Source organism: Nicotiana attenuata, unplaced genomic scaffold (assembly GCF_001879085.1).
Source record: "Nicotiana attenuata strain UT unplaced genomic scaffold, NIATTr2, whole genome shotgun sequence".
Classification (NCBI taxonomy): Eukaryota; Viridiplantae; Streptophyta; class Magnoliopsida; order Solanales; family Solanaceae; genus Nicotiana; species Nicotiana attenuata.
In genome coordinates, this window is record NW_017671961.1 from 39278 (window position 1) to 107597 (window position 68320).

Genomic DNA, 68320 nt, shown 5'->3' on the forward strand with positions numbered 1-68320 from the left:
TGTATCAGCCTGGCTCGCAAATGCCGACAAACAATCGCAAATGCGAAAGAAGGACTGGCAGCTGAGTGCATGCGCTTCACTCGAAATGCGACTCATTCACTTCGCAAATGCGATGGATGGCTGGAGGTGAGTAATCGCAAATGCGACACATGTTTCCAAATGCAGAAAGTCCCAAAAATCCTGAAAGGTCGCAAATACAACCCTTTTTGCATTCCCATCATCAGCGATGAGTCGCGGGTCGACAATTGCGGAACCCCTGTTCGCCAATTCCCACCATCTGAGACCTGCAAACTTTATATACTTAGACGATTTTTAAACCCAATTTTTTCACATTCTCTCAACAATAAACACACTTAGGCGATTTTTCAAGGATTCTCTGTCTCTCCAAATCAATTGTAAGTCGTATTTTAACTAACTTCCTTCAATTCTTAACATCTTTTAACATGATTTCAACTTCAAATCAATGATTTTCAGTGGGGGAAATTGGGTGTTTTGGAATAGAACTAGGTTTTTCAAAAATGGGGATTGGACCTCGATTTAGGTCGATTTCAAAAAAATTGATATATTTGAGTTCGTGGGGGGAATGATCATATCGGGTTTCCGGTTAACCTCGGGTTTTGATCACGTGGGCCCGGGACAATTTTGATGTTTGGGTAAAACTTGTGGAAACTCATTTTTTCATGCATTGGGTTGATTCATTTAGCGTTATGATGTAATTAAGTAGTAACTTGACTAGATCACGAAGGAATGGTGGTGGAATCAAGGGTTTAAAGCTATAATTGTTAAATCGTGAATTTGTCGTGGCCATCGAGGTAAGTGCTTTGTCTGAACCTTAGTTGAGGGATTAGGAGTTGTGTCTATTGCTACGTGTTAATTGTGGAGTACGACGTATAGGCATGGTGACGAGTATCTATACGTCGGAGTCAAGCATGCCCGTGAGTCTTGTGTTATAAATTGTTGCGACTCCGTTGTGGTTTATTGTGCCTAATATATTATTATCATCATTGTTCCCTTGCCGGGATGTTTGTTTGGTATTATTGTTCCCTTGTCGGGATATTGTTGAGATATCATTGTTCCCTTGCCGGGGTGTTGTTGAAATATTAATGTTCCCTTACCGGGAAGTTATTAGGTTATTCTTGTTCCCTTGTCGAGATTCCTTGTGATTATTGTTGGTTGTAAATGGGAGCGGGTGGTACGCCTAACAAAAGATATAATGAAATGGGAGCGGGTGGTACGCCTACCACAAGATATAATAAAATTGGAGCGGGTGGTACGCCTACCACAAGATATAATGAAATGGGAGCGGGTGGTACGCCTACCACAAGATATAATAAATTGGGAGCGGGTGGTACGCCTACCACAAGATATAATGAAATGGGAGCGGGTGGTACGCCTGCCACAAGAGACATGAAATGGGAGCGGGTAGCACACCTGCCACAAGATATGAGAAATGGGATCGGGTTGCACGCCTGCAACAAGATGTGAAGAGAAAGTGAAATCTGCCTTTGTTTTTCTTTATTCTCGTTAGTGGTTGGATTTTGATTCCTTTATATTCTATTGATATTCTGTTGTTACCTGCTTTTCCCCAAAGCATGTTTCCCCATCCCACCTTTACTTGTTTATTTCTGTATTTCTTTTTCTGCTATACATATATGAACTGCACAGGTTTATTTGGTAGTCTTGTTCTAGCCTCATCACTACCTCGCCGAGGTTTGGCTAGACACTTACCAGCACATGGGGTCGGTTGTGCTGATGATACACTCTATACTCTTTTGTGCAGATCCCAGTACTATTGACTTCGGACCGTCGGTTGGAGGCTATTTAAAGTGCACGCGGAGATCCAAGGTAGACCTGCAGGCTTCCGCAGGCCCTGGCGTCTCCTCTATCCTTATTTCCTGTTTCATTTTCCTTGTTTCAGAAACAGTGTACTGTTATTTCTTTAGACTTTGTGTGTAGTGAATCTTAGACTGTCTGTGACACTGTGACACCAGGTTTTGGGTGGTTAAGGCTTGAGTAATTGTAGTAGATATAGATTCGAGATATTTCATTATTTTCTTCCACTTAATTTAACTTTCTGCTATTTATACGTTATCGCTTTGTGTTTGATAAAAAGGAATAAATGGATAATGAAGTAATTAGTTTTAAAGAATTGGTTTGCCTAGCTCACATTAGTAGGCGCCATCACGACTCCCAAGGGTGGGAAATCCGGGTCGTGACAAGTTGGTATCAGAGCTCTAGGTTACATGGGTCTCACAGTTCACAAACAAGCTTAGTAGAGTCTGAGGGATCGGTACGGAAATGTCTGTATTTATCCCCAGAGGCTACAGAGTTAGGAAAATTCCATATCTTTTCTTTCCTATCGTGCGGTTTGGTTTCTCAATGCTGATTGAATTTCTATTCTATTCTCTCGTAGACGCCGAGAACACGCGCTTCCTCATCCGCTGACCAGCAGCCCGAGCCCCCAGCAGCAGCTCCCACGAGGGGCAGAGGGCGAGGGCGAGGCCGAGGTAGGGGCAGAGCTCAGCCCAGAGCAGCAGCACCAGCAGCGGAGCCTCAGGTTGACTTTGATGATGAGGTTCCGGCCCCAGCAGCTCCGGTGGGCCCAGCTCAAGTCCTAGAGGGGTTTATTGTTACCCCAGTTCTTCAGGATGCTCTGGTCCATCTAGTGGGCCTTATGGAGAGAGTCACCCGGGCAGGCTTTCTTCCTGTAGCACCAGCCGTCTCTCAGGCTGGAGGAGGAGCCCAGACTCCTGCCACTCGCATTCCGGAGCAAGTAGCTCCCCAGTTTCAGACTCCAGCTATTCCGCTAGTTGGAGCAGTTCAGCCGGGTGTGGTAGCTCAGACCGCGATGGAGTAGTTATGTCTGTCGATGCTTTGTGGAGATTGGACAGGTTCACCAAGCTCTTCACTACTACTTTCAGCGGTGCATCTTCTGAGGATCCCCAGGATTATCTAGACAGTTGTCATGAGGTTCTCAAGAACATGGGGATAGTTGAGACCAATGAGGTCAATTTTGCCACTTTTCGCTTGTCTGGATCCGCCAAGACTTGGTGGAGAGATTATTGCTTGGCTAGACCAGCCGGATCACCAGCCTTGACTTGGGAGCAGTTCACGCAGCTATTTCTGGAGAAGTTTCTCCCCATCACTCAGTGAGAGGCCTATCGGAGGCAGTTTGAGCGTCTCCAGCAGGGTTCTATGACTGTTACCCAGTATGAGACCAGATTCATCGACTTGGCTCGTCATGCTCTAATCATACTTCCCACCGAGAGAGAGAGAGGGTGAGGAGGTTCATTGAGAGACCTATCCAGCCTATTCGACTTCAGATGGCTAGGGAGACAGTGAGTGAGATCTCTTTTCAGGAGGCGGCCAATGTGGCCAGGAGAGTGGAGATGGTTTTGTCACAGGGAGGTGGTCATGGGTCGGACAAGAGGCCCCATCATTCAGGAAGATTCAGTGGTACCTCGTCTGGAGGTAGGGATTCGTTTGGTAGAGGCCATCCTCCTAGGACTTTTCAGTCGGCACTTCAGGTTTCTCACGGTGCTTCAGGTGGCTGTGGTCCTCAGATGCAGCATTCTGATCAGCAGTCCTACAGTGCACCACTAGCTCCCATTAGTGCACCGCCGCTTCAGAGTTTTCAGGGTGGTCATTCAGGTCTTCAGGGTCAGCAGTCTGAGCAGCCGAGGGCTTGTACACTTGTGGTGATGTGGATCACATTGCTAGGTTTTGCCCTCGAGCACTGAGTAGCTCTCAGCATCAGGGTTCCCGTGCCATGGTTCAGGCACCGAGTTTTCCACATCCCTCCCACAAACCCGGCCCCAGGACAACTAGGAGGTCGGGGGTAGAGGGTCCCTAGAGGTGGAGCTCAGGTTGCTAGAGGTGAGGCCAGTCAGCGGCAGACCGTCCCAGGGATGTAGTTCAGGGTGGTGGGGCCCAGCCCCGATGTTATGCTCTTCCAGCCAGGCCCGAGGCTGAGGCTTCTGATGTAGTTATTACAGGTATTGTTCTGGTTTGTGATAGAGATGCTTTAGTGTTATTTGATCCAGGGTCTACATACTCGTATGTGTCATCTTACTTTGCATCGTACCTGATCATGCATAGTGATTCTTTGAGTGCTCATGTTTATGTGTCTACACCGATGGGTGATTCTATTGTGGTAGATCGAGTCCATCGTGCATGTATAGTTGTGATTGGGGGTCTTGAGACTCGTGTAGATTTGCTTCTTCTGGACATGGTTGATTTTGATATCATATTGGGGATGGGCTGATTATCACCTTATCACGCTATCTTGGACTGTCATGCCAAGACTGTGACCTTAGCCTTACCAGGTTTACCTTGTTTGGAGTGGAGAGGGACTCCTGGTCATTCTACCCGTAGTGTTATCTCCTATGTGAAGGCTCGGCGTATGGTCGAGAAGGGGTGTTTGGCCTATTTGGCCTATGTTCGTGATTCTAGTGCTGAGGTTCCTTCTATTGAGTCTGTTCCTGTTGTTCGTAAGTTTCCTGAGGTATTCCCTTCAGACCTGTCGGGTATGCCACCTGACAGGGATATTGACTTCTACATTGATTTGGCTCCGGGCACTCAGCCCATTTCTATTCCGCCGTATCGTATGGCCCCGCCTGAGTTGAAAGAGTTAAAGGAGCAGTTGCAGACTTGCTCGAGAAGGGTTTCATTAGACCCAGTGTTTCGCCTTGGGGTGCGCCGGTGTTGTTTGTTAAGAAGAAGGATGGATCGATGCGAATGTGTATAGATTACCGGCAATTGAACAAGGTTACAATTAAGAATAAGTATTCGCTACCGAGGATTGATGATTTGTTCGATCAGCTTCAGGGTGCCAAGGTATTTTCAAAGATTGACTTGAGATCTAGCTACCATCAGTTGAGGATTAGGGCATCCGATGTCCCTAAGACAGCTTTCCGAACTCGGTACGGGCATTATGAGTTCTTGGTGATGTCATTCGGGTTGACAAATACCCCAGCAGCTTTTATGGACTTGATGAACCGAGTATTCAAGCCTTACTTGGATTCGTTCGTGATAGTCTTCATTGATGATATTTTGATATATTCCCGCAGCCGGGAAGAGCACGAGCAACATCTTAGAGTGGTTCTTCAGACTTTGAGGGATAGTCAGTTGTATGCTAAGTTTTCAAAGTGTGAGTTCTGGTTGAGTTCAGTTGCATTCCTGGGTCATGTTGTGTCAGTAGAGGGTATTCAGGTTGTACCGAAGAAGATTGAGGCAGTCAAGAACTGGCCTAGACCAGCATCAGCTACAGAGATCCGGAGTTTCTTGGATTTGGCAGGCTACTATGGTCAGTTCGTAGAGGGGTTTTCATCTATTGCAGCCCCGATGACCAGATTGACCCAGAAAGGTGCCCAGTTCAGATGGTCGGACGAGTGTGAGGCGAGCTTTCGGAGACTCAAGACACCTCTGACTATGGCACCGGTGTTGGTTTTTCCCACAGGTTCAGGGCCTTATACAGTTTATTGTGATGCATCTCGTATTGGACTTGGTGCAGTGTTGATGCATGATGGCAAGGTCATTGCCTATACTTCACGGCAATTGAAGATTCATGAGAAGAACTATCCGATTCATGATTTGGAGTTGGCAGCCATTGTTCACGCGTTGAAGATTTGGAGGCATTATCTGTATGGCATGGCATGTGAGGTGTTCACGGATCAGAAGAGTCTTCAGTATTTGTTCAAGCAAAAGGAGTTGAATTTGAGGCAGAGGAGGTGGTTGGAGTTGTTGAAGGATTATGATATCACCATCTTATATCATCCGGGAAAGGCCAATGTGGTGGCCGATGCTTTGAGTAGGAAGTCAGTCGGTATGGGCAATTTAGGTTATATTCCGGTTGGTGAGAGACCGCTTGCCTTGGATGTTCAGGCTTTGGCCAATCAGTTCGTGAGGTTGGATGTTTCTGAGCCCTGCCGTGTGTTAGCTTGCACAGTCGCTCGTTCTTCATTACCGGAGCGTATCCGAGATCGGCAGTATGATGATCCCCATTTGTGTGTCCTTAGAGACACGGTGCAGCACGGAGGTGCCAAGCAGGTTACCCTAGGTGATGATGGAGTTTTGAGATTGCAGGGTCGAGTTTATGTGCCTAATGTGGATGGTCTTCGGGAGTTGATTTTAGAGGAGGCCCACAGCTCCCGGTACTTTATTCATCCGGGCGCCGCAAATATGTATCAGGACTTGCGGCAGCATTATTGGTGGAGAAGAATGAAGAAGGATATCATTGCATATGTGGCTCGGTGTTTGAATTGTCAGCAGGTTAAGTATGAGCTCAGAGGCCCGGTGGTTCATTTTAGAGGATTGAGCTTCCCGAGTTGAAGTGGGAGCGTATCACTATGGACTTTGTTACTGGACTCCCACGGACTCAGAAGAAGTTCGATGCAGTGTGGGTTATTGTTGATAGGCTGACCAAGTCAGCACATTTCATTCCTGTGGCAGTCTCATATTTTTCCGAGAGGTTAGCTGAGATCTATATCCGGGAGATTGTTCGTCTTCATGGTGTGCTCGTGTCTATCATTTCGGATCGAGGTACGCAGTTTACCTCACATTTCTGGAGTGCAGTTCAGCGAGAGCTGGGCACACGGGTTGAGTTGAGCACAGCATTTCATCCTCAGACGGATGGGCAGTCCGAGCGGACTATTCAGATTTTGGAGGATATGCTCCGAGCTTGTGTCATTGACTTTGGAGGCTCGTGGGATCAGTTTTTGCCTTTAGCAGAGTTTTCCTACAACAACAGCTACCAGTCGAGTATCCAGATGGCTCCTTATGAGGCTTTGTATGGTAGGCGGTGTCGGTCACCGGTTGGATGGTTTGAGCCGGGGAGGCTCGGTTGTTGGGTACGGATTTGGTCCAGGATGCCTTGGACAAGGTCAGGATCATTCAGGATAGGCTTCGTACAGCTCAGTCCAGGCAAAAGAGTTATGCCGACCGCAAGGTTCGAGATTTGGCTTTCATGGTCAGTGAGCGGGTATTGCTTCGAGTGTTGCCTATGAAGGGCGTGATGAGATTTGGGAAGAAGGGCAAGCTTAGCCCAGGTTCATTGGCCCGTTTGAGATTCTTGATCGAGTGGGAGAGGTGGCTTATAGACTTGCATTGCCGCCGAGCTTATCAGTCGTGCATCCAGTGTTTCATGTGTCCATGCTTCGGAAGTATCACGGCGCTCCATCCCACGTGTTAGATTTCAGCATTGTCCAATTGGACAAGGACTTGTCTTATGAGGAGGAGCTGGTAGCTATTCTAGACCGGCAGGTTCGTCAGTTGAGATCGAAGAGTTTTCCTTCTGTTCGTGTTAAGTGGAGAGGTCAGCCTCCTGAGGCATCGACCTGGGAGTCCGAGTCCGATATGCGGAGCCGTTATCCCCATCTTTTCCCCGATTTAGGTACTTCCTTCTTCTGTCCGTTCGAGGACGAACGGTTATTTTAGAGGTGGAGAATGTGATGACCCAAAAGGTCATCACTTGTTTTTGAAACGAATTCAGCGTTTCGAGGCCTTAAAAACCTCTTTAAGCATCACCTCGATTTGTGTGCGCAGTCCGGGCGTGTAGCCGGAAAGCCTATATGTGAAAATCTGTGAAAAATGGTAAATATTGACTATAAAATGAATTAATTTGACTTCGGTCAACGTTTTGGGTAAACGGACCCGGACCTGTGATTTGACGGTCCCGGAGGGTCCGTAGAAAAATATGGGACTTGGGCGTATGCCCAGAATCGAATTCCGAGGTCCCAAGCCCGACAAATGAATTTTTGAAGAAAATTATTTTCTGAAATTGTTTAAAGGATTTGGAAATGAAATTTGATTAGAACATGTTGGTATCGGGCTCGTATTTTGGTTCCGACGCTCGGTACAGGTTTTATATATGATTTAAGATAATTCTGTGAAGTTTGGTGAGAAACGGAATCCGTTTGACGTGATTCGGACCTTAAATGCAAAATTTGATGTTTAAGAAGTTTTGAGAAATTTCATTGATCTTGAGGTTTAATTCGATGTTCATGATGTTATTTTGGTGATTTGATTACACAAATAAGTCCATAGGATATTTTAAGGTTGTGTGCATATTTGGTTTGGAGCCCCGAAGGCTCGGGTGAGTTTTGGATGGGCCATGGGGTGCATTTTGAACAATAAAAAAATAGCTGGTGTATCAGGTTCTGGCTCGCAAATGCGACAAACCAATCGCAAATGCGAAAGAGAGGACTGGCAGCCTGAGTCGCAAATGCGACTTCATCATCGCAAATGCGACTTCGCATTTGCGAACAGCCTCTCGCAAATGCGATGATGGCTGGGAGGTTGAAGTATCGCAAATGCGACACATGTTTCGCAAATGCAAAAGTCCCAAAATCCTGAAGGGTTCACAAATGCGAACCCTGTTTCGCAATTCCCATATCAGCAGAGGTCGGGGTTCGCAATTGCGAACCCCTGTTCGCAATTCCCACATCTGAGACCTGCAACTTTTATACTTAGACGATTTTAAACCCATTTTTCACATTCTCTCAAAACATAAACACACTTAGGCGATTTTTCAAGGATTTCTTCTTTTCCAAATCAATTGTAAGTCATTTTTAACTAACTTCCTTCAATTCTTAACATCTTTTAACATGATTTCAACTTCAAATCAATGATTTTCATGGGGGAAATTGGGTGTTTTGGATAGAACCTAGGTTTTTCAAAAATTGGGGATTTGGACCTCGATTTGAGGTCCGATTTCAAAATAAATTGTATATTTGAGTTCGTGGGGGAATGAGTGATCGGGTTTTGGTTAACCTCGGGTTTTGATCACGTGGGCCCGGGGACAATTTTTGACTTTTTGGGTAAAACTTTGGAAAGCTCATTTTCATGCATTGGGGTTGATTCATTTAGCGTTATTGATGTAATTAAGTAACTTCTGACTAGATACGAACGAATTGGTGGTGGAATCAAGGGGTAAAGCTATAATTGAATCGTGAATTGTGTTCGTGGCATCGAGGTAAGTGTTTGGTCTAACCTTAGCTTGAGGGATTAGGAGTTGTGTCTATTTGCTACGTGTTAATTGTGGAGTACGACGTATAGGCATGGTGACGAGTATCTATACGTCGGAGTCAAGCATGCCCGTGAGTCTTGTGTTATAAATTGTTGCGACTCCGTTGTGGTTTATTGTGCCTCACATGTTATTATCATCATTGTTCCCTTGCCGGGATGTTTGTTTGGTATTATTGTTCCCTTGTCGGGTTATTGTTGAGGTATCATTGTTCCCTTGCCGGGGTGTTGTTGAAATNATTAATGTTCCCTTACCGGAAAGTTATTAGGTTATTCTTGTTCCCTTGTCGGGATTCCTTGTGATTATTGTTAGTTGTAAATGGGAGCGGGTGGTACGCCTACCACAAGATATAATGAAATGGGAGCAGGTGGTACGCCTACCACAAGATATAATTAAATGGGAGCGGGTAGTACGCCTACCACAAGATATAATAAAATGGGAGCGGGTGGTACGCCTACCACAAGATATAATGAAATGGGAGCGGGTGGTACGCCTACCACAAGATACATGAAATGGGAGCGGGTGGCACGCCTGTCACAAGATATGAGAAATGGGATCGGGTTGCACGCCTGCAACAAGATGTGAAGAGAAAGTGAAATCTGCCTTTGTTTTTCTTTATTCTCGTTAGTGGTTGGATTTTGATTCCTTTATATTCTATTGATATTCTGTTTTTACCTGTTTTCCCCGAAGCATGTTTCCCCCTCCCACCTTTACTTGTTTATTTCCGTATTTCTTTTTCCGCTATACATATATGAGTTGCACAGGTTTATTTGGTAGTCCGGTCCTAGCCTCGTCACTACCTCGCCGAGGTTGGGCTAGACACTTACCAGCACATGGGGTCGGTTGTGCTGATGCTACACTCTGCACTCTTTTGTGCAGATCCCAGTGCTGTTGACTTCAGACCGTAGGTTGGAGGCTATTTTCAGTGCACGCGGAGATCCAAGGTAGACCTGCCGGTGTCCGCAGGCCCTGGCGTCTCCTCTATCCTTATTTCCTGTTTCATTTTCCTTGTTTCAGAAACAGTGTACTGTTATTTCTTCAGACTTTGTGTGTAGTGAATCTTAGACTGTCTGTGACACTGTGACACCAGGTTTTGGGTGGTTAAGGCTTGAGTAATTATAGTAGATATAGATTCCAGATATTTCATTATTTTCTTTCGCTTAATTTAACTTTCCGTTGTCTATACGCTATCACTTTGTGTTTGATAAAAAGGAATAAATGGATAATGAAGTAATTAGTTTTAAAGAATTGGCTTGCCTAGCTCACATTAGTAGGCGCCATCACGACTCCCGAGGGTGGAAAATCCGAGTCGTGACTATGACTCTATGCACTAGTTAGTATACATACCGAATAAATCGAAGTTACCGAACCGAATAAACCGAAACCGAAACCGAAAGGAGAAAAATTGAACCATACCGAATTTAATTAGGTACGGTATTGGTATAGGATTGTAAGAAATCGAATACCGAAAATATCGAACCGAAATGTCTAAATACCGTACTGTACCTGCCGACGAACCCCCCTAGTTGGGAGTGTTGTTGGTGGGTTGGAAAGAGGAGCTGGTAAGTGGCAGCTCATTGAATGCGATAAAAAATTATGTGCATTCGATTTTTACACAAAATTAATGAATGCAAAAGATGTATCTTTTTTGTATATATATATCAATTATTCATAACTAAATAATATATATTTTTACTATATTTTAATTATTAAAATTAAATTATTTAATTTAGTGTAAACACACGGGACGAGTGAGTATTTATCTTGTGAATTTGGTTATAAAGGCTACATATGGAACTTTAACTTTGACATCCTCGGCCAAATGCTGATATGGAGTTTAAAAAAAAGGTATGTAAAAGTAGTAATTAAAATAGTCTCTAATCTAATCGTTTTAAGTTTTAGAAGAGAAAATACGCATAATTTAACATAGTATTGTAACAGATAAAAGTTCTTAAATCTCATTAGTTCACATCACCTAAAATATTTTCCTTAAGAAGATAAGCATTTATATAAAGACAATTCATTACTCTAACAATATTCAATTATGACATAGTGGATTCCACAGCTTCCAAATAGATGCTTTTGTATCCAGCAATTATACTCGTGGTTTTGCCAGTTAAGAAGATTAATTAATACAGTTTCATGTGCACCAGCTTGTTCTTTGTTTTCCACATAATTTTTTTTTCAAGTCATTCTTTCCATCATTATCGAGCATTAAACTGCACAATTCTTGGAACGAGAAGCAAAAGTTAAAGATTTGAAATTTATGAGTTCGGAATTTTAATTTTTTTAAATTATTATATTTAAATTACTAATTTAAATTTATATATATATAACGAATTTCTTAAGACAAATACAGAATTTGAACTAAAAGTTAACGGATCCAGCCTACCCCGTACCTTAAAATCTAGCTCCACCCATGCTTGGTGCCGTCTCTAACAATCTCTCTCTCACTGATCACGCCCAACTCTAGTCCTAAAATGGATAAGCGGTCGCTGCAAATATAATCCGGTCTAAAAGTCCCGAGTCGAATCCCACAGAGAACTAATGTTTAGCTACAACTGTTCACTATCACCAAGAAGACAAGTACGAACAATTCCTAAGTTATAAATATTAAGATTCTTATGTCTAACTAATTAACTAACCAATTAAAATAGTAAATTAACAACTAAAGATACTAAGAGTAGGAGACAAGATTAAGGAGGTCTAGAGTTATGATTTTTCCAATTGTCAGAATCCTTCCCGCTACGTCTTTTATAATTTCTCCTAAGTATTCTCTACCGATCGTGAGTACTTCAGGTGTCGTATATCTCTTCCGAGCAACTACCACAATTTACTAGACATATTCTTCCGGACTACGCTAGCTAGCACTAGTGCACCGCTCACTAAGATCGTACCAAGGCTTCGTTATTCCTAATCCTACCTTTAAACCCTCCCTTTTGATCCCTCGCATACGTTAGGAGTGATGTTGTTCAACCTAAATATGTACCCTTTTTCAAGCAATACACACTAAATAGGCACAGTCAATTTATGACCATTCAATCAACAGCAGCAAACACGTAGTTGAACAAATAGAGAAATCCAACGGCTCAATTATATAAAACATAACAAGAGTTCATCCTTTAAAAGGTTTCATCAAAACCCTAGATAACAAATTAGCTATTTATAATAGTATGCAAAACTACAATACTAGAATTCATAATCAATAATGGAAATAGAGGAAGAAAGAGGGAAAAACGTGAAGTTGAATCCTTCTCCTTCTTGCTCCTAGCGTGTTCTTGCCTCCCTAAAGTCTTCCCTCCCTCCAATGTTGTTTTAGGATGTATTTATATGACCTAGATAGGGTGGAGGGCCGTACAAGGCAATCCAAAATCGGATAGGAGAGCTGGAGGGCGCGTCAACTTTCGTGCAGCGCGCGAACTTGGACGCGGACTCAGCTTTTGCAATTTTCCAGTTCGCGAAGCAATCCGTGCCTTCCCTTCGCTTCGCTGTTTTGTGCCTTCATTTTTCTCCTTTTTCGCGTTCGTTTTCGTGCCACACACGAAATTGAACGAGCTCCCAATTCTTTCCATCTCTTCTTTTTGTGTCGAATTGTCATCTTTTGATCATTTGTCATCCAAACTCGTTCCTACACATAAAAAATACATAATGAGTATATTTCACTTCAAAAACCATGTAAACTCTCGCGACTCACACAAGAATTAATATGCAAATATACTCAAAAATATTCATTTTTCGTCATTTATCACTCACACACACATAACTAATTAATTGCTCATCCAAAGAAGAGCTAAATTTAGTCAAATCCTTTACAATTTAATGTAATTAAGCTATGGATAGATTAGTCAAATACCCTTTACAATTAATGTAATTAAATGATCTTCATGAATATGCCAAAACTTTAAGCGGATAAAAAAGATCAAAGCTACTTCCTCTATCTCATATTATGTGTCACGTTTCTCTTTTACACGCCCCATAAGAAATATTAATTAGGAAAGGAATTTGACTATTCTACCTTTATTTATGTCTTAAGATATAATCTCTTCATTGAATATTTATTCTATTTATGTGTTATCTCCATCTTCAAGAACAATTATTATTAAGGGTAAAAAGGAAAAAATTATTTAATTTTGTCTTGAAATTCTAAAATGATAAATAATTTGAGACAATTTTTTTTTAGTAACCACGACTGTTAATATGAGACGGAAGAAGTAGTAAAATATAGAGGATCAAATTAAATAAAAATGTTAACCTCTTTATAGTAGTACTGGGATTTGATTGATAACCGTAAAAATCTTTTAAAAGCTCAACCTTAATACTTTTGTTAGAATAAATATAAAGTGAAATCGTATAATTCGTCGAAGTTGTTGATTTTTTTTTTTTTTTCTTTAAAGTTATGGCGTTAACTTGTTAAGTTTGATGCAAGCGTACTCAACTTGTGCAACATGAAATACCGCCGCTCTATAATGCTTACTTCAGAATCTTAATTCTGTGACACTATTATTGGTCGAGGAATAAAATAATTTCTTTTCAAAGATTTTTCAAATATTTTCTCCATATTTATATACATAAAAAAAAATGATTCATGGTACATCACTATATAATTTATAGTACATTAGTTTTATTTCAAAAAATTGAGAAATCACTACCCAAATCATAGGATGTCGAGTGGGTAAAAACTAAGAAAATACGAGAGTTCAAATCCCAGCAAAGATAAAAAATATAAATTACAACAACAACAACAATTTATCAAGAATTATTCCACATCGTGGGGTCTAGGAAGGGTAGTGTGTGCGCTGACCTTACCCTTATCTTGAGAGAATAGAGAAGTTGTTTCCAATAGACCCTCAGCTCAGGAAAGCATGAGCACCACATTAATGAAAAATATAGACAAGAAGGGACAATACCAAAAAGCCACATAAAAGCAAAGTGAAAACAACAAGATAGTAAGGTGGTCAACAATGAAAGAAAACAATGTTTAGTCATAAAAACCTATTACCAACAAAAAGTGAGATTGCGTGCCAATACTACTGGTATGAACACTCTAGACTACCTACTCTACTACCCTAATCCTCGACCTCCATACCTTCCTATCAAAGGTCATGTCCTCGGTCAGCTGAAGTTGCGCCATGTTTTGCCTAATCACCTCTCGCAAACTTTTCTTTGGCCTACCTCTACCTCTCAGTAGGCCTTCTAATGTCAACCTTTCACACCTCCTCACTGGGGCGTCTGTGCTCCTCCTCACATGACCAAACCACCTAAGTCGCGCTTCCCGTATCTTGTCCTCAATAGGGGCCACACCCACCTTGTCGTGAATAACCTCATTTCTGATCCTATCTAACATGGTGTACCCGCACATCCATCTCAACATCTCATCTTTACTACCTTCATCTTCTGGGCATGAGCGATCTTGACTGGCCAACACTCAGCCCCATACAACATCAGTGGCCTGACCACCACTCTGTAGAAGTTACCTTTAAGTATCGGTGGCACCTTCTTGTCATACAAAACACCAGAAACGAGTCTCCATTTTATCCATCCGGCCCCAATACGATGTGTGACATCTTCATCAATCTCCCCACCCCCCTGAATAATAGACCCAAGGTACTTAAAACTTCCTCTCCTAGGAATGATCTGTGTGTCCAACCTCACCTCCCCTTCCACTCCCTGAGTCTCGCCACTGAACTTACACTCCAAGTATTCTGTCTTGGTCCTGCTCAACTCGAAACCTTTAGACTCCAGGGTCTGCCTCCATACCTCTAGTTGCGCGTTCACACCGTCTCGCGTCTCATCAATCAATACTATATCATCTGCAAATAGCATGCACCACGACACCTCCCCTTGGATGTGGCGTGTCAGTACGTCCATCGCCAGAGCAAACAAAAAAAGGTTGAGTGTCGACCCCTGATGCAACCCCATCATAACTGGAAAATGGTCCGAGTCCCCACCCACCGTCCTCACTCGGGTCTTTGCTCCATCATACATGTCCTTAATCAAACTAACGTAGGCAACAGGTATACCTCTAGCCTCCAAACATCTCCACAAAACCTTCCTTGGAACTTTATCATACGCATTTTCTAAGTCAATGAACACCATATGCAAGTCCTTCTTTCTCTCCCTATACTGCTCCATCAATCTCCTAACAAGGCGGATGACTTCTATAGTCGAACGCCCCGGCATAAACCCGAATTGGTTCTCGGAAATAGACACACTCCTCCTCACCCTTAGCTCTACCACTCTCTCCCAAACTTTCATAGTATGGCTAAGCAGCTTGATACCCCGATAGGTATTGCAATTTTGGATATCACCCTTGTTCTTGTATGCAGGAACCATCGTGCTCCACCTCCGCTCTTCGAGCATCTTCTTCGTTCTAAAAATGACATTATAAAAAATATAAATTAATTCTTTCTACCTGCCTAAGCTTTTGGTGGGCAAAGTATCCGATATTTGTACTAGTAAGAAGTAGCAGGTATCAAATGCACTAATCGAGATAAACTACTGCTATTTCAAAATAAGGGTAATAAGGATTTCACTTTATCGTTAAAAACAATATCTAATTTTGGATGCTATATTATACAATAAATATTGACTATTCCTTCCCAAATTACAAATTACATCATTGGTAACGATAAATAAATAAATGAAAAGGAAAAATATAGTAATATCAAAGAAAAAAAATTGACGAAATATGTTACATTATCCAATGAGACCTATCAATACTTCAAAACTGGAGATCAAGAGAAGATCATCTTCAAGATCTCTTTTCTTCACAACAGTGGATGCAAAATTTGGAGAAAAAAGAAAAATATTCATCTTCAAGATCTCTTCACAACCGCGGTAGCAAAGAAAGGGTGGTGGCTGAACTCGAATTGAACCTTAAGCGATGGGTCAGGAGTTCCTAGCCGCGATATAAGACCTAGAGCAACACTGTTATGTTCTGCTACTTGTTCTATACGACGAAGCTCTGACATTTTATCTGGATCATTAGAAAAACTGCTCCTTAGATCCTTTGCACTTCTCTGAGCTTCTTTGAAGCAGTTGTACATAGATAAATTCTGCATAATTATAGAGATCAAGTCACACGCCGAGTGAAAACCATGTTTTGCAATCCCCCCTTCAACCTCTCTCGAAAGTAAAAAAGCAAAAAGAAAGAGCAAGTAATATATCACAAAAAATGATAAAACTTGGAAAGGCATATTTAACGACGCCAAGGGGGACTTACAGATAGCCGAGCATGAGCAGTCGTCTCCTGGAACGAATAATAGGAGACATGATCGGGCAGGCAAGCTTTTAGGAGCAACTCAAAGTGCTGGACAAACCTCTGAGGAAAATTGCAAGATTGGTCAAGAACGGAAACGTATATCCTGTCACTACTAGAACCAAGTATATTAATGATATCAGATGCAAACAGCAGCAAAAATGGATGACAAATCATTTTTTTGGGGGTCATCTGAATATTAAGTAGGTAAAGGTCCATGTAATTCCTTTTAGTAAGAATTACAGTTAAATTCAGCTAACGAGGTTCATGCTAAGACAGACAAATGGTAATAAGATCGAGATTGTAAGGTTACAGAAAAAGACAGGATTCAGGTGTTTTAGTTAGCTACTTGCGAGTACAAACCAAAGTTCCAATAAAAAATATTACAAGTTGTGAGGTGACGCACCTCATGCTCACTGTTGAAAGGTCCTGCACTCAGATATATTTGCCGTTCATTCCTTAAAGCTGCCAGCATCTAGAGGAACCAACAATTTCTCAAGCAATCCAGAATCATTTTGTTAAGTTTAATTAAAAAGCTCACAGAATCATTTTGTTAACTAAAAAGCTCACCGCATGCAGTGTGCAGATATGAAAAAGATGCTAAAAGTAAAATAGGAAAACAAATTTACATGCTGTGAACATAGATGAAAGAGCATCATTTAAAAAGAAAATGAATTACCATGGTAAGACCTTCAGCGAGATATACATGGCACTGAAGAAACAAAATTGAAGGTGGGAGTTGATAATCTTTTCCGCCATCTTTTACAAACTCTCTTTTCTTCTTCCCTTTCCTTTTACCTGATACAAGTCAAATACAAAGATAATGTGCGCCTTCTCTGGTAATTCTATATTTCTTTTATATCTGTTGGATGAGTGACAAGGTTATTAAAGGAGTGGCAAGCAGGTGCAATACAAAAAATTTTGACTATTCAATTCATGCCTTCACAACTTTGGGTTGACTACAATATTTAAGTCAAACCGTGACATGCGTAGTAAAAAAAAATGAGATGCCAATGACCATCATTTTTCCCTTTGATTTATTTTATTTTCTTGGCATTATAGTTGATGGTAGGTGATCTAATGGCATACCATTCTAACTCTATTCAACCAGCCAGCAAAAGAAACAATCCATGACCAAGAAACCTAAACATGAAAACCATGATACAACTATGCCTTAATGCCAAGCTAGTTGGGGTCGGCTGTATGAATCCTCAAAATCATAAATGCTCTGCTTGGGTAATATAAAAGTGTTAATTTATTGTAGTTTTTGATGTATGATGCAAATCGTAAATGACGATCACTGCTTGTTGGAGAATCTATCCACTTTTTGAGGAGACAAGTCAAATGACATGGTTGTACAAGACTTCCCATTCTTGATACCAGACTACTTTAATGACAAGAATCTTAAAGCTTCAGTTACTAAATTTTTACTTCTATGAACTTGGTACAGAAAAAGAACAACCTATTAACCAAATGTTTGTTCCCTTGTACAAGTAACTTTCAGCTAGGGGACAAAAGATGCGGAACATGTAGGATTCTTACTGATTTCATTGCTTGTCATCGTCCGCATATGCGTTTTCTCCCCAAGCTTGATCAGGATAATATACATGTACCAGTAGACCATACAATATTCACCAGCGGAATACAAGTCTAATTCAAAGCCCAACATCAGGAAACGGGCAGCTATCCAGTATGTTTGCTCCTCCACCCATATGAGAATGTGTCTGCATATCTTCATGCAAATATTCTGTGACAGTCGGAAAACGAGCGAATAGTATCAATAAGAAAAGAAGTTCACTGACAAGATGACAGAGCAAGAAAGCAACAGAAATCTCCACTTCGAAAAAATAGCGACATACTATAGCAGATATAACTATAAATAATAGTGCACTGTAGTTGCAGATAGAATATTCACCTCGTTACTTGAAGTGGTTGAGATATCTCCAAACTCTTTCCTAAAAGCCAGTTCCAGCTAAGGGGAAATAAAAAAGAAACAAATGTACAATTCAGTTCCAGGAAGGCAAATAACAAAAAAATAAAAATAACATACTCCAGATGACAGCTGCAGTAGAAGAAACATTATCGTACACTTTAAACAAGTTCGACAATAGTCAGCATGCAAAGTTTTTATCGAACGCTAAACAACAAAGGAAAAGGCTATGTATGTGAAAAAAAAGGATCACGAACACACACACATATAGAGAGAGAGAGGGCGGCGACGGCCAGGGGAGGGGGGTTGTTGCAGCCTAACAATTATGCGAATAGCTACATTTCTTCGTTTTGTTCTTTTTATTTATGTATTCTTTTTTTTTTTTTTTGGGGGGGGTGGGGGGGGGGGGGGTTCAAAAGACTATATAACTTCGTTTGAGACGCTGTGTATGCCATGTCGAATTACTATCATTTAGCAACAACTACACCTCAATCAAAGCTAGATGAGGTCGGCTCTATGAATCATCAATATCCAATCTGCCCCTTTGGGCCATTTCAATACAATACTCAATTGCTTTGTGTTTTAAGCCAAATTAGGGTTCTCTAAAACTAGAGGTTCTCTACATTTTCTACTGATTACAAATCTTTAAACAAACTACTAAAGATCATTAAGCAAAGCTACTAAAATTTGTTACAAATACCAGGTTACTAAAATGAGTACTACTCTAACATGTAAACAAAACATAAAACATTTGAGCAATATCCAAGTTCTATATCTATTCTTAACAGCCAAAGAATAATATTAATTAAATTGATTCCCACTAGCACCTTAACTAATGAATCCCGCATCAATGCACAAGGCACAGGAACTCAATGCAAACTTAGGCAAAAGATACCCTTACGTAAACCTACATAAAGATAAATATTTCCTTCATTTTCGACTTGTGTTCCGCACCAATCGTCATGCTTAAATCTAAGTAAAGAAACATTTTAAGGGCTTGCGTTTACAAATTTTATGTTATCTTAATCTGCTAACTGAACATGCGCAAGAGTTCAAATTCTCCTTATCTTCCTTTTCCATCCAAACAGGGAGCAGATATCCATGCAAGAATCTTAGGATGTAGGCAGCCACAAAATTTAAGAAGAGTAATGATCATGATTAGAGAGAAAGAGACAAATACACAAGGAGAAGTACAAATGGGATGAGAACCAGCATTTTGACAAGTGTATACTGTTCAAACCTGTACGTGTATGATGCGCCAATCTTGCAAAATCTTTCCAAGTTTACGCCTTTGCCAGGAAATATTTGTACAAAGAACTCGAAGCAAAGTGATCAATAACTGTACAAAAACATGTTATTGAAGGTGACAGATCTCGTTAAATTTGATAAAAGCAGAATACTAACCTATTCAACGACAAATAAAACCCAAAACAGATTAGCTTGACTTTTTAACAGTACCAATACCAAGAAAAGGCTCAGAAAGCTTTTAGATATATTTCTTATGAAGAAGCTCTGGACATAGAAAGTTCAAAACCTACCTCTAACAAATTCATGTTTTTACCTGCCCAAGTTGAACAAGAGTTTCATTCTTCTGAATATCATGGTTCTTCGCCACCTCCGGTAACAAAGAAGCTTTACAAATCACAGCAAAGACAGGATCACGCCCATAGAGCTTTGCATCTTGAATCAGCAAATGCTGTTGATTAGTCTTTCAACATGAGAATATCATTGTGGAAAAGATAAAATATATCTGAATTGTAAGTTAAAAAGAGGGGGGAGAAAGAAGGAAGAGGGAGGCAAAAGATGATAAGCAAAGAGGAGAAAAAGTAACATTAAATAGTAACCATCAGGGGGCAACAATATCCAGTAAAAGGGGGGAAAAGTAGCATCAAATAGTAATAATCAGGGAACAACAATCCCACTAGCAATTTTCAAAAAAAACAAAGGAAAAAAAAAAAGTACCAGATACAATAACAAACTAAAAAGAAGTAACTTTCAACCCACAACAAGAAAATTACTAGTACTACTGGTAAACCTAGGAGAAACTCACAACTACCTATCAACCCACCACCTTAATCCTCGACCTCCACACCTTCCTATCGTTAGTCATGTCCTCGGTTAGGTGAAGCACCAACATGTCCTGCCTAATCACCTCTCCCAATACTTCTTTCACCTACCCCTACCCTTCCTCAAGCCCGTCATGGTCAACATCTCACACCTCCTAACCGGGGCATCTATGTCTCTCCTCTTCACATGCCCAAACCATCGCAGCCTCGATTCCCGCAACTTGGTTTCCATGGATGCCACTCCCATCTTGTCCCTAATAACTTCATTCCTGATCTTGTCTTTCCTGGTATGTCCACACATCCATCTCAACATCTTCATTTCTGCTACGGTCATCTTTTGGACATAGGACTTCTTGACGGGCCAACACTCAGCTCCATACAACATAGCCGGTCTAACCACCACCCTGTAGAATTTGCCCTTAAGTCTAGGCGGCACATTCTTATCACATAAAACTCCCGAAGCTAGCCTCCATCTCATCCAACCCGCTCCAATGCGGTGAGTAACATACTCGTCAATTTTCCCGTTGTCTTGGATTATAGACCCAAGATACTTGAAACTATCTCTTGTGGGAATGACTTGAGTATCAATCTTTACTTCTACTTCTTCTTCATGCCTCTCATCACTGAACTTGCACTCCAAGTATTCAGTTTTCGACCTACTCAACTTGAAACCTTTGGATTCCAGCATCTGTCTCCAAACTTCCAACCTAGCGTTAACACCCCCTCGCGTCTCATCAATTAGTACTATGTCATCAGCAAATAACATACACCATGGCACCCTCCCTTGTATGTATCGTCTCAGCACATCCAACGCTAGGGCAAACAAAAACGGAATAAGGGTTGATCCCTGATGCAACCCCATCTCCACTAGAAAATGTTCTGAGTCTCCTCCCGCACTCCTCACCCGAGTCTTAGCACCTTCGTACATGTCCTTAATCACCCTAATGTATGCTATCGGGACTCTGCTAACCTCCAAACATCTCCATAGCACCTCCCTCGAGACTTTGTCATAAGTCTTCTCAAGGTCAATGAACACCATGTGCAAGTCCTTTTTCCTCTCCCTATACTGCTTGTGAATGTTTCTGTAGTTGACCATCCCGGTCTGAGATAGATACGCCTGTCCTCACTCTCTTCTCCACCACCCTCTCCTAGACCTTTATAGTGTAACTTTGCAGCCTGATACCCTATAGTTGTTGCAGTTCTGGATATCACCTTTGTTTTTGTACAACAGAATCATCAAACTCCACCTCCAATCTTCGGGCATCTTCTTCGTCTTGAAAATGACGTTAAACAAGCTAGTAAGCCACTCCAAGCCAACTCTACCGGATTCTTTCCAAAATTCCACTGGGATCTCGTCAGGCCCAGTCGCCTTACCCCTGCTCATCTTCCGTATTGCTGCATCAACCTCCTCACACTTAATACGCCTACAAAACCCAAAATCTCCCCGACTCTCTGAGTTCTCCAACTCACCCAGCACGATGTTCCTATCCCCTTCCCCGTTCAAGAGCTTATGGAAGTACCCCTGCCATCTATGCCTGATACACACCTCTTCTACCAATACCTTACCGTCTTCGTCTTTGATGCACCTCACTTGATCCAGGTCCCGAGCCTTCCTCTCCCTAATCTTGGCTAACTTATACAACTTCCTATCCCCTCCTTTGGCCCCAAGATACGCATACAATCTTTCAAAGATGCAGTCTTCGCCGCCATGACCGCGAGCTTCGCCTCTCTCCTTGCCTTTTTATAACACTCCCTATACGACCTTCGTTCTTCCTCGTCCGTGCTCCCCACTAGCTTCAGATACGCCGCTTTCTTAGCTTCCACTTTTCCTTGGACCTCCTCATTCCACCACCCGTCCCCTTTATGGCCACCCGAGCAACTCTTCGAGACCCCTAACACCTCCCTAGCAGCTTCCCTAATGCAGTTCGCTGTCATGGTCCACATACTACTTGCGTCCCCACTGTTCCTCCAGGCCCCCATAGCCAATAGCTTCTCCCCCAACTTCTGAGCCTTTCCCTTAGTCGAGGCTCCCCACTTGATCTTAGGTTGTCCGTACACCGCTTTCTTTTTCCGTGCTCCCTTGACCTCCAAGTCCATTACCAAGAGCCTATGTTGCGTCAACAGACACGCACTCGGGATAACCTTGCGATCCGTACACAGGCCCTTATCACCTCTCCTGAGGAGAAGATTATCAATCTAAGTCTTGGCAACCCTACTCCGGGAAGTGTCCAGGTGATCCTCCCTCTTGTGAAAACCCGTGTTAGCTAGCAACCTTCACCCCCCCCCCCCCCAAACCCAAAAAAAACCGAACCGATATATGAATAATCTTTCGGTGACATCTTTCTTCATGTGAATTCAGCAAGCAAATAGAATGTATTAATTAGTGATAACACTAAGAGTTAATGCCAACCTTTTGTTTCACTACAAGGCTTATTCAGCCATAAGTAGGCCCAGACATAATAAAGATGGGATTTGGAGATTGATTGAGGAAATGGATCAAATTCTGCACTTCTACTATCAGGTACTCGGTTCTAGTGAATGATAGTCCAATGTGGATTTCTTGGTGGTTCGAGAGGCTTGGGACAGGGGGGCCTACATCAGTTATGATGTTTATCTTTGGTTATGGAAGCGTCAGCTCTGGCAGGCGGTTAGTTGAGGGACTTAACTGCAACGATTAGAGGGCAACACCATGTGAGAGTCTCATACCTACTGTTTGCGACAAGTACTAACATGGTTTCAGGCGATGTCAAGTCTCAAAATGAACCTTAGGAAATGTGAAACCATCCCGATGGACACAATGGAGATCATTGACAATTTATCACAATGACTTAATTGCAGGGTTGGAGCTCTTCCCATTACCTTCCAGGGCTTACCCCTAGGAGCATCCAATAAGGAGCAAGCAACATGGAATTCGGTGATAGAAAGGGCAGAGAAGAGGCTCGCAAGATGGCAAAAGAAATATTTGTTATGATGAGGAAACAAAGTAATAATCGGGAGCACATTAGCGAGCACTCCCACATACTTCGTGCACTTTTTATAAGCACCTGCCTGTGTTACAGGTGAACTGGAAAAACTTTAAAAAAACTTCGTATGTGTCTCGACAAATGGCACAAGAAAGTTTCAATTGGTTTGCCGAAAGACCGTTACAACCCAAAAGAGTTGTGGTGGCCTTGGGTGAAAGATCCCTGGGTTTTTAACAACGCCCTATTAAGGAAATGACTATGTAGAATTCAAGATAGAGGAGCATGCTCTATGGTGGGAGGTTATAGCGAAAAAATATGGGATTGTACAAGGGGAGAATGGAGGACAAAAAATATCATACTCCCTTTCTGTGTGCGCACTGTCGAGGAATGCTTTGAAGGCATGAGAAGAATTTAGTGGCAACAGCACTTATAGGGGTGGGAAAAGGGAGCAGAATTAGCGTTTGGGGGTAGAGGTGGTGGGGGGATAATGCTTTGAGATTCATATTTCCTAACATCTATAGTATTTCAAGCAAAAAGGAGGATGACAATCCAATAGGTTCAGAGGTTACAGGAACGGGAGTTTCATTAGGAGATAAGGTTTAGAAAGAGCCTTCAAGATTGGGAGGTTGTGAAATTTCTTATATCACATGACAACCAGGATTCTGAGAGGTAGGAGGTGGGGAGTAGTGGATTGTTTTTAATCAAGTCCTATTACCGTAAACTATTGACCAGAGAGGAATCAACATTTCCACATCAATGGATTAAGATTCTGAAGACTCCAAGAAAGGTGTGTTTATTCACCTTGTTGGCATTTCTTCACTATGTTGGCAGCAAGGGGAGCGATTTTAACAGCTGAAAACTTAAGGAAGACGATGATTACATATAACGGCTGGTGTTTTATGCGCTAGAGTTCGGATGAAGATGTGGACCATCTTCTTTTACATTGTCTGATAGTATCTCGTTTGTGGTGAGCGGTTTTTAGATCGTTCAGGCTACAATAGTTGATGCCACGCCAATGAAGGAGGCACTATTCAGTTGGGCTTTAGAAGAAAAGGGCGTAGGATGTAGCTCGACTAGCCTCATTTTGGTTGTATGAAGAGAAAGAAAGATATATAAGAGTTTTAAAGGGTAAAAATTAATCTTGTACTATATTTAAGGAATAGCCTCTTGTCCCTCATTTCTTTTAGGTGCATCCATGACAATCCAATTTGTACAAGAAAATTGGGCTTTTTTTTGCAGAGAATCACATTTCTTCTTAAATTCTCTACTTTTGGTGAATCACTCTGGACTTTTCTTCCCATCGTCGAATAAATTGTTTTACCTTATTAGAAAAAAAATACAACCACAACAACAACAACGACCCAGTAAAATAAAGTTCTGGTAATCATTAAATACTATGCAAGAACATTTATTAAAATTGAACATCAGAGTTCCCCAAAAAATTTTAGAGAAAAGATAAGCATATAGTAGCTTAATAAAACTCCTTGTTGATGTGCAAATTTGCACTCATGCCGTTGTCACACATACCAAGATGCATCAACATGAAAACGGAAGTTATTATGTGCATATGTTTGCAAAATCATTGCGGTGCACAATGACATTAGGAGCAGAAAAATATAAACCTTCAGCCATTTACAGTTCAATTTCATGGCTTAACAGCTTGGCTTAAATTTAAGAATACTCCTCAATTAACTCTAAGAATCCATTAGCATTTACATGTGCTAGAAACTTACCTGGAGATGAGCTCTAGCAACCAATTCTGGTTGAAACTTCTGAAACTCGACCACAAATCGTAAAACACCTTCAAAGACTGGATCCAGATTGTAGGAACATATGATCTCTAGCTCATGAAGAAGCTTTTGGAAATATTCAACTGCCTGGTAGATGATTGCAAACATGATTTATTTATTGTACTACTTAGATCAGAGCAAAGTGCTTCTATGCTTTTTCAAGCCTTACCTTCTTCCAGCTAATTGTCTGGATAGCACGAGGTGGAGTTGGAGCTGACAATCTACTGTTTAAAGTAGAATCAAACCCGATAGGTTGACAACCTGAAGCAGTTGTTTCATTTTCTGTTCCATCTTCCAGTGTTCCTTGTGCAACGGTAGACCTCAAGAATTCTACTGATTCACTCATGGAATCCAACTCTTGAAAGCAACAAGCAATATGTTTCTTTGCCAATTCCAAGCCTCTGCCTTGTGGTCTCTTCATATTTGTCACAACATGGTACAAGTGCTGGAAACCCGAAGTCAAAAAATATTACGGCCTGACGACATACATTATTTTTTTTTACAAAATGAATAAAAATGCAATAATGTAGAATCACTATGCCTCACTCCTTTTTTTCTTTAATAAGTGGTGGGATATACCAGCAAAAGTTCTTACAGTTAGAAGTCGGAGCAGTCGAACACAATTTTATTCGATAACACTTTCTCCATGTGATGAAGAAAAAAAGACAGTTTGACCTACGACAGAATTCTATTGAAATGACAACACAGAGTAAGACCTTACGAAAACGTAATCGGCATAACAAAGCTTTGCAGTATCCTTCCTCCAAATCAGGGTTATTTTGTAATGGTTCTATATCTGCACAAAAATAAGCAACCCATAAGAATATAGGGTTGTCAATGAGATTAGCATTGTTAAAGTTGACTGAGGTTCCTGCAGTTTTCTCCATGAGAAGGTTACTTTCTGATCACGTCGTCCTTTTGTAACTATGATTTTCAGAAAATATAAAGTCTGTTTCCTCAATAGAAAATGGTTTTGTTCATTAGAAATAAAAGAACACCGGATTTTGGAGGACCAAACTTATTTTTGGTAAAATGATAAAAGTATCAACAAACAAAAGAACCAAAATAGTTCCTTTTTCTCAAAGTAAAAAAGGAATGGTGAAATACTTTGGACGAATTTCTATTTTCCTGAAATCAACTGTAAAATTAGAATTAAAGTTTGGGTTTTCCAAGCATGATGTAAATTAATTCTTCCAATTTCTTCGATAAGGTAAAAAGTAAAATCATTCTTCCTTTAGCATCACACCAGCGGAAATGTACATAGCATAGACCGTCATGCGCTATCTAGTACAGAATTTATCAGCAACAGGAAACAGAGGTTTGACATTTAAAAGTATTTTATGCTTAACGTTGCATAAGAAAATGTTCAATCTCACCATGCTCAATGACTACCTTCTGTAACTCTCTTCTTAGACAATGTAGCTTTACAAGCCCGTAGTTGACGAGCAATTGTTTCTTCAACTGCATGTAGCATTGTTAAACATTTGTCATCTCCATCCACCTTTAGAGGAAGGCCATGTGTCATAGTGAAGAGATCTTCTTCCTGACAAAAAGACAACAAGAAACAATGATAATCTACAACAACAAAAATCTGAGCACAAATTACTGGAAGAATGTAAATGACTGAGCTTTTTAGTAGAAAATAGAATATATTCAAAGAAAAGGGGTATTAGAATGAGGACCAGGTGTCATTAAACCTAAGATGGAGTTAACTAGACGAGCAACTACCACTTGCAGATCAGTAAATGGTATTAAGAAATAGCAATATTTCATTACACTACATAAAAGAGAGGGAGACAAAGCCTTCCTATTAATGGAACACTTTTTATATTCTTTTTTTGGAGGGTATGATGGTGGCGGCCAGCTTGCACGCACCTTGCTATTCCCCTGGGTACCTGCTACCTCCCACCAGCACAAGAATCGGGAGGAGGAGAAGCAAAAAATTTTATCGAAGGGGCAAAATGTCCTTAGACTCACCTGGATAATGATATAAAAGAAAAAGCCTTTCATAATCCATATTTCTTTTGTAAGTAAGGCTTTCATAATCCATATTGTGTAGTGAATTCTTCAAATGAGTGGTGTAGTCCTATTATCTTAACCAAATGGCAACCTAACCACCACCACCGCCTTTCCGAATCCCCCAAATATAAAAGGAAAAGGATAAAAATCGATCTTGGGCGTTCCATCATTGCACACCCACCAAGCACAACACATAAAAATTAGGTGTATCTCCACTGAATCTGTCTGTCCCTTCTATGAAGCAGCCACCAAATGTTTGATAGTTAAGGGCAGCCCGGTGCAGTAAGCTCCCGCTATGCGCGGGGTCCGGGGAAGGGCCGGACCACAAGGGTCTATTGTACAACTTACAAACTCACACTATAAAATGACAAGGATACCTGTAGTACATTCTACCACATTGAGTGTTTCATAGTTCTATAATGGCCAATACGCATCTTAAATGATATACCACTGAATAACAAAAAGGTGTTGACTTCAAAACCAATTGTAAGTATATCATACTGGAATACAACAGAAAAAGAATACAACAGAAAACAAACACGGATTGTTATTTGATAACGATATTACAATGATCAATGGTGCAGAAACATGCTGCAAAGCACAAGTGGAAGAAGGAACCTCAGAAATGGTTCGCATTAAAGCTACTCAACTTTCTTTACTGTCATCACTATTATAGGATGAAAGTGAAGAATAGATGTTTCAATTCTTGGAGAGGGAAATTGCAGTCATCCCTCCTAGGTGGAGAAATTGCACTATCATAAGTTTGCAATTACAAAAGCGCCAAGACTTGTAAGTAAACTATTTCCAGAAACATCATATTCATCACTTATCTAAAAGAAATAGATCACATGCATCGCCTTCTTAAATATGTTCCATGAGGACACTAAATGGTACTAAACATTAAAGAGTTGCATGGTGCTTACTTCATTTGTACGTGTATCTGAGACTGTGGAAACAACCGCATTGCAGGTTGCACGAATGACGTTGCAATATGAATGTAGTAGTGCATGGGATGACGTTATATCAGGCCTCAAAAGGTATAAGCAAGAAAAAACAGTTTGAGCCAGTGAACAACCCTTATGCCATGTTGCCTGCATTCCACATATATCAGCCAAAACAAACTTCTTGTTCGACTACTAACCGCTTAGTGTAAGAAGCTAGGAATACCTCACAAGCAAGAAGATGATCCATAATATCAATGGTACGTTGAACATCAACTGTTTTGTCAAAACTCAACGGAATAGGAGCAGCACCATATTCAATAGCTTCATCTACTGAATAGTACGTACGAACCATGCCAGAATCCATCTTTGGGTCCATTATCTAGTTCAATTTTAAGAAACATGTAAGTGCAACACAAAGATAGAGTGTACCATCATGAAAAATAAAAATATTCATCAATATATGATGAAAAATAAAAACATATCAAGCAGATTCTACCAGAGAATATCCAAGAAGTCTATATCGTTTCACGTAAGTTTCAAGAAAAAGCAAAAAGAAATGATTGGTGGCATCCTCAAGATAGTCAGAGAATTCAAGGAAAGAAACAAAACTATAATAAATGTGATATTCAGAGAATTCGAGGAAAGACACAAAAAACTATAAATGCAAAATTACCTCTAACGCAGACATGGCAGCAAAAAGATTAAAATTCTCCCCGTGCATGAGCTCTCCATCTCGAAGATCTAGGACCAAACAATTTGAAACCTTAGTGTAAGAGTCGCATAAGGCAATGTTCTTCCTTGAATTACACAGACATAGATGATATTTGACCACATAAAGAATAATGGGACCCAAGACCTCATCAAGCTCACTATTTGAATTTATAGCTTCTGAAAAATCCTTTCTTTTCTTTCCAACTCGAATGTCTTATCCAGTATAATAATGCATAACTTCCTCACCTTAAAGATATAAATAGAATTTTATAAACAAAAAATGTCCTGTTCTTCAAATACAACCTTTTGTATTCAACAAAGCTGCTTCTCCTATCATTACATCTCGCAATCTAATCAAATAAACGTATCGCAATAAACCCAGTTTAACCATTCCGATTTCTTTTACAACACAAGCATCTTTTACCAAAGTAATTTAAACAAATTGCGGATATACTAACACCATATATGGTACTTCAATAACATGATACTCCCTCTTTCACATTTTATGTGGCAGACTTTCCTTGGTGCGCTTTTCTTATTAGTTTGTCCAAAAAGAGTAACAAATATCTATATTTAGAAAAAATATGGTTTGTAATTTAAGGCACAAATGCCCCGGTAAGGAGGTGTGAGAGGTTGGTCTTGGAGTGCCTAAGGAGAAGTAGAGGTAGGCCGAAGAAGTATTGGGGAGAGGTGATTAGTCAAGACATGGCAATTCTCCAGCTTACCGAGGACATGACTCTGGATAAGAAGGTGTGGAGGTCGACAATTAAGGTAGTAGGCTAGGTAGCAGAGTGTTCTCCTTGCTCGTTCCAGTAGTTTTAATGCATCCCTCAGTGTTAGTTTTGTATTTTCTTATTATTAGATTTCTGTTATTGCTTATTGTTTCTTTCGCTTCGGTTTTCTGTTTGGTTTGCTAGTGTTCTTACTTGCTATTACTCCCGCCTCTCCATCTTTCCTGAGCCGAGGGTATTCCGGAAATAACCACCCAGTAGGGGTAAAGTCTACATACATTCTATCTCCCCCAAACCCCACTAGTGGGATTACACTGGGTTTGTTGTTGTTGTTGTTGTTTTACCCGCACAAATATATATGGTTTCTATTTTCTTACACCTCATAAAATGGGAAGGAGGGAGTATTAAATAAAAACATCAATAGTTTCTAGCTCTAGTTTATCCCAACATCTCTATAGTATCATATACCAACTTTTTTTCATAAAATTCAAAACTTTGATATGGATACACCAAGAATCTCCAATGGTGCAGCATATTTTCTGAAGAAAAACAAACCCAAGATTTAAAAAAAAAAAAAGTAAATATAGTGATTAAAATAGAAAAAATACCATTGCAGGCGAGGTGTAGAAGGGAGGAAGCATCAGCCCAAACAGTTTGTTCACCGGAAGGGATTGAAGGGCAAATTGGTACGTCTCTATCTCCTTCAGCTTCAGAAATTTCAGCCATTTTTTTCCAAACTGAAAAAATTTTATCTGGGTATTTGCTTGATTTTGTAATGGGGCTCTGAAAGTTGGATTCTTGAAACTAAAAACAATGTACTGCAACAGCTCTGGCAATAGGGAAAGAGAAAGCGGACGCTAACTGGTAGGGCAAGTAATGGGTCGGATCCTGTCGGACTTGGATCTTCCCAATCCGATTTAATTGCGAGCTCATTATATGATCCACCGCTATTCAAAATTATGGATTACACGCAAATAATCACTCAACTAAAATTATGACATAGCAGTCCATATAGATTTTTTATTTTTTTGGACCAAATAAAATAATTCACCCTAACAAAACATAGAAAATACACTCATGCACCCAACCTAACTTGCTAAAAATAAAAGTTCACCTGCTAAATAAAATCAAACACTAAAACGTATCCCTATTGCAAATGCATCTCTCATCTTCTTATAAAAAATAGTATTTTTTTTCATGGTTTCATTTTAGTTCTTAATCTCGTACTCATTATTATTTTATAAAAAGTAAAAAGAAAATGTGAAAAGAAGAATGCATGTCATCGAGAAAAGAAGAAATATGTCACTCTAGTCCTTAGTCCTTAACCTCATGCCCATAACCTATTATTATTTTATAAAACTACAGTAAAAACATGGGGAAAAAAAAGAAATCAACTTTTTATATTATAAGAAGAAGAGAGATGCATTTACAAGAGGGATGCATTTTAGTTGGTTTTATTTAGGGCAGGTTTTATTTTTAGTGGCTTGGATTGGATGCATGGATAAATTTTCTATATTTTATTTGGGTGTTAATTATTTTATTTTATCCAAAAATATGAAAAGTCCATGTGGCCCGCCATGTCACATTTTTCCACCAAACAGATAATTCTGGTTGAGTGACTCTTTACCCGTAAAACGGTACAATTGAATTTATACGTGGTTTATAGAGAAGTGAATTAATTTGATCCTAAAATAATAGATGAATTAGACAAAAATGTAATACTTAGCCTTGAGATGGAGATATAGCAGCAGAAATAGTAATTCTGGAAGCAGGGCTTCCGGGGACAACAGCACCGATATCGGTAAACAAGAAGAAAAATTATATTGAACTTGAATAGAGTGTAGCGTATGTTTGCCAGAAAATTTGTGTCCTTTACAATGATAATAGAGCTTATTATTTATATCTGCACCTAGGGAACAAGGTCCTAGGATCAAGCCCCTCTTTAATGTCATTTATGAGGGTCATTGAAGAATGTGTAACGGTAGGCAGTGAATGCCATATCCCTTGTAACGAGACGTGTACTTAATGTTGTAGAATATTTCTCATTAAATGATACCGGGTGGCAGGCATTTATTTCATTTTTGTGAGCATCTTTCTCTCTCTAGTAACAGGCGGGATCGTTGCCTTCGGATTCAACTATCTTCTGTCTTTGGCTCCACGTGTCACTTCCTCATGCGATCATTTAATATAAACATATTTTACCTTATACAGATAGTCCCCCTACTTTCCGATGGCATAACTTTGTGTCACCGGAAAGTTGGTAGAATACTTTCTTTGGCGAAAAATTCACTGACCCCCTCTGAAAAGTTTCTGACGGTTAATTAAATGCGAGTCTCTCCGCATTTAATGCCCCGAACACGCGTCATCTCATGATTTAGCATCAGTTTTGCCGATTATCGAGGTAATTATGGCCACGATTTTAGCCGCCTATACATTTACTTATACGCATCAACCTCCTTCATTTACACTTCATAATACTCTAAATTTTCTCAAACTTCCTTTACTCAACTCATACATCGTCTTTAAACTTTCTTTAATTTTTTTCTTCTAGAGGAAACCTTCCTTCTAATAAAAAAATGGCCTCTTCTTCCAGAAAATCTAGTTCTTCAAAGAACAAAGGTAAAGCCGATGATGTTTCTCCCACTATGGTGAGTACCATCATCCCGAAGAGTCTAGTTACTACCAAATATTTTGAAGAGAAGTATCCTTTTGCTCACCCTCGTACGTGGGTTGTTACTGTATATACCCTTCTTCTATCCATTCTTCCAGTATCCCTGCTGTGAAGGAAGACCACCACTGTCAAGATTTGAACATATCGCTCCCGACCTGGCGGAGCGGATAACCTTACCCAAGAAGGGTTTTACGTATTTTTACACGTATCCCTTCACTTTGGGAGCATTTTATTTGAGTATAGAGCTTGACTCCGTCATCGTGGAGTTTTGCATCTGCTATCTGATCACGCCCAACTATGCCTTATAAAAAGGACTAAGCGGTCGTTACAGATATAATCCGGTTTACAAGTCCGCAGTCGAATCCCATGGAGAACTAAGGCTTAGCTACAGTTGTTCAATATCGCTAAGAAACACAAGTCCCAACAATTTCCTAATTATAAAGATTATAATATTTATTTTTATCTAATTAACTAACAAATACTAGAAAGTAGTAAAATTATCAATTAACAAGGATAAGGATTGGACACAAGATTAAGTAGGTCTAGATTTATGATTTCCCCTATTGTCGGAATCCTTTCCGCTATGTCTTCTATAATTTCGCCTAAGTATTCTCTACCGATCATGAGCGCTCTGAGTGTTGTAATTCTGTCCCAAGTAACTACCACAATTTACTAGATATATTCTCTCGAATTACACTAGTTGACATTAAGTACGGCTCACTCGGATCGCACCAAGGTTTCGTTATCCCTAATCCCACTTTTAAACCCTCTGTAATGATCCCTCATATACGTTAGGAGTGATGTTGTTCAACAACTACCTAAATATGCACTCTCTCCCGAGTTATACACACTAAATAGGCACAGTCGATTGAGAGCTCTTCAACCAACCACAATAATAATGTAGTCAAACAAATAGAGAAAATACTACGGCAAAACTATATTAACATAACAGGAAAATCATCCTCCAATAGGTTCCATCAAAACCCTAGATAACAAATTAGCTATTCATAATAGTATGCATAACTACAATACTAGAATTCATAACCAATAATGAAAATAGGAAGAAGGAAGTGAAAAACTCGTAGAAGAATTCTCCCCCTTGCTCCTAGTGTGTTCTTGCCTCCTTAGGTCGAATCCCCGGTCTAATGTTGGTCTCTCTGTCCAATCTCGATCTCCCTCGATTGTCTCTCGTCTCTCTCAAGTGGCATATTTAGGTCTATTTATATGTGTAGGAAAAGACCTAAACATGTAGGTCAAGTCCTAGTCAAGCTGGGAAACGAATTAAGTCTTCAAAACTCGAACTGGACCTCGTCCTAGGCCTGGCGTCGCCAGCCTCAACCTGGCTTTTGCCTTGCAGCACCAACCTAACGCCAGCCTCAGCCTGGCTTTTGCCTTGCAGCGCCAGCCTCAGCCTGGCCTTTGGCTGGCCTTGCCAAGCTAAAGCCTGGTTAAGCTGGCCTTTGCCCGGGCTCGCCAGGTCTCTCCTTTTCACTGTTCTCAAGCCCACTTTCAATGTTTAAGTATCCCTTTTGCTCTACTTTCATCTTCAATTCACCTACACATAAAATAGACTCCATTACGTGCAAATAAAGCATAATCTATCATTAAAGCATATAAAATGCAAGGCAAATAATGTACGAAACTATGGAATTATAGCTACACATCAATACCCCACACTTAAACATTGCTCGTCCTCGAGCAATCAAACTACACTTATAGACACAACCTTGAGCACTTTATTTTTACACAATTGAGGCACACCACACCAATGACCATGGTTTATAGCAACAATTAAACTCTAGCATATGCAATCACATACACTTCCCTTTTCTTATGCCATACTTCACGAATATTCACAACAAAGAAAACATGATCCTAACAATCCTAGCCTCAAAAACCAACTCAATGTCACAATGCACTCATGGCTTGAACACCCAACATCATAGAGTGAGTCTAATAACGTTACCTATCCCTCGTGAAACCATGTTTCCTCACCACGGGAATAAGAGAGTAAGTTGAATCCACATATTCAAATCAAATGCTCAAATATATTTTAAGGACTCATATATATCAAAGAATATCGCTCACTCTCACAAAAGAAGTCACATGCATGCAATTGGTACCATAGGCTTGCCCTTAATGTAAATCTCTACTAAAGTAAGCTCGCTGGATCTAAAATCAATTAGGACTTTTTCATTATTGTAATGTGGGCTAAGGGACGGGAAGGATATATTTAGGAATAGTGGCTAACCCTCCTAAGCACTTTAACACATCATATAATAATCTTTCGCAAATTCTTCAACTCCCTTCAATTTCAGAAACAAAATCATCCCTAACAACGTACTCTTCTTCTTTAAGCACTACTTTAATTCATACCCACTAGTACGAACAAGACAACAATTTATTAATTTCTATTTTTCTTTTTTCTTTTTTTTCCAGATTTTTCTCTTATTTTTTTCTTTGTAGTTTTCGCTAGTGATGTATTACTTTACAGGACAAGTGCACCTTTCTTCCTTTTATTGGTTCCACTCAAAAGCCACCCCACATTTAGTCCCTTCTTACTTCTTTTAGCGCTTATTTCACAATTAACGTGCTTTAAGAGGTAAAAGGATCAAAAATATTAATTAAGAACAAAACGGGTATAGGCTTGTAATGTGGGTGCCAAATAAAAGTCTATAGGCTCAAAAGGGTTAGCTAGGGATAAATTTTATTTGTGATAGCGATAACGCTCGAAAAGACATCAAAGAAAGCCTAAAATTATTTTTCACACCGAGCTTCACCTAAAATTTTGCTTCAACTCACATACCGAGCATGTTCTAGACACAATTACAAACATAGACTACACAAAAACCTCACCACACATGGCACATGACTCACTAAGGGACGGTCTCATTCCGACTCTCAACTAATGCAAGTATTCATAGAGCCACAATATATCATTAAAGTATAAAATGCAAGGCAAATAATGTTCGAAACTATGGAATTATAGCCACACATCAATATCAGGTGTGCTTGGCACAAATAAATCCTTCCTTGTGGAGGACAATTGCTTATTTTCGGCGCTTGTGCCGGGAGACGGGAGAAGAGCTATTCTTAGCTCAAGTGATGAACCTCTATTCCCCAAAGATCTTCCGCAGGGGGAATGATAAATTTTAGCAAGCGTGTCCATCATGCTCCAGTATCCAGCATGGATAATGACAACGACCGCGGGTGGATGGAATAGTTCGTTTCAGTCGCCACTAGTGACATCATCCCGACCACGGCTCGAGCCTTTCCAGAATTGTGGAACCGTACTCGTAAGTCTACCATTAGTTTTTTCTTTCGTTAAAGATCATTCCACATTGTTATTGACCCTTTTTCTTTTACTTATTCCAGCGACTCGGTGGGTTCCACCTAGGGTTGAAGGCTTGGACCAATGGTTAAAGAAAATTTTGGATGTTACTACCCCCAAAACCCGCACGTGGAAAGAATTGTCCCTTAAATACGGGTGGAAGGCCAAAAATCATGGTAAGTCTCACTCATTTTGATTTTACCTTTTCATATAAGGAATTTGTTTGACCTTTCTCTTCTATTGAGTTTAGGTCTACCCAGGGCTTGGTTGTTGTCCCCAAGGAGGACATTTTTGGCAAATCCTACTGATGCGGCTAGGCTGCTGTAGGAGGCTTTTACACAGACAGGTATCTCCGGGCCTACTTCTGGTGTGAGTGCTTCTTTTCGGAGTCCCCGGTTGGAGAACAAACAACCAAAGAGAAGACATTCCTCCGCGGTCGGGGGAAAGAATAAGAAGGCGAAGAATGTCACCGTGTCGTCTCCGGAAGTTGTGGTGACGAGCCCCCCGCCTGGGCCGATAATAGACACTGTGATGATTGATGATGATGGGGAAGCCAGCGAGGAGAACGCTTCTCTACATAAAAGACGACGACCTTCCTGAGCTCAACAGACTGCTCAATTTGTTGAGTTAGTTACACCAACAGAGGACGATGCCTCAATGCTCTGGAGGGAGTTTGGGATGGTGGAAATACCAACTCTCATTTTCGGATCCTAGTTGTTGTGCCCGGTACAGTGAGGCTGAGTACCGGGTCCTTGCTGTATTCGGTTGACGATCAACCAACAACCAGCATTGTGCTTGCCACAACCACTTCTCATCCTTTAATGCCATCGGCTTCATCTCCTTCATCACCAACTCTTCCTCTACCACCAGCAGCTGCTACATCATCTCCACCGGCTGCAGGTGTCCGAGAAGAGGATGTTCCTCTCCCCCAGTCTCTAGTTCATGGTAAACTTGGGGTAAAATTATGCCTCCCCCTCAGAAGATTCGCAAAGGAGGATGAACGTTGCTCTCTCGGTCTCTACCAGATGCAATCTGCTGTCTCGGCCGGTGGAACTTGCTAACTACCTGAAGCCTTTGGCTTCAGAAAAAGAAAGGGAAAAGATACAAGCTCTCTCTCGAGAGTGTTTGTTGAACAATGTTATGCACAACTCCGCAACGGTATATTCTTTGTTTCCTTTGTTATCGCTTCTATCTTTGATAGTAGTATTTTGAGTTCGCCTTTTTTGTTTAGCAGGCCAATTTTCTTGCTTCTAAGGGCCTCCAAATGTTGATACGAGATAAGGATGAACTTACCTTCGAGCGGGATCAACTTTTGGCTGAGCAGGACCAGACTGCTACTCGCTTCTCAGAACTGGAAGCTAAAGCTGTTGAGGCTGTTGCGTTGGAGGCTCGATTGCAACAAAGCGAGCAAGAAGTAAAGACCCCTAGTCAAGAGATCGGCTCGTTGAGGGTTCAATTTGAAGAGGCTAGGGCCAAATGGCCAGAAGTCCATAGTGTCGTTCTTGCTGCATCCGATCGCGAGGCTGCCTCAGCTGAAAGATTAAATAATTTGGAGGCGGCCTTGAACTCCAAAACTGAAGAGTTGGTTGTTGCCGGGGTGAAGTATGCCCAATTGGAGGAGAAGTATAAGAAGACCATTGGGCATAATAGACTTTTCAGTTCTACAGTCCGTGATCTCGATGTCAGCCTCCAGTCCGTTAGATCTGCGTGGAAAATCTTTCTGTCGAGGTTGACTAACTTAAAGAAGAACTTAAGCGTGGAGCAGCATCCCTCGTTGTTGAAAAAACATATGTTATGTACATCATAATAGAAAAACCTTGGAAGAGGCTAAAACGGGTGTCATTGACTTTGATGCAGAAATCGCTAAAACCCTTGAGCTGGAGTCAACTGCTAAAAGGGGTCTCCCAACCAGAGCCGATGCTACCGATTCTTCTGATTCCGGTTTTGAATTCTCTGGAACTGAAGAGGAACCGGAAGGCAATGATGATTAAGGTCAAAATGATTAAGGCCAAGACATCGAGCCGGCGACAGATCCACCCCTTCTCTTGGGGGCACAAATGTTTCTCTTCCTCCGGGTTCCAGAGATGCAGCAGCTTAGCTTTTGATTTCTTTTTCCAACTTTTGTACATGTGCCATTTGGCACATTAGTTGTTAATAAAAATACTTTTTTCTAAAGTATTGTGTGAGTTTTCCTTTCTGCACGCTTTCATTTAAACATTTATGCATGTTTGAGCTTTGCGTCCTTTTTAGTGTTTTGCGCACGTTTCATTGTTTGCGTCTGATCATGCAAGCTTTGGGTGGATTTTCCCCTGAAAGTATTTGGATTTCGAGCACAAGTTCCTCCGAAATCAACCCTTTATCGTGAGGGTTTTCATAAGATACGACCCTCTTATGTTTACGGTGCTCTTGAAGAGGGCGTCTCCTGTTCATTAAGGCACTAGCATTTGAAGTACTTGTTTAACTTTCAAATGACAAAATCAATTCATAGTTCAAACAAGAAATAAGATAAAAATAAAAGGACTTTACTTTATTCCTTCCATTTTCAAAAGTACATAAGCATTCGTTGTGCTAAAAAGAAATTGCCATTTCTTGTGGCTAACTTGTACAACTTGTTTCCATGGGGCTGGCCGTGCAGTACCCGTACCCGATGATATAACTATGTTTCCGGGTTTCATATTCCGGTCAAAGTGGCAGTCGTTATTGTCGTATCCTCATATCATTCCCCCTGGTGTTCGAATGCGAATAATGCAAATTTGAACACTGGAAGTTTTACACCTTCGAGGATTCCACTAATGAATTGCTAGATAATCTTTAGTTCGGTAACGAACTTCAATTTATGATATGGGTCCAAAGACTATCTAACAATCCCCTAGTGGTTCGCACTTGTGAATGGTCATGTAATATTTGTTCGATAGCAAATGTAACTTCCGGTAGGAACTTTGCTATCGAGCAAAAGATTATCTAACTGTTGTGGAGTGGTTCTTCGCCTGTGTGCCTTGTTATTAAATGGTCTTATTGCTGTTGTTGAAACTTCCTTCGTAGTATGCTTTCCATTGCTACCTCGTTAAAAACCTTGTCAGAAAAACCCAATTTGGACAAAGCTAGACGAAGGAAAAAAGAGTGCAGCACATACTTTCAGTACATGTGATGTTCATCAGTAATAGTAACTCTTGAGGTGTGCCACGTTCCAGTTGCTTGGCAACTTTTCTCCATCTTGATTCCTTAACTCGTATGACCCTTTCTCGGTGAGTTGAAACCCGGTAAGGGCCTTCCCTTGTTGGACCTAACTTTCCTACATTGAGTTCCCGGGTGTTTTGAGTTACTTTCCTTAAAAACAAGTCTCCCACTTTGAAATAACGGAGGTTGGATCATCGATTGTAATATCTTTCTATTCTCTGCTTTTGAGCTGCCATCCTTATATGCGCCAAGTCCCTGCGTTCGTCAAGCAGCTCCAAATTGACCAGCATTGCTTCATTATTTGTTTCTTCATTTGCCCGGAAGTATCTCAATGTAGGCTCTCCTACTTCCACCGGGATTAGGGCTTATGCTCCGTATACAAGGGAGAAATAAGTCTCTTCCGTGCTTGATTTGGTCGTTGTTCGGTATGCCCATAATACACCTGGCAGCTCCTCGGGCCATTTACCTTTAGGTGCTTCCAATCTCAAAAAGAGATTTTGTATAATTACTTTGTTCATTGATTCCGCTTGACCATTTACACTCGGATGATAGGGCAAAGATGTGATCCTTTTAATTTTCAAGTCTTAAAGGAACTTTGTGACCTTTGCACCAATAAATGGTGGCCCGTTGTCGCCGGCTATCTCTTTTGGTATCCCAAATATGCAAATTATGTTCTCCCACAAGAAATCCACCACTTCACATTCACCGATCTTTTGATAAGGACCTGCTTCAACCCACTTAGAAAAATATTCAATTAAAATCAAAAGAAACCTTACCTTACCAGGTGCCGGCGGCAGTGGTCCTGCAATATCCATTCCCCACTTCATGAACGGCTATGGAGACAAAACTGAGTGCAATGGTTTTGTTGGTTGATGTACCAATGGTGCGTAGCGTTGGCACTTATCGCATTTTTGAACAAAAGATTTGACGTCTTGTTCCATTCGGGGCCAATAGTATCCTACCCATATCAATTTTAGCACTATGGAATTTGCACCCGAATGATTTCCACAGATCCCTTCACGGACTTCTCGCATAACATAATTAGCTTCGGAGGCTCCAAAATATCGGGCCAGCCGGCCTTAGAAAGATTTTCTATATAATTGACCTACTTTGAAACTATATCGCGCTGCCTTAACGCGCAGCGCCCGGTTTACCTTTGGATATACAGGAAATTTTCCGTGCTCAAGGTAATAAATGATCTCATTCCTCCAGTCCCAGACCAAAATAGTAGAGTTTACCTCGTAGTAGCTATCTGCGTCTAGAACCGAGTGCATAAGCTGTACGACCGTGCTGGAGTCCGATCCCTTCATTTTCGTTGACAAGCCAAGGTTAGATAATGCGTTCTCTTCTGCATTTTCTTCCCTCGTTATGCGTGACCACTCTCGGAACCGAGCAAGCAAAGCCTGAACCTTCACTATGTATTGCTGCATGCGTTCCTCTTTGGCTTCGAAGATCCCGTAGACCTGATTTACCACAGCTGGGAGTCGCATTTGATTTCTATGACCTCGGAATCTAGTCCCCGGGCTAATTCAAGCCCTACAATCAAAGCTTCATACTCCGCTTCGTTGTCAGTCAGAGGAATCGTTCTTATGGCCTGCATTAGGGTGAAGGTGTGGTTAATACTACGCCGAGCCGGACCCTTTTACGTTGGAAGCTTCGTTCGTAAATAGGGTCCAAACTCCCGATGTCAATTCTGACACCATCACTGCTTCTTTGGTTGCTAAGGGTAACAATCCCGGACTGAAATTGCCACAAAGTCGGCCAAAACTTGTGACTTAATCGAAGTCCTAGGTTTATATTCTATATCAACTTCACTCATTTCGACGGCCCACTTGGCCAGCCTACCCAAAAGTTTGGGTTTGTGAAGGATATTCCGCAGGGGAAAGGTGGTCACCACAACTATCAGGTGAAATTGAAAGTAAGGCCTTAGCTTCCGAGCGGCGACTACGAGGGCTAAGGCCAACTTCTCCATATATGGGTAGAGAGTTTCTGCTCCCGTTAAGATTCTACTAACATAATAAATGGGTGATTGCGTACCTTCATCCTCATGGACCAAAACCACGCTTACTGCTACCTCCGAGACTGCTGGGTAGATTAACAGTTTTTTGCCTTCCTCCGGCTTCGATAATAGCGGAGGACTTGACAAGTACCTTTTCAAATCCCTCAAAGCCTGGTGACATTCTGGGGTCCATTTGAAGTTGTTCTTCTTTTGAGTAACAAGAAGAAATTATGGCATTTCTCTGAAGGCTAGGAAATGAACCTGCTCAAAACAACCAATCTTCCCGTGAGCCTTTGGACCTCTTTTACGCTTGATAGCTGGTCCGGAATGTCTTCGATGGATTTGATTTTATTGGGGTTAACCTCAATCCCACTTTGTGACACCAGGAATCCCGAGAACTTGACGGACTGACCCCGAATGCACACTCCTTGCGTTTAAGCTTCATGTTATGCTTCCTTAGGATGTCAAAAGTTTCTTGCAAGTGTTTAAGATGATCACCTGCGTTCGAAGACTTAACAAGTATATCGTCTATATAAACTTTCATGATTTTCCCTATTTTTTTCAAACATTTTGTTTACGAGCCGCTGGTGAGTGGCTCCGACGTTCTTTAGCCCGAAGGGCATCACATTATAGCAATATGTGCCAAAATTTGTTATGAACGAAGTTTTTACTGATCCTCCGGGTTTGTCTTAATTTGGTTGTACCCGGAGTAAGCATCGAGGAATCTCATTAACTCATGCCCATCCGTTGCATCAATCATTTGATCAATGTTCGGCAATAGGAACGAGTCCTTTGGGTGCGCCTTATTTAAGTCCTTATAGTCTATGCACATGCAAAATGTATTATTCTTCTTTGGAACCACTACTACGTTAGCTAGCAAGTCTGGATAATTTACCTCTCGGATTGAACCGATACCAAGTAGGAGAGTTACCTCTTCTTTGACGAATTTGTTTCTGGCCTCGACAATAGGACATTTTTTCAGTCTTACCGGAGGAATATTGGGATTCATGCTTAGCTTGTGTACGGCCATTTCCGGGGGGATACCTGTCATATCCGCATGCGACCACACAAAACAATCGACGTTAAATTTAAGAAATTCTATAAATCCAGACCTTAGTTCGGGGTGCAGTCCTGTCCCTAAGTGGAATTTCCTCTGCAAGAATTTTTAAAATAATGCGACTTGCTCAAGCTCTTCCGCTGTGAAATTTGTTGCGTCCGTCTCTTCTGGTACTTGGAAATACCTTGGCACCTGATAAGATTCCGACGCCTCTTCCCTCTGGTTGACCTCGCTTGACTCAGGGGCAGGTGCCGGTTCCTGTAATTGCTATGCCGCATGCTCCATCCCTTTGCTACTGAAGACCAAAATTGCATTCATCTCCCTTGTCGCTGGTTGGTCACCTCTTATTTGTTCAATTCCGTCGGGAGTTGGGAATTTCAGCAACTGGTGATATGTCGATGGCACAACCTTCATCTCGTGCAACCATGGTCTTCCCAGGATAATACTGTAGCCCACATCACCATCCACAACCTCGAAAATGGTCGTCTTCATCACCCCTTCGGCATTCGTGGGCGGCGGATCTCTCATCGGGTTGTCAAGCTTGCTAGGTTAAACCCGGCAAGGAGTTTTGTGGCCGGAATAATGCTTCCGGTGTTCTTGGCTTGCTCCAATACCTCCATTGTATAATATTGGCCAAACTCCCTGGATCCACTAGAACACGCTTGATTTTATAATCTAATACATTTAAAGAGATTGCTAATGCATCGTTGTGCGGTAGCAACAATCCATCAGTGTACTCTTCCGTGAAAGTGATGTCATCTTTAGCGACTTCCCGGAGTCTCTTGATGTGGGTTACTAGCATCTTCGTCTTTTTTGCCGTCGCGAATGTAACTCCGTTAATCTTGCCTCCCCCTCCCCCCTCCCCCCGAAAATAGTGTTGATCATCAGGCGTGGGGGATCTTCTCCTGCTTTTGACGGCTTTGTGTTGTCACGATTGCGATCGTAATTATTTTTAGCCCGGTTACTTAAAAATTCCCTGCGATCGCATATTTTTCAGCAGTGTCGCCACCTCTTTGCGTAGATGCTGGCAATCCCTGGTCCAATGACCATTTGTCTTGTGGTATTCACACCACAAATTAGGATCCCTCTGGCTGGGATCAGATCTCATTGGCTTTGGGAATCGTGCTTCTTTAGTGTTCCTCATAGACGACACAAACTCTATTACATTGACATTGAAGTTATATTTTGAAAGTCTATGGTAGGAAGAATCTCGAGAACCCGATGTTTCCTTGTCTTGTAACGACCTGTTGTTTCGGCCGCGAACAGTTCTTCTATCGGTAATGAACCTATCCGCCGACCGAAAACCTCTGTCGCGTCCTTCGGCCCGTTCATAGGGCAAAAATCGGCTCCTCGAAGACTGTCGATATGTGTTGAAATCATCTTTTGATATCTCTTTATTCTTCTCCCGGCCCCAAATCTTAATCGATGCCGGAAAACCGAGCTGATCATCTTCAATCCTTATCTTTGACTCGTATCGATTGTGAACATCCGCCCAAGTTGTCGCTTGCAACTCAAGCAAGCTTTCTTTCAACTTCCGGGAAGCATCAGAACTTCTCGGATTAAAATCCTTGGTGAATGCTTTAGCGGCCCATTCATCCGGAACGACCGGTAGCAGCATCCTTTCCTTGTGGAACCGAGGTTACAAATTCCCGCAGCAAATCAGACTCTCCTTGTGCAATCCTGAATATATCGGCCTTTCGGGCATGTACCTTTCTGGCCCTGGCATGGGCCTTAATGAAAGAATCCGCGGGCATTTCGCAAGGAGTCTATAGAATGCTCGGGCAAAAGCGAATACCACGCCAAGGCTCCCTTCGTGAGAGTCTCTCCGAATTTCTTTAGCAAAACTGACTCGATCTCGTGGGGATCGTTCCCCTTCACCGTCATTGTATAGGTGGTGATATGCTCCTGAGGATATGAAGTCTCATCATATTTTGGCACGTCATACATTTTAAATCGCTTCGGGATCTGGTGTCGTGCTTGGTTTGTATAGCAATTGAGTGTACTTCTTTGAATCCGGCCCTTTCAGCACTGATGGTGCGCCCAAAATTTGGTCTATACAGGCGTTTACTTTCCTCATAACCGTATGAGTTCGCTTTTGAAGGGATCACTCTCATTGTTGAGACCAGATCCGCTCCCCCCGGCCCCATCGAAGCCGACCTCTCCCTTCGGGGTGTTGTTGTCGACCCTCTGCGCTGTTTGATTTGTGGGAGCACCAGGAGGAACTGGACCTCGTCCATTAGTGTTATTGGAAGTACCCGATAACGCCTGCTTCAGTTTTGTCATAACCTTATCCTGCTGTGTGAGATGGCCTAAAATGGCCTCATGTTGCTCCTGCAACACTTTTACCGCTTCGACGACATGCTCTTCTTCAGCATCATCAGGAGTCGCCTCTTGAACATGTCGTGTGTACTGCCTTTCGTGGACCGGTGTGGCTTCGTTCCCCTCACTACGGGTATCGCTGATTGAATCCTCGTGCCGAGACTAATTTTCCTGGGCCTCAAGGTTGTGTGTGTTGTTAACACCATTATCTGCCATTCTCTATGATTTTTCGCTAAGAACAAATAATCAAACACGTTAGTAAAAGAGGCAAGGACCAACTTAATTACACAACTGTCTAAGCCCCACAGTGGGCGCCAAACTATTTACTCATAAAACGGTACAGTTGAATTTATACGTGATTTCTAGATAAGTGAATTAATTTGATCCTAAAATAATATATGAATTAGACAAAATATAATACTTAGCCTTGGGATGGAGATAAAGTAGCAGAAATAGTAATTCCGGGAGCAGGGCTTCCGGGGACAACAACAACAACGATATCAGTAAACAAGAAGATAAAATTATATTGAGCTTTGAATAGAGTGTAGCGTATGTTTGCCAGAAAATTCATGTCCTTTATAATGATAATAGAGCTTACTATTTATACCTGCACCTAGGGAACAAGGTAGTAGGATTAAGCCCCTCTTTAATGTTAGTTATGAGGGCCATTGAAGAATGTGTAATGACAGGCGGTGAATGCCATATTCCTTGTAACATGCAGTGTACTTAATGCTGTAGAATATTCCTCATTAAATACAACCGGGTGGCAGGCATTTATTTCATCTTTATGAGTATCTTTCTCTATAGTAACAGACGTGATCGTTGCCTTCGGATTCAACTATCTTCTGTCTCCAGCTCCACGTGTCACTTCCTCATGCGATCATTTAATATAAACATATTTTACGCTATACAGTGACCATATGTGTGCAATAGAAATAATTGTTTGACTTTCCTGTTATAAACGAAAGAAAAGTAACTTTAGACCATAATTTTGGATAGTTGGGTGATCATCTGAATAATGGATTATTTAATTGCTCCACTTTTTTTCTTTTTAATTTGGTTTAATATTCAATTTGATACTTAGATTTTTATTCTTACAAAGTAATTTTTTAAAAGGCATTTGATTATTAGCTAAATTTATGTGGTATAATGCATATACATGTATGATTGAATTAGGCATAATGCATGAATACACATATGGTTGAGGTAGGTATAATACATAAACACGCGCATATTATTATTATTAGTCCTCATCTCTTTATCTCCTCTCCTCTCCCCCCTTTGTCTTCTTCTTACTTAATTTATTTTCCTCTCTCCCCTTTTCTCTTATTCTTTATGTCCTTTTCCCTTCTTCTTGTCAATTTCTCTCGCCTCCTATCCTTTCAAAATTTTGATCCCCTCAATTCCGTTAACCAACCAGTCATCGTTACGATAAAATGTTAACTTTTTATAATTCGATGATAAATATGTATTTATAATTGAATGTGAATAGGAAGCTTATATGATAACCTTTGGATAGTCTACATCATTCTGAATTTCGCGAGCACAACTCCTTAGAATTCTCTATTAATATAAAAGTTATTGATTTTCTAGCGACTCCATATTACCATTTTCTATTTAGATTTAGTACATCTGAAATGCCTGAATTTGTTCGTATTTTGATTCTTATACTATCCGTTGAACGCATTACAATATTAAAAATACGGTAGAGAAGGGTGGTAGCTAATTGTGGTGGATGGAAGAAAAAGATATTAAAACAATAAAGATGAGGAATTCCTCTAGTAAAAAATTAAGGAGGAGAAACTTGGATATAATTGAGATTTTTTGTAATGGCCTAGGTTCAACTGTTAGAGTATTGTTTGCTATGACCTAACCTTTTATATCACATGGTTTTATTCCCTTGGGTTGTAGTTTAAAAAACGTCACGACACTTGAATTCATGCACCTTCTTATGTGCCGCCTAACTTTCACCTATCGTTAGGATGTGAGATTTGCTTAATGCAAGTATCAAACGAAATCCCTTTTCGCATTCAACCGCCAACGGTCCGTGAGCCGTTGCATTCACTTGTAGAGGCTCAGGCTTCTTGTATGTATTTTTCTCTCATTCCCATGTGGAATTCGCCAAGGCAAGCTTCATATCAAAACCTCCATTCAAGTTCAAGTATTAGGGGTTCGTAGGTTGTTATATTCCCATAAGAATTGTCTAATAGTTATGTCCCAACTATAAGGGGTCGTTTGGTGGGAAATAAGTTATTTCAAGATTAATTATCCCGAAATTTTTGTGATTGTTATCCCACCTTCCCATAAGGATAAAAATAACACTACAATCCCGGAATGACTAATCCCGAGATTAGTTATCGCGATTATTCCAACCAAACATGGAATAAACTCATCTCAAATCTAATTACGGAATTAATTATTCCTTATCACTCGCACTAAAAGAGCCCTAGAAGTATTGTTAGTTATGGACCAACCTTGTGGCCCTACGATTTTATCCCCTTTGATTTTTAACCCCAAAGGCGCCTGACGGTTGAATTCATGAAATCACGTTATATGACCCCTGAATTTTCTCTCGTATTCTGTTGTGTAATTTGCCTAAGGAAAGCTTCACAAAAAACCTTCTTTTCGAGTTTAACCGCCAATAATTTGTTGGCAATTGAGTATAAATGTATTCTGTCAGAAAATCAATTTGTGTTTGACCCATATTAATAAAAGTGTTTTGTGTGTCAAACTAGGAAACACGATATTTAAATTTGCTTTTGTAATTAGTATTATTGAAAATATAATATAAAATTCTTTAATTGACTTTTCAGTTTTATTTAATTAAAACATAAAGAATAAAGTATCTAAACTCATTGAACTTCTTTATCAATATAAATATTATTAATTCAAAGTGATAATATCTCTCACCTTATATTGATTACTCGATTTTCACATGATTTTTTATATCAAATATATCGTTCAATATGTATACATCTTACATAATTATATTTGTAACGAAAGACAAGTATGTTAAATCAAGGATAATCGTTATTAATAAATATAAAAATTAGGTAAGATTATTTTTCTTTTGAAAAGCAATTTTCTACTTATACTTCTATTCCAAGGAGAAACATAATTTCTACTTCTTACCCGCATCAGGAAAACAACTTATTGTAATGCTTACAATCACTAAATTTTTGTAAGCTTCTTAACTCTTCAAAAGTGTACTTCTTTGAATAAGTCAGAAGAGCTTGGCCAAATGTGTTTCGTAACCTAACTAACTTTGGGGTAAATTTTATATTGGACCCAATTATTTGAAGGGATTTTTTCATTCATATAGAATATTTAATACTTATTTACCAAAATTGTCCTAGTTTTATATATTACTAGCCATAAATAAAAATTACTTACAAATTATATACAATTCATTATTAGTGTCTTAAATTAGGGAATTTAATAGTGGCGACTGAGGGGTCTGAGTTTGCTGGATTGGTTGTGCAGTCTGAGTCGAGGTTTCATGGGTTCCAGATCCGAGGCAGCAAAAGGCAAAGAGAAGTGGGTGGGTCGGGTACAAATGGAGCAATTTTGATCTGTTGAACTGGAGGAGGAAGATGGAAAATCCTGCTGATTCGGGGGATAGGTCCATAAACAAGAGGTTAGGAAAAAATCGAAAAGACTCGAATCTCTCAAGTCGGATCCGGATGGACTACTCGGATTCATACCAGAAGAAAAGTTGGTACTAGGACCTACACTAGACAATCTTTTCAAAGGCTGTTAAGGAGTTTCAAAGCTTAAATCTTTAAACATGGAACAACACTTACGTTTAAGAGTAGAGTTCCAGTGGTTCCCTGATGATGGTTTCATCCTCTTCAGAAGTGAATGCACGATGCTCCACTTGAGGGGAAAGCTGGTTACACCATCGGAGCCGATAGGATACAAACTTGATAAAATTTTATATTTATAATAATATATAAATTAAAAATGAATTTTATATAACTAATTATATAGTATACAACTTATTTATAATTTATCTACAACTTTCATACATTATTTTTTTTCAGTAAAAAACATCTAAAATATCATACAACTTAAATACAATTTTTATACAAATTTTATACAATATGTCTTTTGAATATTTTGTATCTGATTTATACATAGTAAAAACAAATTTCATACAACTAATTATATATTATACAACTTATCTACAAATTATCTACAACGTATCTACAACTTTCCTACATTATTTCTACCCAGTTATATACAACTACAATATCATACAACTTAAATACGATTTTTATACAATATTATTTTGGGACTTATTGGTATGTTCGTGCGTGGTCCCGAGGGGCTCGGGTTAGTTTCGGATAGGTTTAGGTTGTGTTGCGCTCGGTTTGATGTTGACGTCGTTTCTTCAAGCATAAATGGTACCATATTAAGCAAATTAGCTCCAATTTCTATTTTGATTGAAGCATTAGATCCGTATTGTAATTACGGATCCATAGCAAAAAGAATCATCAAATTTGGACATCGTATGAGAAAGTTATGCTCATTTTAGTGTCAGAGAAGAGAGCTGGTGCTGGTGCTTCGCAAATGCGAAGTTGGGTCCGCATCTGCGACCCCGTAGGTGCGAGGAATGGTCCGCAAAAGCGGAAATGAGAGCTGGAAATGTGCAGGTGCGTCCTTTTGGGCGCAAAAGCGGAAATGCTTGTGTATAAAAAAAACAGACTGCGTTCTTTGGTGTATTTTGAGCATATCTTGAGTTCTAGAGCTCCGATTGAGGCGCTTTTTGTGGCGTTCTTCTCGTATTTTCATGGGGGTAAGTATATAATATTAATTTTTGTATTTTAAAATAATTTCAGTAGTTTATTTGTGAATTAATCCATGTTTTAATTGGAGAATTGGAGGTTTTTATCAAAAACTTTTCTAACAATAATAATTGGGGTTTAAACATCGATTCTGAGTCGGAATTGGATGAAATTAGTATGGTTGGATTCGTAATTTAATGGGTGTTTGGATTTGGTAAATTTTGTCGGTTTTTAAGGTGTGGGCTCGGGGTTGACGTTTTATTTTCATTAAAGATCGAAGCTTTATTATCCGGAATTATTTTCTATGGTTTTTATTTATGATATTAAGTTATTTTGGCTAGATTTGAGCCGCCTGGAGACTGTTTCACATGAGAAGGTCATTTTGGAGTATCGGTTTAGCTTCTTTGAGGTAAGTATCTTGCCTAACTTTGTGTAGGGGAACTACCCCTTAGTATTCGAGTCGATTGTGCTATTTGTGTCATGTGAAAGACGTGTACGCGAGGTGACAAGTACGTACTCGGGATTATACGTGGAAATTGACCGGTTTAAACTCTTAGGCTTCTTTCATGTATTCATTCGGAATTGTTAGCACATGTTGTATCTTTTATTCGTCATGTCTATTATCACATGCTTTATTTGAAGTTGTTGTTAAATGTTACATTCTTTACTTGTCGAGTTTGCTCTTATATGCTTTATATGAAGTTGTTATCACTTTTATCATTATGTGATTTCTTTTATTGTGGAGTTATTCTTAGTTGAAATTGTTGTACATGATATCCCTTTTGTTGCCGGGTTATTCTCATGCCTTTAGACGTAGTACTAGTTCGTGCCATTTCTTTAATTGTTAGCCTAATTCATACACTAGGAGCCGAAGTTTGCCATTTCATAGAAATGCTTTCACTATTGAGTTTATCCTTAAACAATTAATTGGAATTGAGGTTATGGAAAGTCATTAATCGATTTTAATTGAAGTTGTGTAAAAAGGGGGTGTCGTTCCTTATTGAGTTATTTTCCCATTTCTGTTGTTGTTATTGAGATTTTATACACATTGTGTTTGAGCCGTGGGCTATTTATTGTGGAAATATTGATATTCTTGGATCTTTGGAAAGGTTGTGGCCTATTGGCACTTGTGTTACGAGTTGATACGTCATGTTGTTGTGATGTTAGCATTTGTGAATTGTTGTGTGGTTTTGGTTGTTGCTATGCGGAGTATAAGGGTGTCATTTCACCATTGTTGTAATGCAGAGTATAAGGATGGGATTTCACTGTTGTTGTTATGTAGAGTGTAAAGGTGGTATCTCACCATTGTTATTATGCGGAGCATAATGGTGACATTCACTGTTGTTGAATGTACGAAGTGATAAGGGTGGCTATTGTGTTATTGTTCGGGCGAAGTGGTAAGGGTGGCTATTATAGGAGTGATACGGGTGGCTATCAGAGAGATAAGGGTGGCAAATGTTATTGTCAGCGTGGAGTGATAAGGGTGGCTATTACATGGAGTGATACAGGTGGCTTTCTGAGAGATAAAGGTGGCAATGTCAGGGATGATGTGTGATGGTTTGGAGACATTGTGTTGGTGATTTTCGTGTGACGGTGTGCTTTTCCTTGTGTTTGTCATACAAGCTCAGGAGTATGAAACTTGACATTTATTGATCATTCCCATGTGTTCTTGTATTATCTGTTTCCATGTTGATATTGAGTCTGCGACGATGCCTGCAGATTGTGATTGTGAGCCTGTGACCATGCCGGGCGAATTATGATTGTGAGCGTGTGATCATGCTGGGTAGATTGTGATTGTGATCCTGTGACCGCACCAGACGAATTGTGAATGTGAACCTGTGATCATGCCGGGCGGATTGAGATATTGGAACGTGAGTTGTCCCTGCGGTTGTGATTCAAGATGTGGGTACGAGGTGGCGTGAGTACATGATGGCTGGTTGAGACCCGTGACTTGTGATTATGAGATAAGGTATCACGGGGTGATTTCGTTGTGAATCTTGTGTTAGCACGACTTGATTAATTGATTGTCCTGTGTATTCCTTATTTGGTTTTAATAATACTTCTCGATTTTCTTGTTGCTTTACTATTTATATCACATGTTGATTTTGTTGTCATTTACAGATTTCTGCTTTCCATTATTAGATTTATACTTCTATACTACACAGTTTACTCTGTCTAGTGATTGTCTTGACTTGTACCTCGTCACTACTGCATCGAAGTTAGTCTTGATACTTACTGGGTACCAACCGTGGTGTACTCATACTACACTTTTGCACATTTTTGTGCAAATCTAGGTACTTCGGAGTATGTGGATTGTTAGATAGCGGATCAGATATTGCTATGGATACTTCAAGGTATACCTGCTGTCACGTTCGCAGGCCTCGGAATCACCTTCGTAAGTTATTTGCGTACAGTTTATTTCTATTCCGGAACAATTGTACTTAGAGATTTTTTAGCGAACTCAGTAGAGCTTATGACTTGTATTACTGGTTTTGGGATTGTTGGCTTTGTATAGAAATTTCGGTTTCATATTTAATAGTTATTGGTTGAATTGCCATTTATTCAGTAAATGTTAAGCTTACCTAGTCTTAAAGACTAGGTGTCATCACGACATCTTATGAAGGAAAATTGGGGGCTTGACAACATCACCGGCCACTATACTTCTGCCAAACAAACTTTATTTAGATATCAGTTCACTAAAAATATTTGTTCAACCCCTTATAACAATTTTAGCCATTTAGATAGATTAAGGCAATTCCGTAGAATCTTCTTTAAATTGAAGTCCTTAAATATTTATGCTAATTATGATGGTAATTAAGATAGTATTTAGCTGTTTTAAGCCTTTTAAGGTGGAATATATATGAATTGTAACTAGTTAGTTTTGGTAATTAGTGTTTACCCGTAAAACTATACAGTTGAATTTATAGCATGGTATATAGACAAGGAATTGATTTGATCCCAAATGATAGATAAGTTAAATAAAATGCAAGACTTAGCGTTGAAATCGAGATAAAATAGCAGATAGCTTGAGTACGGGAGCAGAGATTCTGAAGACAGCAAATAAAAGTATCGTAAGACATAAATAAAGTATTATTTAGCTTGGAATAATGTGTAGCATAAGTTCGTCAGAAAATTCGTGTCGTACAATGGCTGTTGAAGCCACTATTTATAGTTGAACCTAGGGACCAAGGTCCTAGGATCAAGCCCCTCTTAAATGACAATAATATGGGCCATTGATAAATATATAACAGCAGGTAATGAATGCAAACATTCTCTGTAACGAGCATGTATTCAATTCCAAGAAATATTCTTCATTGAATGTCATCTGGTGGAAAATATTCGTTTGCCATCGTTAACAATGTGCCCTACGGGTCTACCCGATGCCAACTGAAGTTGTTGTCCTCGGTCTTGGATTCCACTTGCTTCGTCTTCCGTTCATCCACGGTTCCATGTGTCATCCTATCATACGAGTATTTAATGTGAATCAATTTTACCCTATACAGATAGTCCCCCTGCTTTCCGGTGGTATATCTTTGTGTCACCGAAAAGTTTCCTTTCTTGGCGTGAAGTTTGATGAACCCTTTTGAAACATTTTTTACGCTTGATTAGACGCACGTCTCTCCGCATTTAATACCCCGAACACGTGTTACTCCATGATTTAGAAATATTTTCTCCGGTTCTCGAGGTAATGATGTCCATGATTTTAGCCGCATATTCCTGTACTTATACGCCTCATTCTCCTTCTTTTACACCTAAAAGTTTTACAAACTATCTCAACTTCTTTGCATTCAACTCCTTCCTGCTTTCATCCTTCTTTAATCTTCTTCTTCAAAGAACTTTTATCTTCTTTTGCTAATATGGCTTCTTTCACTAACTCTCAAGAACTCCGATTTTCTCCTTGGTGGGGGTCCGGATGAGAACAAAGACAAAGAAATTAACGCTGATTCTGACCCCCATACGGTGAGCACCATCATCCCCAAACGACTCAATCCAGCTAAGGACTTCGAAGAGAAGTTTCCTTCTTCAAGTTCTCGCACTTGGGTTGTTGGTATATACCCTTCTTCCATTCGCCCTTCCAGCATTCCTGCTGTGAAGGAGGATTGTGATTGCCATGATCTGAACATTATTGCTCCCGAATTGGTGGAGCGAGTAACCTTCTCTAAGAAGGTCTTCATGTACGTTTATAAGTACCCATTTACTTTGGGTGTGTTTTCTTTGAGTGGGGGTATTGACCCCGTGATTTGGAACTGTGCCACAAATACAAGGTTTGCTTGGCATATGTAGGGCCTTCTGTATCGCGAATGGTGGTCTGTCTATGGCGGCTGTGCCAGGAGACGAAGGAGGAGCTTACCCTGGCTCGCATGATGAATCTCTACTCCCCCAAGATTTTCCGTGGAGGAGTAATAAACTTTAGCAAACGTGGGCACCATGCTTTGCTCACCAGCATGGATGACGATAACGACTGTGGATGGATGGAGCGGTTTGTCATTGTTGCCACTAGGGATATCACCTGATAAGTGGGGATTTTAACCATTATTTGCTCTCTTTTTACTTGTGTTTTGGGATTAAAATGTGTGAAAGTATTCCCGAAAACTAACATAATATGCTTGCTTGCAGGGATTGTTCACAATGAGTAAAGTGGCCATGATCAACTCTTAAAGGAGTCAAAACATGAACAAAGACCAAGACTGGGCCAAGAGCTGTAGAATGCGGACCGCGACATAAAAGTGCGGCCGCGTAAGTATCCAAGCGAACGCAGCCAATAACTCGCGGACAGCGAAATGGAGAATCAGAGAGGTGGTTTTTGGGCATAGACATGGACGCGGGCCGCGTCAGAAAGTGGCGGCCGCGAAAGTACCACCGCGTCCGCGATTGGAATTCTGTGGACCGCAGTTGCTAAGGTTCAGAGAGCTCACAAGTTATGCAATAATGTTAAACGTGGACCGCGATCAAAATTACACGGCCGCGGAGGGCTCTCACTCGGACGCGGTTAAAATTATGCGGTCCGCGAAACAAGGTTCGACCCAGTCCCAGATGCGAAGAAACACAGACCACGATCAAAATTACGCGGCCGCAAAATCAAGATTGCGGACACAGTTAGATTACGTGGCGGCGAAACCTCCGCAGGGTATTTTTGTCTGAAAATTTCAGCTTAGTATAAATAGATCTTTTTCACATTTTTAGGTTAAGTTTTGTTTTGCTGAGTACCTGAGGCGGCCAGATTTACTATTTTGGGCAATTTTGTATTAGATTCAACTTTAAACATTAGCTTTTCATATTTTAATCGAGTATTATGGATTTTATCTTTATTTCATCTTTGATTTCTGCTATTTCCATGAGTAGCTAAACCAATAGCTAGGGTTGTGACCCAACCCTAGTGTGGGTATTTGATGAGTCTTGAATTTTAGGGCTTGAATGTGTATGGATTAGTAGTATTTAGCCTAGTTCTTGCTAAAACTATGGAATTAGTGGTTGCAAACACTAATTCATGCCTTTATGACTTAGTCTCTACATGAGAAAAAGGGACTAAGTCTAGGAAAACTAGGCTAACAAGAAAATGGGGTGAACTCAAGAAATTGATTGCCCCAATTAAAGGGTTAAACCTAGAGATAGTAATACCCGACTTGAACTAACATCACTTGTATTGCATGAATACCCATTTGGACTTGAGAAAGCCAAATTTGGTAAAATCACTCAAACTACCGAGAGGTATAGAGTGAGTATCGGGGTGCGATAGTTATACTACGACCCAACTAAACACATTGTGAGTACGTGATTTTTGCCCTATATGAATTACTCCCATAAATTCAAGAAAATAAATTTTTTTCATTATTTGCAATTTCGTAGATTTTTCGTAGGATTTTGTTAATTGTTTGCATTTGTCTGTGCATGTTTATTTTATTTAAATCATGAAAAAAATACAAAATACTCTGCATCTNCTAAAAAATAACTCATTTTTTTACATTTTAACTCTTTAATTTTGAATTTTTATAGTTCTTCTTTAAATTTAGGTTTTAATTTATTTTTGTAAATACTATAGTGAGTAATTAGCTTAATTTGGTAAGTTAATTTTGTTTAAGAGTTAATTTAGGATTTAATTTAATTTGAAAAAGAAAAAAGAAAATTGTTTGAAAATTGAAAGGAAAAAGAATAAACAAGGTTGTTTGATTTTTGGTTCTTTTGCCACAACCCAAATGATTTTTCCCAAAAACACGTTTAGTCCAGCCCAAACCCATGCCCTAACCCGGTCCAGCCCCGCCTGAAGCCAAACGACCCCATTTCATTGGGTTTAATCACAGCCGTTGGATATCAATCATCCAACGGACCGGAACTGAATGCCATTAGATATATATATGTCCGAAATGAGCCTACCCCCCCCCCCAAATCGACCCCCTCCATTCATCGTCTCTCCGCTTGGAGACCTAAACCCTAGCGCCGCCCTCATATCCCCTCCGCCACAAACCGCCGCCGGAAATCGTCTCCGCCGGCGGTGATGCTCCAATCACCCCCGTCTTCACACCACAACATCCTCATAGCCTCTCCTTCCCCAATCTCCGACTATCTCCCGTCGAATCCCTTTAGATCTGCTCGAATTTTAGATCGAAAAATCCGGTCAAAACCCTAACTTCCCCATATTACTCCAAAATCAAATCCCATCATCCTTGACCTTCCCTCATCATGATTTCATCGTCGATTTCCCAAATACCCCTGCCAAAAACCCCAAATCCTAAATCTACAACAAGTCAGAAATCCTTGGCTTGTTTGGTTTCAAGCTTCGAACTAGCCGGAAATACAAGCTGATTAGTTGTTCTTGGCAAGAACAATTAATTAGCCTCAATTTCGGGTCGCTTCGGGATAGTTTTGGCCCTTTGCATCAATCCAATGGGATTCGAATCCTTTGATTTTTCTTAGGTAAATCTTTGCTCCCTTTTACTGTTATGAAAATCCTATTCCTCTTCTTTTTTTTAGGTTTTTCCCATATGTTTAGGGTTATTTTCATTTTTCAGAATCATGCTTTGTTAGTTCTGGTCATTTCTATTTTTCTCTCCTTTAGTTAGGTGTTTTTATTTTTAGGTTTTAGTTTTGTTGGTTTTAATTACTGGTTTGTTGAGATTTCAGTCAAGTCGTTTCAATTAAATTAATCTGAGGTGTTTAGAATAGTTAAATCATGTTAGTTTAGGTTGAAGTTGGTTTTTCAATTGATTCTACTGTTAATTTGCTTAGGCGTAGGTTTGATGAATTGCATTTTTTTTTGATTTCATGCTAAGATTCTATTCATGCGAATTAAGTTCATTTCTTGTTTATTTGCTCAAATGGCCTCTTCTTTGATTCTTCTGTGTACCATGATTCTGGCCTTAGGATGTTAGTCTTAATTTGTCTATAACTAGGAACCCTAGGGACCTAAGTGCACAAGGAAAGTTTTGGCAGGGGCTGTAATAAAAAGACTTTGGAAGGGTAATTTAGGGTTTGTCTATTTGGAGAAATATCAGATTATTCTAGAACAAGGGCAGCTGGCCTCATTTGGTTAGCTGAAGTGCTGAAACCAATGAGAAAGGGGCAACTGTCCATTTTCTGTTAAGAAAAGATGCCCTGTGAGGGGTATTTTGGGGAAATCCCATTGCCTTGCCCTGGAAGGCACACAACAGATTTTTGCTGTATAAATAAGGCCTCCCCCTCACTCTTTACACAGAGACTCACACCCTAAAAAGACTGAAAATTTCTTTGCATTGGTTTTTGGTCGAAACTGCTTGGAATTACACTCTAGGAGTACACTATCAGAGTCATTTTAACACCTCAAAAACCTCTTGTTTTGATCTGGGTTCAAAAAAATGGTTTAAGGAAATTGAATTGCTGTGTTGATCTGCTGAAGTGCATCTTCTTCTGCTGCTGATTCTTTCACTTTTCTTTTGCTCTAATTTTCCCAGGTATTTCTTGGATCTCCTTAACGTATGAAGTGCAAAGTTTGAAGCCATGTAACTGAGATGTAATTCAAGACATATGATGTTTATTGAATGATTTTCCATGTACTAAGATCATGTAACTCTGTGTTATTTTAGTCTCTTTGGATATGTTTATTTGTTCAGTCATGATTTGGTTTGAATCTTGTTTGTAAGTCTAGACAGATACTCTAATTTAGATTATTGGTGTTTTAGATTGTTTGAAGTCCTGGTTATGTATGTGGACTGATTGGGTTTACTGCAGCAGGGTCTGATTTAGATGAGTAGAATATCCTTCGTCAGGTTTTGATTGAGTTGTTTTGAGCTAGTAATGCTCAGTCCACAATGAGTCCTTCTCATAGTATTGTTGTTAAATGTTGGTTTTAATATCTAGACAAGTATAGGAACTACTGTTGCACTTTGATATCTAGTTCAAATGATTAAAGTACTCTACTGTTAGATGCCTTAAGTATATAAGTTCAACTTGGATGAATAGTAGTTCTGATTTTCAAATGCATATGACTTGTGTGTTGAGCATGAAGTGCTCTATTCTGTAGTTTAGGTTTAAATTATCTGGTAAATTTTTATTTGATTTTGGTGAAATCAATCAGCTTAATGTATTCACATGGTGTTTTGTCAATAGGAGGGTCGGTATACTTAATAAAGAATTTCAAATTCAGGTTCACGTCTTGTTTAACTGCAGCAAGTGATTAAAATCATATTAACCATTGGTGTTTATAGTTGATGCCATTTATTTCATGTTGTCCCAATTTTTGGGTTTAACATGGGCAGATGACAGACAATCTGTTAAAATGGGCCTTTTGGGTCTGTTCTGTTCTCGTCGCCCCTGGCTTAATCCTGAGCCCCATCTCATGTGTTTTTCTATTTGGAGGTACCTGCCTATCCAATTGGGCCTTGTATGCTTGAGACTATAAGGCCTGTTGCTGGCCTTAGCCTTTCCAAATAACCAAACGCTCATTTTCAATTTAATGTCAGTCCATTAAGCATTAAGTTTAGTTGAACATTAGCCTTGAAATCAAAAATGCAAATTCCTTTAGTCTTTTAGTTAATTAATCAGCCCTTTTTGAATTTAGATTGGGGTGCGCCATCATAATTAATCTATGGCCCTCACATGTTATGATTGGACATTAGGATAAATATCCGTAGAAAAGCCTTTAGGGCCGTTGTGATTGTGTACACGTTCGCGTGACCTAATTACAACTTTAAAACCAATTTGGAGTATGCGTTCGCACGACTTCGATCAAATTTTGCTTAATAATAATTGGCTTAATAGGTCGCTAATTAATTTAGGATTATATCGTTCGAGGTGCGCCATTCACAAATTTAATCATACATGGCCCTCGTATTAATTTCATAACCTAGATATAAAAATAACAAATGGTCATAGTTTGCTTTAGGCCCGTTTAATACATCATTGTGATTATGGACACGTTCGCGTGACATGATTACGATTCCTAAAAAACAAAACCGGAGTATGCGTTCGCGCAACTTTGGTCAAACTTTCTTAATAATAATAAAGCGTTATTAATTGTGGACACGTTCGCGTGACATGATTTTTGACGCGCCAAACGAATGGGTACACGCACGCGTGACCCGTTTTAAGTAATTTTCTTAATTTAAAAGCGGTAAAAGGTAAATTCACATAGGTTCTAAAATCAGTAATTAAACAATTTGATTGAGCCAAGTATGATCAAAGCGACCGTGCTAAAACCACGGAACTCGGGAGTGCCTAACACCTTCTCCCGGGTTAACAGAATTCCTTACCCGGATTTCTGTGTTTTACGAACTGTAAAACATAGTCAATCTTTCCTCGATTCGGGATTTAAAACCGGTGACTTGGGACATCATAAATTATCCCAGGTGGCGACTCTGATCTTAAATAATAATCCCGTTTCGATTGTCACTTAAATTGGAAAAACTCCCTTATACCCTTTTCGGGGTGGTAAAAAAGGAGGTGTGACAGCTCTGGCGACTCTGCTGGGGACAAGAACCCAGAACTTCTGGTTCAGGGTTCAAGAATTCGAGCTTCTTAATATAATTTTTACTTGGCTTCATTTATTGTTAATATTATTGTATTCTGTGAACCTTTTGTGCTAAATGCTATCTGTTTACCGCTTTAATATTGTTTGAATTGTATATAACTGTCTTTTTACACCACCACTCTGAGTCTTCTGAAAATGGTGCACACGTTCGCGTGGCCCGCTTTTTCTGTAGAAATTATACCAAATAGAATGAGGCTGGGCAAGAGACAAGGCCGGGTAGACTTCAGTGCTCCCGGTACGTCGCCCCCTCTTCGGCCCCAGTTGTCCGCTCGGGTACCCCAAGTCTAGAACAAAACCCCAGGATTTAAACCTAGAAAAACACAGCTTCATGCCGGATCCCTAGTAGGAACGCTTGTTTGCATCACGTGCATTTGACTCAGGGGACTCAACACAGGGGTTGGGTCCGTCTAGGATAGGTGTGCCCAAAATAACAGACCATCCTGATGCATTCTATGTGATATGTGAACATTTATTTGTTTCGGCTTGCATGTTGACCGGCTAGGAAAAAATAAAGCAAAAGAAAAACCAAGAGTGATGTAGGGAAGGAAATAAAGCCTGGTTCTGAAAAATGCCCGGTATTGGAAACATCCCAAAACTCTCCCAAAATTTTTCAAAAAAAAGGAAAGAGAAAAAGAGTTATTTTCAAATGTGTCAAAACTGACCGAACTACGCAGGTCTGATTCTCACCGGATGTGGGATACGTAGGCAACTTACATAAGGTTCAGCCTTATTTTTTGAAAAAGAAAAAAGAGTCAATGGTCAAATAAAAGTAGTTTGGAATTTTTGGTCGAATAAGCCGATCCAGCTTCGGTAATGTCTTAACCCGTTCTTGACGAGATGGCCTTAGAGCATCTTCAGTTGTCGAAGGGCTATTTTCGTAAAGAACGAACAAGTCTATCGGTGAAGCATCATTTTTCCCATAAAGTAGTCCTCCCCGGCCTCAAAAATTTCAGTCGGAATTGAGAAGGGGCCACGTTTGCAAAAACGGTCATTTGGCTAAAATTGGCATATATGGGAAGGAATCACGGTCCTTTAATTTTTCGTGTAAAAATTGGAAACATGTTTTACAAAAAGGTCCACCAGAGTCAACCCTAAAAAAGGTCCACCAGAGTCAAGCCTAACCTTAACCCTCCACAAGTACAAATGAATATTGTCCAGGACTCGCCAGAAGTGGTCAGGAAACAGGCTCAGTTGCACTTGCGTATGTGGTGGAATGATCTAGATGAAGAGGGTCAGAAATGGGTGAAAAAGCAGTTGGGTGCCCTTATAAACATTTTAGAGATCAAACCACGGGACGATTTAATCAAGTCTTTGGTAACTTTGTGGGACCCTATCCACAATTTTTTTGCTTCTCGGACTTTGAGGTCACCCCTACTTTGGAGGAAATGGCCGAATACATTGAGTTAGGCCGGGATATGAGGAAGCAGCAACTTATATTTCCAAGGGCTCCTTCGGTGCACAGGTTCTTTGACCTGTTAAATATCAGTAAGCAGATGAAGAAAGCCCATGTAAGCAAAGGGTGTTGTTCTTTCCATTTGTACTTCAGGTTCGGGCACTCAGCTGGGTTTGAGACACATGAAAAGGGGTTGAGCAACAAACAAGATAAAGGCCTTTGGCAAATCCATCGCCGGTTCGCTTTTATTGTGGCATTTTTGGGGATCATGGTTTTTCCAAATGAGGAAGGGACGGTGGATACTCGTATGGTTAGAATTGCACAAATCCTCACTACCAAGAAAGATCATACACTTGTTCCGTTAGTACTGGCGGATATCTATCGAGCATTGACATTACGCAAAGCTGGGGCTCCGTTCTTTGAAGGTTGCAATATCCTCCTACAAATGTGGTTGATCGAGCATCTTCGCCATCACCCCAGATTCTTGAGTTATGGTTCGAACCCGAATGACTTCATTATCAGTTATGAGGAAAGGGTAAAGGATTACAGCATGCCGGAGGGGTTTGAAGCATGGATCTCCTACTTGAAAGCTCTCAAAGCAAGCTAGGTTGAGTGGACTATAGGATGGCTCCCGATGACAGAAGCCATATACATGACGGCTACCAAGGGTTACCTAAGATTGATGGGTGTGAGGAGTATCCAGCCATATGCGCCGCAAAGGGTTTTGAGGCAGTTAGGTAGGTATCAGATTGTGCCCGAAGATGAAGATCTAACCACCCAGGTCATTGAACTACATCCAGAAACTGCATTGCCTGAGGCTCTAGTTCAGCAGGATTGGAATGGATGCCGGTATCTGAAAAATGGCACCCAGGTACCAGATGTTGCAAAAGGGGAAGTGGATCCGAATTATGCAGCATGGTTTGAAAAAAGGTCTTGCGTAAACAACGAACCAGAACCTGAGCCCGAGCCCGAGCCCGAGAGGCCTGCCAAAAGACCTCATGTTCAAGCTTTTGACGACAAAATCCAAGAAAGGGTGGCCTGGGGAGAAAAGGAGAAAGAATATCAAGCCGAGATTCATGCCTTGAAAGAGAAGCTGAGAAACATGGAATTCAACAATGATCTCCAAGCACAAGAAGCCGAAGGTGAAAAAAGAAAGCTGGCCCAAGAGAATGAAGCTCTCCGAGCCCAAGTTCGAAAATGAGAAAAGCAATTGAGAATCCGGGTAGGAGCAGAAAAGACGAAAAGCTCATCTACAGCCTTACGCAAAAAGTGCGTAACTTTGAGGATGATTTGCAAAAGACTGAAGCAGAGTTAGCAAATGCCCAAGCCAAGTTAGCTAAGAATGCGGAGGGACGGGCCCGATTCGTTCAGCAATTGAAAGAGAAGTATGACAAGGGAATGGTGAGTATGAAGAAAAAGGTCAAGGTCCTTGAAAATGAGATGGCCAAGCAGGCAAGAGACTTCAAAGCAGAAAGAGAGCACTGTTATGCTCTGATGTCACAGTTAGAGAAGGACCTACAATAGCTTCAGGAGCAAAATCACATAGCTGAACAAGTTCTGAACGCCAGATCCCAGCAGATTGGACGGTTGCTTAAGGAGAAGGGAATTATCAGAGGAAGGGTTAGGAGAATTGCGGACTACATTGTGATGAAGTGCGACGAGTGTGAGGACATGACCCAATCCATGTTCTACGCCTCAGTTATGATTTTTGTCCAACAGATCATGGATGATTTGTTCCGCCTCCAAGAAGACATGGCGCAAAGGCCCGCAGCAAGGCCAACTGGAGCAGCAGTGGAAGCACTCATGTATTCCTGACTTTATTCGAGTCTGTTTTGTTAGTTTATTCTCGAGTCTGTATTGTCAGTTTGTTAGTTCATTTCGAGTCTGTATTTTCAGTTTTCTTTGAAGCTTGTTAGTCTACTCATCGAGTCTGTTAGTTTTTATCTGTAGGTGAAGTCGTCGTAACCAGGGTGTTTGCTTTTTATTTACTTTTATTTCATGAAACATTGAAAACCAAAAAATATGTATCTTTCTTTATTTTATTTTGCACTTATCCCCAGAACTACGCTTGGTCTGATTCATGCGGCGTCATGATATGTAGGCAATCCCCATAGGATTCGATCACAACCATGAAAATGAAAAAAAAAACTATGGAGGGACACCATGGCAAAACAAGAGAGGAGAAACGAGAGAATAAAAGAATAAAGAACAAGAATAGAGCAAAGAAAAGGCAAGAATGAAAAAGAGAAATTGCAAAATGGAAATTAGTGAAAAGCCGGGATGACGCAAGCAGCCATTCAAATGCATAATAGAAAGGGTTAACTGCTTAGGTGCATTGCATTCTCCAACGTGAGGTTGCCTATCTGTTAAGCTCTAATCGCTAACGAGTTTGCTTGTTTTCATCAAGTTCAGGCAGGTGGTTAGTTTGATTGGCATTCTGGCAACCCACCCGTACAACACCAGGTCTAAGAACAAGTTGATCATGGCTGGCCAAGAAGTGGATGCAAGTGTTATTGATCTGCCCAAAGAAGGGGAAGAATCTGAGGTCAATCTGAAAGAGGAACTGTATAAGTTGAAACATCAGATGGCAGAAATGTACCAAGCTTGGGTGAAAGGGCATCCCCTACCATCATACCCTGCCAATCCCACTTTCATAACACCGTTGGCTCAGTCCCAAGAACCTCCCACTACTGATTTATCCCCACAAAATGCATCGGGCTTCACCCACTACCACCATTATCAAGGCACTACTTCCGAAACCACACAAGCACCACCAGCTAAACCAATCCCATATCCCCACACCCCACCAACCACTCCTATTTTTTTGGCACCACCGCCAGCTACACTTCATCGATCCTCCAGCGAACCTTTGTTCTAGACCCAAGATAACCAACACTATCCCCCGGAGCCTACTTTCAAGGCACCAGATCATTACCCTTACACTCCCCGTCTCGACCTCCCAACTGAGACTGAAAAACCACCTAAAAACCCAGAGCAGGAGGAGATGTTCAGGAAAGTAAAAAGCCTGGAGAAATCATTCAGAAGCATGCAGGGATTAGGAGGTCAGGTGAGCGTGGCCTACAAAGATTTGTGTCTATTCCCCGATGTTCAGTTGCCTGTGGGATTCAAGATGCCTAAATTCGACCTATATGACGGGCACGGGGACCCGGTGGACCACTTGAGGGGATTCTGTAGTAAGATGAGAGGAGCAGGTGGAAGAGATGAGTTGCTAATAGCATACTTCAGCCAGAGTTTGAGCGGCGCGGTGTTAGAGTGGTGTACACCTCAAGATCGTAACCGATGGTATACTTGGGATGATTTGGCCCAAGCTTTCGCCCGTCATTTCCAGTACAATATCGAGATTGTTCCGGATCGATTGTCTCTAACTAATATAGAAAAGAAGCCAGGAGAAAGTTTCAAGGAATATGGTTTTCGCTGGAGAGAACAAGTGGCAAGAGTCAACCCTCCGATGGAGGAGAATGAAATGGTGGAGTATTTTTTGCAAGCTCTGGAACCCACTTACTTTGGCCATCTGATATCGGCCATAGGCAAGTCATTCAACGAGGTAGTAAAGATGGGTGGCATGGTGGAAAAAAGTCTTAAGTCAAGCAAAATTATGAGCTATTCGGCCATCAAAGCAACCACCCAAGCCATCCAAAACGGTACCGGAGGAGTAAGTGGGAAGAAAAAGAAAGAAGATGTGGCAACAGTGGATTCGGGATCGTGGTTTGGACCAAAGGGCCCGTCACACCATTATACACAGCCTCGCCCCCAACACAGAGCCTACACCCAAAACCCCTATAATCCACCCCAACATTACTACCCATCACCAGACCCTCATATCTCTGTCCACCATGCCCAGTCATATACCCAACCACAATGGCGTCCCCCAGTCCCACAAAACACCTACCCAGCTCTACAAAATGCTTACCCACCTCCCCGAGCCTACCGAAACCCTCCCGGTCCAGGTTTTCGACCTAATCCAGCATTCAAGAATGAGAGGCAGCGGAAGAAAACTTTCACCCCATCGGGGGAGTCTTACACTAGTTTGTTCCATAGATTGAGGCAGTTGGATATGCTGAGGCCAATTGAGTCGAAATTGCCGAATCCGCCTCCCAAGAATCTTGATTACTCTGTGAGCTGTGAATATTGTTCTGGAACTCCGGGGCATGATATGGAGAAGTGCTGGTACCTGAAGAATGCCATCCAGGAACTCATTGACACGAACCGGATTGAAATCCAAACCCCGGAGGCACCCTATATTAACCAAAATCCGTTACCGGTTCATGAGGGAACGAACATGATCGAGATAGTACACAAAGGTGGGGAGCCCAAGAAGCCATCGCAATCTGTTATGATGATTCGATCCAGCGAGGTCCAGCCGACCAAAGGGAAAAGTGTTGCAAAACCAATGGTTGAAGGGGCGGTGAACAAGTTAAGCATGACAAAAGGTGAACCTTCTGTGGTAGTTGAGAAGAGATCCACAAGTGATACGAAGTCAAAAGTGATTGTGCCAGGATTGGCAAACAGGCCTATCTTAATTGTGAAGGGTGCCCGCACGGACCCTGTCATCATCAAGCCTGTAACCCAGTTGCCGGTAATCAACACCAAGGCTGTCCCCTGGAGCTATGAACGGGTGACAGTGACTTACAAGGGAAAAGAAGTGAAAGAAGAAGTTAATGAGGCCCAAGGGCTAACTCGTTCGGGGAGATGCTTTGCCCCGGAAGAGTTGATAAAAGCCAAGGCATCCAAGGATAATTCAATTCTAGTAAAGAAAGCAGTCACTGAGGAAGAAGCGGAGGAGTTTCTGAAGAAAATGAAAGTACATGATTACTCCATCGTGGAGCATTTAAGAAAGACTCCCGCTCAGATTTCATTGCTATCATTATTGATTCATTCAGATGAGCATCGTCGGGCCTTGATGAAATCTTGAACGAAGCTCATGTCCCTGATAAAATTTCAGTGAACCATTTGGAGAAGATCGCCAACAAAATATTTGAGGTGAACAGAATCACCTTTTGTGATGACGAGTTGCCCGTGGAAGGAACTGAACATAACAAAGCCCTCTATCTTACGGTAAAGTGTGAAGAGTCTGTGGTCACCAGGGTGTTAGTTGACAATGGTTCGAGTGCAAACATCTGTCCCCTCTCTACTCTGAACAAGCTGAAAATTGATGATGAGAGGATTCACAAGAATAGCATATGCGTTTGGGGATTTGACGGTGGCGGGAAAGATTCAGTTGGTGATATAGTGCTTGAGTTGACAATAGGACCGGTGGAATTCACCATGGAGTTCCAAGTATTAGACATGGCCGTCTCCTACAATTTGCTGCTGGGTCGGCCGTGGATACATGCCGCCAAAGCAGTCCCGTCCTCAGTACATCAGATGGTCAAGTTTGAATGGGACAGACAAGAAATTGTCGTACATGGTGAGGATAATTTATGTGCTCAAAGTGATGTCTCTGTTCCGTTTATTGAGGCCAAAGACGATGAAGGGCCGTGGGTATACCAAGTTTCTGAAATGGTGCCGATCGAGAAAGTTCTAGAAGGGAAGTCTCTGCCAGTTCCAAAGATAGCCTCTGCATCCGTCATGGTGGCCGTTGAAATGCTGAAAAACGAATTTGTGCCAGGTAAAGGTTTGGGTGCATCCTTACAGGGTATCATACAGCCAGTGTCTCTCCTTGAAAATTTGGGCACGTTCGGTCTTGGATTCAAACCCACAGCAGCAGATGTGAAAAAAGCTAAAAGATTGAAACAGAAGGCGTGGGCACTTCCAAAGCCTATCCCACGTCTCTCCAAGTCTTTCGTCAAGCCAAGTGCCAGGAAACGCCCAGTAACAACAGTTCCCAGTCTGGTGGTTAACATGGATGAAGAGTTAATGGAAAGGTTTCAGAGTTTGTTTGATGATGTGAATATGGTGGAAGTTGGAGAAGGGTCTAGCAAGGCAGATGTGCAGTTCGTCGGGCCGAATGTAAAGCTTAACAATTGGAAGGCTACTCATCTCCTTATCCGGAAGGAGTCTTGGTAGTTTGTTTTGTTTTCCTTTCCGTCTGGGTCATTCCGGGGTTGTGACCCAAACTTTTTATTTTCTGTTTGTTGATGTACAAACCCTGTTATCCTTTATTTTACAATGAAATGCAATTTCCCTTTTTCCATCATTCCTGATAGTTTTATTTTTTGTTTTCTTTTCTTTTCTGTACAGTTCTTTTTATGCTGGTTTCAATGACATGACATGCATGAGGAATCCTCGGCCCAGTCTTAAAAGTCAATCTAATTCCGAAATAATAATTTAAGAAATAGAGTGTGATGATGAATCGGAATATGATGAAGATGAGGCTTTTGAAGAGATTAGTAAGGAACTAAGTCATTTTGAAGAAAAACCCAAGCCTAACCTGAATGATACGGAAGCAATCAATTTAGGGGACCCAGATAATGTCAGAGAAACTAAAATAAGTGTCCATCTTGAGCCGCAAATCAGGAAGGAGATAATTGAAGCATTGTTTGAGTATAAGGATATTTTTGCATGGTCGTATGATGATATGCCCGGCTTAAGTACCGATTTGGTGGTTCATAAATTGCCAACTGATCCAGCATTCCCTCCCGTCAAGCAGAAGTTGAGAAAGTTCAAAACTGACATGAGTGTAAAGATCAAAGAATTAGTCACAAAGCAACTTGACGCAAAGGTCATTCGAGTCACACGGTATCCCACATGGTTAGACAATGTTGTACCTGTGCCGAAGAAAGATGGTAAAACTAGAGTGTGTGTTGATTACCGTGACCTCAACAAAGCAAGTCCAAAGGACAATTTCCCACTGCCAAATATTCACATTTTGATTGATAATTGCGCCAAGCATGAGATTGGGTCTTTTGTGGATTGCTATGCGGGGTATCATCAGATTTTAATGGATGAGGAGGATGCGGAAAAGACAGCATTCATCACACCACGGGGAACTTATTGCTACCGAGTGATGCCATTCGGTCTGAAAAATGCTGGGACAACTTACATAAGGGCGATGACGACCATATTCCATGACATGATACACAGGGAAATTGAGGTCTACGTGGACGATGTGATCATAAAGTCCAGGAAGCAGTCTGGCCACGTAAAAGATTTGAGAAAATTTTTCCAGAGGCTCCTCAGGTACAATCTTAAGCTCAACCCTGCGAAATGCGCATTTGGTGTTCCATCTGGGAAACTATTGGGATTTATAGTCAGTCGTCGAGGCATTGAGTTGGACCCATCAAAGATCAAAGCTATTCAAGAATTGCCACCTCCAAGGAACAAGACTGAGGTGATGAGTTTGCTCGGGCGATTAAATTACATCAGCAGGTTTATTGCTCAACTCACAACAACTTGTGAGCCCATCTTTAAGCTGTTGAAGAAGGATGTTGCGGTCAAATGGACTGATGAATGCCAGGAAGCATTTGATAGGATCAAAGAATATTTGTCAAACCCACCTATGTTGGTCCCGCCGGAACCCGTGAGGCCCTTAATTCTGTATTTGACTGTCCTGGACAATTCGTTTGGCTGTGTATTGGGTCAACATGATGTCACTGGCAGGAAGGAACAAGCCATCTATTATCTCAGCAAGAAGTTCACATCCTATGAGGTTAAGTACACNGTTCAAGTTTTGGAAATCAGGCGCCCACCTGGAGAACAAAGGGAGAGCAGTTCAAGTTTTGGAAATCAGGCGCCCACCTGGAGAACAAAGGGAGTACAATTCAAGTTTCAAGGAGAAGCGGTGCAAGTGCTGGAAATCAGGCGCCCACCTGGAGAACAAAGGGAAAGCAGCAATGCTCACAGGAAGACGGTTCAAGTTCGGCAATCAGGCGCCCACCCGGAGAACAAAGGAAAAGCACCTCAGAATACAATTCAAGTCAGCGACAAAGAAATTTTACTTGGAGAGTACTAGTCAACAGAGCAACAGAAACTGCAAGATCAAGTTTGAGGAAGTGTAGATAGGATTCTTGTAATTCATAGATCATAGTTTAGTCTAGCTTCTTTTATTTTGTCTTGGTGTAATAAGGAGTTCAGCAAGCAGTAGCAGCAGCAGCAACAGTGAAATCACAGCTTCCTGGTAGTCCCAGCTACCAAAACTTTCCGAACTACACTGACCTGATTCCTTTATAGCCAAGGATATGTAGGCAACCTC

General features: G+C 40.8%; 2 protein-coding genes across 2 annotated transcripts; both read right to left on the reverse strand.

Moving 5' to 3' along the window:
* Window positions 1-15526: 15526 nt before the first annotated feature.
* LOC109211069 (N-alpha-acetyltransferase 35, NatC auxiliary subunit) lies at window positions 15527-30519 on the reverse strand. The gene is made up of 16 exons (XM_019374569.1): window positions 30043-30519; window positions 28666-28733; window positions 28216-28371; window positions 27972-28139; window positions 26422-26572; window positions 25746-25825; window positions 25199-25474; window positions 24973-25116; window positions 19772-19906; window positions 19451-19549; window positions 18196-18252; window positions 17823-18027; window positions 16960-17078; window positions 16687-16755; window positions 16245-16343; window positions 15527-16077 (listed from the first exon to the last, which is right to left on the reverse strand). Exons 1-16 carry the CDS (start codon window positions 30158-30160, stop codon window positions 15838-15840), a joined length of 2184 nt encoding a protein of 727 aa, XP_019230114.1. The 5' UTR covers window positions 30161-30519; the 3' UTR covers window positions 15527-15837.
* Window positions 30520-41936: 11417 nt separating this feature from the next.
* LOC109211064 lies at window positions 41937-42471 on the reverse strand. Its single transcript, XM_019374566.1, has 2 exons — window positions 42284-42471; window positions 41937-42213 (listed from the first exon to the last, which is right to left on the reverse strand). The coding sequence occupies exons 1-2, from the start codon at window positions 42469-42471 to the stop codon at window positions 41937-41939; spliced, it is 465 nt and encodes a 154-aa protein (XP_019230111.1).
* Between the last annotated feature and the right edge of the window lie 25849 nt (window positions 42472-68320).

Coding starts and splice junctions, on each gene's coding strand:
- LOC109211069 (XM_019374569.1), bottom strand. CDS start 30,160: ATGGCTGAAATTTCTGAAGCTGAAGGAGATAGAGACGTACCAATTTGC. Junction 19,550..19,771: donor CTCTTGTTCAACTTGGGCAG/GTAAAAACATGA, acceptor GTTTTTGTACAG/TTATTGATCACTTTGCTTCG. Junction 16,756..16,959: donor TCGCTGAAGGTCTTACCATG/GTAATTCATTTT, acceptor TGGTTCCTCTAG/ATGCTGGCAGCTTTAAGGAA.
- LOC109211064 (XM_019374566.1), bottom strand. CDS start 42,471: ATGCTAGTAACCCACATCAAGAGACTCCGGGAAGTCGCTAAAGATGAC. Junction 42,214..42,283: donor GCCAATATTATACAATGGAG/GTATTGGAGCAA, acceptor GGTTTAACCTAG/CAAGCTTGACAACCCGATGA.